Below are 68,733 nucleotides of genomic sequence, written 5' to 3' on the forward strand. Positions count from 1 at the left end.
TGTTTATTATCTCTCTTTCTCTCTCTATACTCTAATTGTTTCTACATCTTGTTCTTATTTCTTTCTCTAAGTAAGTTCTTACTTCTAATTGGATAAAATTAGTTGATTTATTTTATAACTTCCATAATTAGTTGATTTTATTTATAATTTTGTATTTCTAATGTATAAACCATTTTTATAATAGTAATAATTTATAGTATATAATATAATAATATATGCAATTATATACATACATATATATATATTATATATATATATGTATTTATATTTTAAGTTTAACCGATGAAACCCGACTGGTCCCGTTGTCATCCCGCCTAGTAGCTAGGCCCGGGTCGACCGACTAGTCCCGATTTCCGACTTTTTGAGCATAGTCATCGTTTCCGTATATGTATATTAAGTGCATGAAGTGTACTTGGAGGGGAGACTCATCGTTTCCGTACATTACATAGATCGAAATAAAGTCACCCGGGCATCCCAAACATCTGGTAGATCTTCTTTTATTTATAGCATTCCAACTTCAGACTTCAGCAACCTCTCTCTCCCTACCTCCTGTAATGACTCATAAGCCCAAACCACTTTTGGAAATTCAACCTATTGCCTCTTCTGACAATGAAGAACATATATCTAATGATGAAAATGAACAAAGTGATCATGAAGGAGAAGATGAGGATTATGTTGAACCCGCCCAGAAAGTTGATCACTTGAACAAGAAATCTGATCCAAAAACGATGATGGAGATGATGAGAAATCAAATTCTGAACACCAAGATATGTCCTCTCCCAAACCCAAACCAGCTACAACAGAACCACCGCCCAAAAACCAAAATGATAAAATAAAGAAAGCAATGACGATGAGGAGAAGGATGAGGAATCTTATTCTAATTCTCAATCTCAAGATGACAACGAGGAATCTTCTTTGTTTTCGACATCTTCGGATTGACAATTATAATCAGATTCCTCATCATCACCAGCTTTCTTTATTTTATCAGCTTGATGGGTTTTTGGACAGTGTTTCCGTTGTAGCTGGACAGTTGTAGCTGGTTTGGGTTTGAGAGAGGACATATCTTGGTCTTCAGAATCTGATTTCTCATCATCTCCATCATCGTTTTTGGATTCAGATTTCTGGTTCAAGGGGTCAACTTTCTGGGAGGGTTCAAAAGAATCCTCATCTTCTCCTTCATGATCACTTTTTCATTTTCATCATTAGATATTACTTGTTCTTCATCATCAGAAGAGGGAATTTCCAAGAATGGTTTGGGCTTAGGAGCCATTACAGGAGGTAGAGAGAGTTGTTGAAGACTGAAGTTGGGATGCTATAAATGAATACAAGAAGAAGACCTACCAGATGGTTGGGATGCCCGAGTGACTTTATTATTATTATTTCGATCTACGTAATGCATGGAAACGTTGAGTCTCCCCTCCAAGTACACTTCATGCACTTAATACCCGTGTCATACTCTTTCTAGTAATCTACACTTCAAGCTGTAATCTCTGCCAAGAATGTACATTAAACAATGGAAAGGCACAAATGCATAATAAACACTTGCAGTCCAAATGTAGAAGGATTCGACTGGGACGGAAATTTTGAAGAACATAAAAGTTAGTAATTTGATTCTTCTTCAACATCGGATGGGATAAGTTTCAGTTATTCACTAAAAGTATAGCTTGATAAGTTCATCACTAACCACAGATGGTGTTAGAACACCTAGATCTGTAAATAGAAGTGTAAGATACTGAGGTGGTGTGTAATCTCTTGCAGATAATTCTACCTCCACCCCTTCTGGTATTGGCACACCAAAATCGATTGGACGTAGAGCTGGAGTTAGGTCTTTCTGGTCCAAAGGAAAGAGCCGTGCAAACTGCAATACAAAAAGAAATGAAGATATTAGCGACAAAGCATATGCTGGTCGATAAGATAGCATCGACATATGTTAGAACAGAAATAAGATTTACCGTAAATGTAAGAGAAACAACAGCTAGTCATATATCCTAAATTAGAATATGAAGGTATTTGCTTACGATAATCAAGCCTCCTTGTGTCAATTGGTTGATTGCTAAATCAACCATGTTTTTCTTTTGTTCTAAAGATGGATTGAGCGGGTTAGAATACAAAATTAAGCGTTCAGGTTATTTTTCTATTCCCTACATCTATTCAACTGAGTGTGACTTTGGATTTTGAGTCTTACTTGTTTTGTATAAAGGCACAACAATTATTTCAGATTATTTCAGACAATAGAATCTTAATTCAGATTTATTTCAAATGGACTAAAAATCAGTTCTATCAGTCATTCAAACAACAAGTCAAATCTACAAGTAAGATAAAAGGTAAACGCTCTGAAATCTGACTTGAGAGAATACACATCTCGAATCAGATCTCTAATATGAAACTGAAAGAACAAATATACACACACAGCTTCAATGGTGAAGTTTAGTATTCTACTTCCCACCAATTGCAAGGCCTAACCACGAAAATACTCAACTCGACAATAACATTGTTCAAGTGGATTGACATCATTTTTTCTTATTAATGTATACCTTCAAAGTTTTAAGAAAGTGGGTAGACATACCAATTTGACAAATATGATTTAATCGCAATAGATAATTAAAATTTCATTTACGAACCTTATAGCTTTCAGCAGCAACATAAACTGGTTTGTTCATGCTGTGAGCCACTAATGCAATTTGGTATGTTCCCATCAAGTTAATTATACCTCCACTTTCGACCACCCCATCAGCCCCTACAAATACCATGTCAACCTCATCCATTGAATAAGCCACTGCAGAATCCATGAGAAGCTTTACAGGTACATCAAGTTTCGCTAGTTCATTCGACAATCTTAAGCCTGTTCTGTCGGGCCTTCCCTCTGCACATCTCAAATCAAGTTAATCTAAGTTTCCAGTTTAACATCAATTACTTAACAAGATGGATCTCTCACTTTTCAATGGTCCCAAGTATTTAAAAAGGAAACCCTTCTGCTCCGTTTCTGATATCAGAAAATATTATCCTACACCATCTGCTAGTTATGGTGTTAGAGTGGGAGATGTTGAATGCACCAAATTTAGGTGGGATCACCCAATCTGCCCGACTACCTCCGAGATCAGATCAGGATAGGGGGTTTCCAAGCCAATGTTGCTGTACTTTAACTTGAATGATCAGAGTAGAGTTTATGGCCTTTGTAGAAAGAAAACAATCATACATATATACGTGTGAATTGGAACTTGGCTGAGTTACTTGCTTCAGATTGGTGGGGATCAGTGATCCACCCATGTTCTATATGGGGCCAAACCCTGCTTCCAACTGCTTAGCACCAAGAAATGGTCACTCAAGCACACCAAAATTCAGATGCGATGAATTACATTTTTACAACTAGGTAGCTTCTTTTTTCCCATTTCTTACTTGTGCACTCAAACATATTAGAGACTTATCACTAACATTAAGATATCCCACAAGTAGGGTCTCCTGGCAACATAACCTTCTATTATGTATAAATATGTATAATCGATATCAATATTGAAGCGTAAAGGTGCAATCAAGAGCCACTTACAAAAACTTAATAATACAAACCTGTGCATAAAACGCGGAAGAGCTTCTTCTGTTGTGCAGCAGTCTTCAAAACTTCCAGTACAACTCTTGACAATCCATGCACCAAAATGGTACACCCGTCGAATATAAAGTCCTGACTAAGCATGGCAATGGTTGTACGTGCCTGAAACATGAATTTTGGATGAAGAAATGACATAAGAGAGGAGATTAAATATTTCATTAAACATAAGCAGCCTATATACCTTGCGAGATATCTCACCAAACTTTTCCCCACGTTCGATTAAGCGAGACTTTGCAGCATCAAAGTCCTCGTATTCCAATGCCGAAGTTCTTGTTACATATCGCATGAAAAGATCACATCCAGCTGTCAAAGAGATGGAGGTGGTATCCCATGACTGAATGCACAAATAGAGTAACAACTTCAATATATGAAACAAGCAAACAATAAAGTAGATTTGTACTTCTCTTTGAACCATTATCCAAACAAAAGACAATCCGGTGCGAGTATTATAGTTCCTTTTGAACTAAAGTTGATCAACTGAGACTCGATGGAGAAATTTTCACCAAACTAGTTGAAGAAAAAAAACCATTGCGTAGGCAATATAGTCTATAAGCAGTTCCAATCAATAGAACTCAATTCCCTCAAAATCATGGTAGGTATCAATTCATTGAAATCAACATTAGCGTCAATATTGAGTTCGTCGTCAATTTGTTCAATGTAGAGGACAACATGAGAGTGATCCAAGAGTCAACTTGTTAAATTGCAGAAGGATATCAAAATAATACATTATTTAGTATCACTACAAGAACATTTGGGCTATTGAAATGGCTTCTAACCAATTTCCTAAGAAGGATGGAAACTTCTAAATGCAGTATCCAATGGATTACACGCAAACATCGAGTTGGGGTTTCTTCAGTAGGAAGTCGTTCTGCCTAACTAAGACTGCTTATCAAGCTAACAATTTCTTACACTACAGCCCCGAGATCCGGGTTGCGGGAAATGCAGCAGTTTCGAACTTAGATGAGTGCAGTGATCAATCATAACAAACATGTTCTATTCCTTTTAATTGCAACCTAACCTAGATTCTTCATTTTGACAATAGTTCGACATAAGTACAGCAAAATAAAGCATGAAAACAGATAAATGAATAGATCCTAGCTTTAATTGTTTAAGAGCTCAGTTTCAATTCAAGTGAAAAAACACTAGACGTTCTAAGCTAGGTATTTAATAGATAGATACATGATACAACACATAATCCATAACCTCGCCTCAATACAAGCAATTTCCAATAAATCCTAGCTTTAATTGTTCGAGGAATCCCAATTTTCAGTCTTGAAACATATTTAAAAAAAACCCTAAAACTTTGAAGTATTAAACCCTAGACAAATGTACTTGGAGAAAGAGAAAAAACCCTAGACAAACCTTAAGAGAATCAGAAGCGGTTTTGAGTTCATTCTCAAGCTCCATCATAGTCGTAGCTTTACTAGCTCGAATTACAGAAGCTAAAGCTAAAATAGCAGCAACAGCTTCAGCAAGATCAGGTTGTTTCCTCCAATTATTGAATTCATCAGTTACACTAAAAGGTTTATGAGAATCATCAGATCGAATTCCTCCTTTTTCAGTAGTAAAATCAACAGAATCAAATTCAACAGCAGCTTGAGCTTGGGCAAGCCAATCACTTGTAACAACACCATGATGAGCTGCTCTAGTTTCGTAGTAAGCAGAGATATTAGAAGGATTAGGGTTTTGAGGAGGTTTTCCAGACATTGAAGGAGAATTTGTTTTTCTCTCCTCTTGTTTATCGAGAATGAATGACGCTGATCTTCTCCACATTTATAACCACTCTCTTTCTTCTCCGGTTTATCTTTTCAAATTCTTACTTTTTAGATTGAGATTGAAGTCTCCGGTGAGGAATGGCCGGTTTTATTCGAACCTAAAAAATGAAAAACAGCATTTCTGTACAGTATTTATAGGTGCTCTCCATACGGTGGAGTGAGTTTAGGGGTGGGAATCGGTTCGGACCGGGACAGACTTGCTTCCGGTCTGGATGGAAATCCACTTTTTCAACCAAACTTTTAAGGCTCGGATCAGTCTAAAAAATCAACTCCGATGCACTCACGACCCCAAAATTTATGTACGTGGGAAACACGTGTGTGGACTTTTTGTGTGTCTGTGAAAATTGTGTGTGATCTTTTGTATGCCCGAGACACGTGTATGAACTATTTCGAAATAATTTTTTTTTTTTTTCAAATTTTAATTTCCCACTTTTCTACCAACCAATTAATTAACGGGATTACAACTACTTGATTGAAAATTTTAATCTACTTAAGTTCGATTAAATAACATTGATTACAAATTTTAATCTACTCAAGTACGACTAAACAACAATGATTACTAAAGATAACTAGGAGGGGTTTCTTGGGTCTTGTGGAAGACCAGTCATATAAGCATCTCGCATTGCCTTAAGCATTCATGCACCATCTTCGTCGAGAGTCTTAGCATCAATCATTATTAAGCATATTGCATTTTGTGGGTCTTGTATTCTTTTTGTATTAGTAATTGTTCTTATTAAACCCGTAAATATTCCTCTTGAACCCGTGCATTATCCCATGGCACTCGTGCATTTTTCCGTTGTATTTCCACAACTGCATCCATTGCAATTGCTCTCCGACGTGCTTCTTTGTCTCTCGCTTTCCAATATCCCTCATTTGGAGCTTTTGAAGAACCATTGACTTCTTTGTCTTTAGCTGTCGAATTTTCTCCAACTCCGAACATTTGCTTTGGTTTGTTTACAACCAATTGGTCTTTCCTCCGTTGGAATGGAACTAGAATCTATTTTGTCGGATGTTGTCTCACCTTGCATTTTCGACATCCGCTTGTTATGTGTCATCAAAATTTTGTAAACATGTTCTAATTTAAAGCTTTTTCCTTCGTGGTTTTTTTTAGAAGTATCAAATGCTTTATGAAACAGAAAGAAACAGAATTTATTTTAAGTTTATATTATGAAGTAAAAAAGATAGAAATAAAAGGATTAAAAGTTTGAATAATTACCCGATCATAAACGTTTTTCTTGTTTTTTTTAACTTTCTGTACTAGCATCAAAATAGAAATGAAGCTTTGACATTCAGAGTTTATCTCACTGAAACGAGATTTACAACTCCTGAACGTACGCTCTGGGACCGCCTTTGCATTAAATTCATCTGATATTTTTTGACAAAATATTTTTTATTTCTTCTAGTCACCGCATCATATGTGTTTTTCAAAAAATAATGAACAAGTGAAATATCTTCATCTTGTGCATACGATACCCGGGAGTTGAAGTCGTGTTTTCTTGCACACATGGATCATCAAAAGTTTCATAAAATATCGAGGGTATGTATGGTGATGTTTCTTTGATATCATCATTCCCTAATTCAACAAACCGGAAATTAGGAGACAACAATTTCATAAAACATTGGTCGGACATTTGTTGAACATCTTTGGGATCCATTATATGAACAACAAAATTAGAAAGAATGAGAAACAAATTGAAATAAATGGGAGAGATAGAAAGAAATAGAGAGATAATTAGAGAGAATTGAGAGATATATAGAGAGTGGCGAGGAGAAAAAATGGGTGCAACCCCTGTTTATAGGGGTTGAATCGTTGAACTCATTTATGGTCGTTGGAGCAAATCCAACGACCAAATCTGATCTCAAACATGACCCTTAGGGAGTCTAATGATCATGTTTGGCCCTTCAGTTAATCCCAAGCTCAGCCAGAAAAGACGCTCACCGGACTAGTCGGCTGAGGCCCAAAAATTGAATTTTGGGCCTCAACCGACTGGTGTTGGAGATGCTCCTAAAGCAAGTCCAACCCAAGAGGGGCTTAGGCCTAAAACCACTTTTACTACACAAAATTAAATCAAAAGGCTCAACCTCAAAAACTCAACTACAACCCACAAGGGCGTAGGCTTAAAATTAATGTATGTGTGAAATACGTGTGTGGGGTTTTTGTGGCCGTGCGGAAAACATGTGTGAGTTATTTTGAGTTTTTTTTCGAAATTCAATTTTTTTTTTAGAAACCAACCTAATTTCAGTCGTTGGAGCAAATCCAACGGTTATGTGGGGATAGGGTTGGGAATCGGTTCGGTCGGTACCTGGCTCTAACTTCATCAGATTGGTCGGTTTCGAACATAAAATGTTGGTGACCACCTATTTACTCGGGCGGTCTCGGACGATCACTTTCAAGAATTATTTGTCCATTGACCGTCCAAGACCGTTTATGTTATCGGGGCAGTCGGACACCGAACGGTCTCGGTCCAACCTTTCCAAATAAAATTTTGCAAAAACTTATAAATCGTTTTCATTACTAGACAAACAAATCTACACGTTACAAATGAAAAAGATTAACAAAAAGTAAATAAATAATAATAAAAATTAATAATAATAAATTTAAATTTCATAATCATTTGGCAAGATATAATTAAGACGTGTGTTAATCGTCGTTGAATCTACCTTCACATTTTCAATAACATACATTGTTTGCCACTATAAGGGTCAAGACAAAGCACATCCTTGGATAATATATTGTTGAATCAAGGTTAGCTTCACGACAAAACCATACCAAACCATTAGAAATTGCATCAGATCAACATATTGACCTTGTTTGCAAAAGAAGAACTCCAAAATATGTCAAATTATATAAGTGAACTATCAAAAAAGGAATAACAAAAGATGCAGCACAGTAGATAATAGGCACTATAGAAAAGTCACAAGTTTGGAAGTCTACAAATCAAATTTTATGGGATTGCATCCATCACCACACCTTTGAATGCTATAACATCTTGACATCATTCGAAATATAACAAGTACCTACAACATTACAAAACTCTTGGGTGCCCACGGTCATTAGGTTCCTTTGAAGCGGTTGGTCATTCGATCCATTTGAAGTCGGTTAGCGGGCGACCTCCCGACATGAAATTTTAACCGAGACCAGCCCGCCTACTCTTTCGGGCCGGTCGGGTAGTGACCGTTTTGACCGCCAGGCGCCCACGGCCCTTTTTTCTGTCGGACGAACGGATCGGGTAGCGCCTCCGGATTTTTTCCCACCACTATGTGAGGAGAAGCCCTCAGTCGACAACTGATGGCTTGCTTAGCGCTGAGCCTCAACTTCAAAAGACTCTACACAAGTCTATCTTAATTGACTAAGTCTTTACGCCACACAAACTTTTCTTTACGCCTTCAAAATTTTCCGTTGTGGCGGCTACTTTTTGGGTCTGCCGACAAAGAATTTTGACCAAGATCGTCCCGAATACTCTTTCGGGTCGGTCGGGTAGTGACCGTTTTGACCGTCAGGTGCCCATAAGTCTTTTTTCTCTCGGACGAACGGGTCAGGTAGCGGTCTTCCGGATTTTTTTCCCACCACTATGTGGGGAGAAGCCCTCAGTCGACACCTGATGGCTTGCTTAGCGCTGAGCCTCAACTTCAAAAGACTCCACACAAGTCTATCTTGACTGACTATGTCTTTACGCCACACAAACTTTCCTTTACGCCTTTAAAATTTCCCGTTGTGGTGGCTACTTTTTGGGCGTGCGATACCCCAATAAGCTTCAGAGCTTATTGGCCCTACAAAAGCCCAATAAGCTGTCTGAGCTCACGGCCCTCCCAGGCCCCAGCAAGGGTAATTAACCCCAAAAAGAAGAGGGAATGCTATAAACCCTAGCCATGGCGATACCGAAGTAGCGATGGGGTAGATTTCATTTATCTGCCTCAACAACCCTAATCTTGTTAATCCTCCAATTCCTTTACCCGCAAATCATTCTAAAGTTCTCATGTTCTCGCATTCAAAGATGTTCAGAGCTGGAAATCGGCATTACTAACCTTTAAATCCAAAACTACAGACCAATTCTAGGTGAATTTGAATTCATTTCTCTTTTTTTATGCTCATTTTTCAAGATTTTCTTTTTAATGTCTACATAAAATATCAATCTTTTTTAAGTAATCAAGGGTTTTCTCATTTAAAAAATTTGTTCTTTTCCCTTTCAAGTAAATTACTACACTATGCTAGTGTACAAATAAAATGAGAAAATGAAAGTAAAAGAAACCCTAATGGTTCAATGAAGAAAAAACCACATACTTCATAGGACTAGGGTTTTATTTATATGAAAGTTGGTATGGATGCTTTGTAGTTCATTTTGAGTATTTAACTCGCAGCTGGCCGAGCTGGTTAGCTTTAGTAATGCTAACACAGTAAGTTATTATCAGCTGCAAAATTCATAGGAGCTAAAACCAGCTCTTGGCTGCAGAAATCTTCGCCGTCGAGATTGATAGAGCTCTATATTCAATAACTCAAATGTACATTAAAGAATGATAATCTTTATTTATTTCTTTGTTTATAGGATCTGAAAATTTGTGTTAATGGTAGTAGTGCTTAGACAGTGTTATTATCCTTGTTTACATCATATGTGTTTGTTTTTATCCACTTTTTGTTGGTGTTTTGGGTTTATCTTATGTTCATCTTCTTCTCTCAAGAACTTGGAATCCAAATATAGAATTTTTCACGTACACTACTATTTATATTGTGTGCATTGTATATGGTAAGAGTGTAAATGCCTAAACGGTAGCCTACAGATCAAATACGATTATTTATGCTTTAAAAAGCGTCGCCTAGGCACTGATTACATGGAAATCGGCTATGAGCCGATTGATAGTCAATTTTAAAGCCCGACTTAAATCGGTGCCTGTAGCCGACTAGTCCCGAAACGCCTAGTTGGCTGGGCCCCAAGTAAGCTATCTCATATCCGATTCCCAACAAGATATCCGACTAATACTTATTTCCCTTATTTGAATTATTGAATTCGAATGTAATAGGCTTATCAGATATTTAGTTATCTAATTGAAAAGTTCATCGTAGCAGGTCTGTTGCTTACCTAGGATATGGTGGAGCTCGGATAAGGCTGAGCAGTAAGTGCTTCTAGCAAGTCTAGAGAATCATGCTTGAGAACCTTTGTTGGGGGAGTTTTTGTGAATCTTTCAAAGAGGGAAGTTACGAGGAAGTCAAAATTTCAGCATCTTGCTTCTTACAAGGAGTACTGCCTTCAGTTTGCCGAAGGCACAAGTGCTTGTTTTGTGGGAATTGCCTTCGATTGATAAGAAGGTATGTTCTTAACACGAAATCAGTAAGAGGAGGTTGAGTTATAAAACCACCTCCGGCATAACCTTGAAGAACAAAGTTCGAATCTTGTTGTTTCCAAATTTTTTTCTTAAAGTAGAAATATGTAAATTTCAAGTTTGTATGTAAAATACTTTCGCACTGTAATTATTAACATCCTTAAAGTGTAGAATCTGTAAATTTTCAATATAACGCAAACTGATTTTGTTTGGTAATGGTTATTCGAATGGAAAAGCATTTGTACCAATAAAAGTTAAACCAAGTTATATGGACTATGTGGGGATTGTTCGAATTTATATTTATACTTCGAAGTTCTTAGGGTATGTTATTTGTCAAGAATTTTTAATTAAAACTTCAAAGTTTCGAAATTCTGAGCTTCTCAGAACTTTTAAAAGATTTTATAGACTCTAAAATTTTAAAGAATAAAAAGTTGAAGTTCAGGAACTTGAAACTTGGAAATGAATGAAAAACTTAAAGTGTGCCAAACTCGAAAAACAAATTTTATATAGATTTCAAAATTTAAAGGTAGTGATTGAAGTATATTTCTGCAGTATACAGAGAGAGACTAAAATTTTATTTGAGAACCAATATATAAAACAATGATAAATGAAGCTTTATCATCCACACCTTATCATCATTTCATAATAAGAACTAAACTCGATTTTGAAGAGAGAATCACAAATATAGAGATAAGTTCTTAAGAATTTGGGATTGGATGTGAGGAAGAGAACGACGACTATTATAAGGGAGAAAAGAGAAATAGAAGATGGGCTTGAGTTGTTTATATCCCCAAGAATTTTCATGTACACTCGTGTAGAAATATCTAGACCTGCAAAGTTCCATCTATTTTATTTTGTTGAAATAAGTTCCATCTATTTAAATAGACTTTAAAATTAGAAAAATTGCAAAAATAGCCTCAAATGTTCTTGTCCTCAATTTTAGGCTAGAGGTTCTAGATTTCTCTAAAAAAAAAAAACGAGTAACTCCGTCAGTTAGAAGTTCAAAAAAAAAATTCTGTACCAATAATGATGATTTTAAAGTTCTTTAAGAGTTTTGGACTAATATCACTGTACATCAAAGTTCTGAAAAAAAAAATAACGCGGGGCTGTTATTCGTTCAGACCTTTTTACTAGATTTTTTTTGTTCCGGACTTCCAAAGATTTCACAACTTCAAAGTGTTCTGGCACATAAATGTTCGAAACTTTAAAGGTTCAGAAACTTTAAAGTTTGAAACTTTTAAAGGTCCGGGACATTAAAGTTTTTAATCATTAAGTTCGGAAACCTTTTTACTAAAAACTTTGAAAATCAGGAATTTTTTTGTTAAATCAAATTATATTATTTCAAATCTTAGTCGTCCAAACTAATGTTTGATATTACAATGAACGTTATATTATTTTAAGAGCTAAACTTTGAAAAATTATTTTAGAATGAAAGCTCAGGACGTTCCTATATTACTGGCTATAATATTCCAATAAATAAAATTTAATTTCTATGTACAAAGTATTATTTTAGAATTTAAGAAGAAAATAAAAAGGTAGGCTCCCAAAATAAATACTAAACACATAGACTTCTTCGACTCGCGTAAAAAAAAAAATCAATTGCTTATATGAAAAAATGATTTTTTTTTATAAGAGGTGGATGCTATGGAGACAAACAAATTATATTAGGAGTTCGAGGGGGGAAGAGAGATTTGAGATAAGGAGAAATCAACAACATTAAAGAGATTAAAAAAACATTTTTAGGTACACCCAAAGTACGAATTCAAAGATCCACCTGTTTAGGTGGATCTTTTAATTTAACTAATTTATGAGTAAATTTGTCTCGAAAAGTCCTTGGGCCAGATCTTTGATTAAAAGTTCTTAATTTTTCATAAAAGATGAATAACGCGTTCTTTTAAAATTCTTAAAAAAAGATCTGAACCAATAACACGAAACTTTAAAGTTCTTAAATAAAGATCTGAACCAATAACACAAAACTTCGAAGCTCGTAAAAAAAAGCCGAAACCAATAACGCCAAACTTCAAAGGTCTTAAGAACTTTAAAGATCTGATAAAAGGTCTGAACGAATAACCCCCACTTAACTTCAAAATTCTGAACGAATAACCCAAAGTTAAGAACTTTGAAGTTCATTATTATTGGTCAAGTAACTTTTTTAGAACTTCGAATTCGACGTTATTAGTTCAGAATTTCTTTTAAGAACTTCAACGTTCAGCATTTTGCAATTGTTTTTTAAACTTTTGAGATTTAGGGTTGTAGGTTAGAACTTCTTCTAGAACTTCTAAACGACATGTGTGTGCTGGGTGAGGGGCAACTTAAATTTCTCGTGGGAGCCTATTTTAAAATCCTCTTGGGTTACCAATTCCAAAAGAGGCTCCCAAACGAGGGGTTTGCAACTTAGATTAAATGGGTTTTACATGTAGGAGGTGTGTGCTGGGTGAGGGGCAGGGCAGGGCCAGGGGGGTTTAATTCCAAAAAAATAAAACTACGGAATTGTTTGCTCCGAATTTAGTAGTTCATCCAGTTTTTGAAATGGATGGTTTTAAGAAGATTTAAAACATAAATTAATATTTAAAAAGATTTAGAGATAACTTAATAATAAACGTTAGGAAAACAAAAGTTTATAAAAAATAAAATAATAGGTGAGATCCACCTACGGGTGGGAATCAGTCCGGGTCTGGCCGGTCGGGCTTTGAAACTCTATGTACAGTCGGACTTTCGAGTTTCAAATTATCTCCGTCGAAATCACCAAAATATTTCTATTCCGATGGTACCGAAATTTCTGTCGAAACTAAAATTTAATTAAATTTCTCTTAACAATGTTGTGTCAAGGGCACTCATCACTTGGACAACAATATATGTATCTATATCTATATTATATACTTCAAATACTTTAAAAATATATCTATATATATGTTATACATGCATACATAAATACATACAAGCAAGCATACATATAATGTGCATAGGTATTATCATATAAATGGATGACATTATTAAGCGGGTTATGTCGGTTAAAGATTATCGGGCGGGCTCGGGCGGGATGTCGGGTAGCACTTCAAAACCCGTACCCGACCCGTTGATCTCATTGGGTCGGTCGGGCTAAACCCGCCTACGGGTTTCGGGTACCCGTGGGTTCTAACGGACTCGGGTACCCGCGACGAGTTTCGGGTTTGCGTACTTTTTTTCCAGCCCTAGATCCACCCTAAACCATTGAGCCTTCCGAGTGGCTAATTGGGAGAGGCTGAGAGCCTCACAAAATTGGCTTCCAGGCTCTCGGGGAGTCCATCCCGAGGTTCATCTGTTGGGAAATTTGACTGGGAAGAGCCTAACCTTGACAATTAGGTTTGTTCTAAGGGTAGCTTTAAAATTCTAAAATATTTGTATGAGTGTGTACATAAGAAATTTTGGGTAGAAACAACTCAAACATTATTTTATTTCTATCCCCCGCAATAATCGTTTCTTTCTTCTTCCGTTCTTTGTCTCTGTGGTCGTACTTTTCGCACTCTCTTATTGAAGAACAAAAATTGCAGTCAAAGAATCCAACTAATCTCCAGGAATTTCTCTTTTTAATCTGTTATTTTCTATTTCAAAATAAGTTCAGTTCGTGGTCTGAAATGATATGATTAGAATTTTGACAAAGTTTTCATTACTTACTTTTATAATCCATGATACGTGAATCCACTATAAAGTTTTGTTTTGTATTATCACCTTATAAGGTTTTAGGGTTAGCAACATTGTCATAACGACTCAATAAGGTATTTAGTTTTCTTCGCATCGTCACTTTTATAGTGGCATCACGTAATTTTTTTGTGCTATTTTGTTAAGGTCAAAAGAAGGCGGATGACTATGAAGATGACGAGTAAATAAACAAACATTTTATTTGTGGATCTTAAGATAATGTAGTTTTCTTTTAATCTTAACCACTAATTTGAGCAACTTAAGTTCAAAGTTATCCCTTGTAAAGTTCTAGCCCAAGATTTGAGGATTTTGAAACTTACTAAAACTTCAAAATTTTCTTCTAAAATCTAGTAAATCTAACAACTACAAATTTATGAATCTTGAAGCTCTAATTAAAAGTTCTCTCCTAAAAAATCATTTTAACTTTAAGAATTTGGAAAATTTGACTAATCACACACAGTTCTCCATTATTAACACATAAATCAACTAGATGGGTTGCCACCCAAAATTGTTTATTTTAAGCCGAAAATAATTAGAAAATAAAGATCTATTTCCCTTTCATTATTTTAATGACCTTTTCATATTGGGGAATTTGGCCAAAACTCCCTAAGAAATTATGACTTTGGTTAAAAAGGATTCATCAAAGTTTTTTAGGCTTCACCTCCCTGATGGCAATTATGTAATTTTCAATTTCAGTAAAAAGACCAACATAACCCTAATCTAAGAAAATACCTTGCAAACACTTTGCACTGCCTTGTAAACACCTTGCACTGCCTTGCAAAGCCTTGCAAACACCTTTCAGAGCCTTGCAAACACCTTGCATGGTTTTTGCAAACACCTTGCAGAGCCTTGCAAACAAATTGCAGAGCCTTGCGAACACCTTGCAGAGCCTTGCAAAAACTTTGCATGACTTTTGCAAATATCATGCACAACCTTGCAAAGCCTTGCAAAGCTTTGCAAATACCTTGCAGAGCCTTGCAAACACCTTGCAGAGCCTTGCAAACACCTTGCAGAGCCTTGCAAACACCTTGCAATGCCATGCAAATGGTTTTCAAATTAGTTTTTGAATTGATTTAACATAAAATTTGTTACAAATTATTATATTTTGTCTAATAGAATGTTGTATCGAAAAACTAGCTAAAACCCCTACAAATTCATAATAGTCATTTTATAAGCTCTAGCACCATCATTTTACATTTCTTCGAAAAACTTCCAAAGCTTTCATGAAATTCTCAATTTGAACATAAATACCAATCATGATTGACCAAGAAAAAATATTTCTCATAGGCATTTCATCTAACAACTTTATAGCTATTTCAACCAACCTAAGTCTTGTATAACCAACTAAAGTTGCATTCCAAGCAACAACATCTCTTTCAAGCATTTTATCAAACACATTGCTTGCATCAACTATACTTTCACAACTTCCATATAAATCCAACAAATAAGTTTGAACATAAACATCAAAACCAATAAATTGTCATCCATCATTCATAACTCAATGAAAATAAAGCAATGAAGAAGTTGGATTATACCTTGAAACACTATCAAATTCTCCTTTCATTGAAAGTATATAAAACTTTCTCTCCCTAGAATTTAGAACCAAAAACTAGATCAAACCCCTTAAAAGCCTCTTCAAACAACAAGCAAATAGATTAAATCACCAAAACCTAAAAACATCAACCTATCTTATAGCCAAAATCGATTCAAACCCCAGAAATTCTAATCGGCGTCGACAATCCAACTTGGTTCGTTCATGAGAAAACTCAAATTTCTGATTTATTAGTTAGATTATTACTAGGTATTTCTAATTGAATGAAGGGTATTTTTGACTCTTAAAAAGTTGGTGCCTTTAAAAATGTCCTTCAAGCCTATTTTGATAACTTACTTGGGGCCTAGCTAGTTAAAAAGATGCGTTGTCTTTTTAACAAAAAAATACTAGAAATTGGGCCTCCGGCCCAATTTCCTGTTTCATATTTTGTTGTAGGTCGAACAAAAAGTATAATTTATTGATCCCAACTTTTCTTTAGCCATGATTGATGGCTTCCACATGGTTATGGAAGTTATTTACAAAATCAGATGTTTAATTTTTTTTTTACCAAAATATTCAACACCTCATATCATTTGTAAATATCACAAATATAAAAGAAATAATTGTTAAATATCTACTTTTTTTTTTTTTTTTTGTTGAACTTCTTAAATATCTACTTGCCCATGTGGCACATGTATGAATATAATATATCTACATCTTAATCTGTTCTTTTGGGAATTGCGATTTTTGATTCTTTACTGTAATAGAGATGAAATTTATGACTTATTGGTCTCTTTTCATTAGATAACCTGTATTGAACTACGGTTATATAGTCTCAACAGAAAAAATTGATAATATAGATCATATGTTTTTGTTAATACAAACTCACATGTTTTTTTTTGTAACAAATGTATACAATATATTAAAATGAGCAAATGCGATAAATACTGGCTACCCACATAATAAATAGTTATTTCACAAAAAAGGGAGTGATCACATTTGCACATCTTATAAAGAAACAAGTGAATGGGAGATTACAAAGTTACCGCAAACTTAGTTAAAAACTCCAGTATTGTATATATAATTTTGGATACTGTATTTCAAACGACGGAATGTTCGTAACTATCTTTAACTGTTTTAATCACACTCCTAAAAATCAAACAAACTAACTTCTAAACCGTTATTTACATCGTTAATAACCAGAAGTTCAATAGATCCTAGATTCCATTTCTGCTATGAATCAAATCTCAAACTTCAGAAATTTCAGAATAAATACAATACTAAATGAGAAAATGATTGTTTTTCTCGTAACGTACGAAAAATCCAACTTTTAAAACATGTTTTCTTTTCATTGGTGAGTTGGACGATTATTTGACGTTCAAATGGACCGACGAACATTTTGTTGACTTATATATACGAAATATTTTGTATCTCCATGAAATATGGAATGGTCAAGATGGGTTTAAACTTAATTGATTTTTTTTTGTTGGAACAAACTTAATTGATGATATATGTGTTTTTTTAGAAGATTTGATGATATATATATATATGTAGTATAAGTGTTGGGGATTCTAGAGAGAAAAAAAAGTAGAGCACTTTTATGGGGGAAGAAAGAAAAAAGAAAAGATTCACGGAGTTAGAGATGGATCCGTTGACGAATTGAGAGAGGTGGTCGTCGTAGAGGATCCAAGTATTGATCAGTTTCACAATATGTTGCAGTAAAGAGAGAGGTTGTCTCTTTCTCTCTCCACAAATCTCTCTCTCTTTCTCTCTCTAGATTTCTCTTTCTCTCTCTAGATTTAAATTTGACAGTCATAAAATTGCTGGAAAAATAGAAAACAAAACAATCTCACAAACCAGCCTGAAACTGAAACACAAGGAAATAAACACACCCCACTCAATCAGTAAGTTCTCTCTCTCTCTCTCTCTCTCCCTCTTCAAAACTTTAGGTTTTTTTCTGGGTTCATTTTGGATTTGTTATACGGAGAGGAATGGTGGTTCAGACTTCAGAATTCGAGTTTTTATTGGGTTTTGATGGTAATTGGGGAAACCTAGATTATTTCGTGGAATGACAATAACTGTTGATTTATTTTATAATCCTTATTGTTGATTTTGACTTTTCAGAGATATCATGTCAATAAATACTAAGATTTTCTAATTTTTGTGGAAGATAGGGGATTTTTTTTTATTATTTTCTCCTGAAGTTATTGGATTGAGTTTGTGATTGAAGTTGAGGGGTTTGAATTAGACTTATTGTTTTTGTGTTCTTGTATTATGAAGAAATTGCTGTTTGTTTTTAGGATTTGAATTCAGGTAATTGAATTTGAATCTTGTTTCAGGCTACAAGAGTTTTATGTTGTTCTGGTATTGGATCTATCAAGTTTGTTGATATAGTAGGTTGAACTAGGGCTGCTAAATCCCATTCTCCTGAAGATTTGGGTTTTGAATAAATTGGAATTGATTTAGGGTTGCTATCTCAATTTGGAATCGAGATCTCGTTCGGTTCTGTGGCAGATGTACATTTCACAATGAGTTGTGGCAGGACCGGTAAATGGACTCCCCCTCCAAGAGCTTCTCCGAGGTGCTTGAAATAGTAAAGTCGTGGATTCCCCGCAAAGCGAAGCCAGCTGCTAATGTTTCGAGGGACTTCTGGATGCCTGATCACAGCTGTAGAGTATGCTATGAATGTGATGCTCAATTTTCAACTTTCAACCGCAGGCACCATTGTCGCCAGTGTGGACGAGTTTTCTGTGCAAGGTGTACTTCAAAATCAATTCCTCCTCCATCTGATGATCTAGAGACAGGAGACAGGGATGAGTCTGAGAGAATCCGAGTCTGTAATTATTGCTACAGGCAATGGGAACAAAAAGAGTCTGGTAAAAAGGAAGTCCAAGTTACAAATCCAGGTCTTAGTCCTTCACTGTCGGCAACAAGTTTGATCAGCACCAAGTCTAATGGCACTGGTAAGAGTAGCAACACTACTGGTTCTACGCCACTTTCAGGTGAAAATTATCAGCATGTATCTCATGGTTGTGGTATCAGCCCCGGAAGATCTCCAAAAGTGGAGCCGAATATAGATACTGAAGAACTAGAATATGGGAAGAGCATGGATAAGTTGGTAGACGTAGATGATCCGTATCCAAACAAATTTGGGTTTGGCATGAATAGGTATTCTAATGATTTTTTTGGATGAGTGTTCTATTGATTTTCTTGCTATTACTTTGTGTTAAATTCACGCCTATATTTTTCTCATAAAGATTTCATAGCGAAGAAAATTGCATGAAGGAAATTAGAATGTTTGTCAGATAAGACAAACATAAATGTAAGAACTAATAATGCTATTTTAATTCATATTTATATATCTGTTGAGACTTGAGAGTGCCTTAAATGTGAGTCAGGAGGATCTAACCCGGTTTGCGACCAGAGAGACCGTTTTTTCGAAATTTTGCCTGATTCACGTACTTGCTCTAGTCTTGTAAAGAGTTGTTATCAATGTAAGGGTGCATCCTATTTTCTTGGTTTTGGGGGGAGAGAGTTGGAGACGACTGAATGCTAGGGGTAGTTACAAATACTAAAACCCTTGTGGAATCTCTGTAATCCTGTTCTTCACCCACAATGAACACCATTGCGCCATTGTTCCTAGTGAAGTAGGTCTCACCAACCGAACCGCGTAAATCTCTTGTGTTTTATGTGATTGTTTACTTCTATTATTGCTTTTCGTAGTCTTCGTAATAACAATTTCGGTCAAGAGAAGTCTGCAAGAACATTTCATTAGATGAAGTTATTAGTTTCACCTACTAGATATGATAAGTTTTAAGGTTTTAAATTCCTGTTTTCTGCTCCATCCTATGACTGATGCGCCACGTTTTTGTATACGTGTGAAGCAACCGGGCACCCTAGTTAAAGTTCTAGGCACATGATATATCGCCAGTATGAAATAAAGTTTTTGGCTCTGAAGTAAATATGCATGCTAGTAAAATATATGATCGTTATTAAATTAGTATAAATTCCTATGTCATCGAAAGAGAAGTAAAATTATCTTTTTAATTTGTTATTTTGTTCCAACAAAATGGATGTGGCGCCCTACTCCATAATCCATACTAGTGTACCTCTTATGTTCATCTTGTGACTGCTGAGTATCTTCTTTTCGGTTTGGACAAGGTTAGTAATTGTAAAATCTAAATCTCCAGTTTGCTAATTATATGAATTTAACACATCTTAACTTTTGACTAAAAACATTTTATTTATTTTTTCGCCCATCGTGCAAAAAATCTAGAATACATCATATGGGGACAGTTGAATTCTCGATGTGTGCTTCAGTTTGTTGAGTTTATGCATACAATGACAATCAATGTCATTTTCCTACTGCCTACATATACTACTTATTATCATAAGCAAATGTGTGCCTATTTATTTTTGAGATGTCTATTAAGCATTACCATAGTTTGGTGCTTATTTACTACGTTATTTTCAGGAGTGACGATTACAATGATGATTATGATGTTTATCAATCAGATTTCACACACTTTCCACAGACTGAGGATTACTATAATTCAGTTGATTTTGACGAAATGGATTACCCGTATGTGTCCCATACTGAACATTCTGATGAAGGAATTACGAACAGAAGAGACTTGTCAAGCCCCCCAATATATGATAGCTTAGGTTTACAGGACTTGGAAGGGGACAAGAAACTTGACCAAGTACCAAACAGAGATGAAAAAGGTAACGAGGATGCCGAGCCTGTGGATTTTGAAAATAATGGGCTTCTCTGGATCCCTCCTGGTCCAGAAGATGAAGAGGATGATAGGGAAGCTGTTCTATTTGATGATGACGATGATGATGCCACAGGAGAGTGGAAATACTTGCGTTCTTCGAGCAGTTTTGGTGATGGAGAGTTCCGTAATAAGGACAGGTCAAGTGAAGAACACAAAAAGGTCATGAAGAATGTTGTAGATGGACATTTCAGGGCTTTAGTTGCTCAGCTGTTGCAGGTCGAAAACCTACCTGTTAGTGAGGAAGATGACAGGGAGAATTGGTTGGAGATAATTACATCTTTGTGTTGGGAGGCTGCCACAGTACTTAAGCCCGATACAAGCAAGGGTGGTGGAATGGACCCAGGTGGATACGTAAAGGTTAAGTGCCTAGCTTGCGGTCGCCGCAGTGACAGGTAATTTGTTCGTAGAATCATATTTTGTTTAACTAAATATAAAATCTAAATTTCTCATACTGATTCTTTACATGCTGTGCTTGATTTTTTTTTCTATTGCCACTTATAATGTTGTGGATCTTCGACCCTGCACAGATCTGAGTTCCTCGTGCTAATAAAAATATATTTTTATGCTAATAATCAACTGTGTGTATGGATCATTTCATTTGGTTCAGTTGCAACCAGCAATTCTTATAGTCGTGATATTTACATTTGTAGGAAATCCATGTCTAGATTATAGAATATTGGATATAAGATTGTACCTCCAGTATTATGTTGGTATATAAGCTCCTTTTGCTGGTTGTTTTACAAGTGATTTGTAAATAGAACTTCAATCTTAGATGCTTTTATTTTATTTTTCTGCTGAAGTCTTATGGTCTTACCTTCATTGATTATTTTTTTACTTGTTTTTCAGTATGGTAATTAAAGGTGTTGTTTGTAAGAAAAACGTGGCCCACCGGCGAATGACATCTAAAATAGAGAAACCGCGCTTCCTAATCCTAGGAGGAGCTCTCGAGTATCAGCGGGTTTCTAATTCCCTTTCAAGTATTGACACTCTGTTGCAGCAGGTTCTGATCGTTTAATTCCTATCTTTTTTGGGCCTCTTATAACTTAGTTCATATATTTTAAGGGTTGATATTTGGTAAGGATGTTCTGCTCACCATGACATCGTTCTAGTTGTCCTCTCTTAGCCTCTAAATCTATCAAAAAATCTGGTCTGCGAAGCAATGTTGACTAAGCAGTCCGTTTGGCAGACGCCATAAGGACCTCATGCACATGATCCAAGGGGTGATATTCCACCATTTAGATCATCATCATCGATTGCATTGTTCCTGCCCTCCTTGAACTTGCAACTCCTTTTCACTGTTTGAATTTTCATTATGTATTTGAGAAGTAATGATATGATTGTCCGGTGATGGCCTACATGGTCAATAGATTACCCTCATTGAGAGTAGCACTTGGACCATCTCCATGTGGGCTTGCTGAGGCTATGTAATATGATTTTTATTTGTGGGGTTTTTCATCACTAACTGAACACCATATTAAATATAAATTGGCTTATTCTTGTTCTGACGCATTTTCCTCTTTTGTGTAGGAAATGGATCATTTGAAGATGGCGGTAGCAAAGATAGATGCTCAACACCCCAATGTACTTTTGGTGGAAAAAACAGTTTCTCGGTTTGCTCAAGAGTATCTTCATAGGAAAGACATAGCACTTGTTCTTAATATTAAGAGGCCGCTTTTAGAGCGAATTGCCCGCTGCACAGGTGCCCAAATTGTTCCTTCAATTGATCATCTTTCGTCTCGAAAACTGGGTTACTGTGAAACGTTTCATGTGGAGAAGTTTCTTGAGGAGCATGGTAGTGCTGGACAGAGTGGCAAAAAATTGGTAAAGACACTGATGTTCTTTGAAGGCTGCCCAAAACCATTGGGCTGTACTGTAAGTCGACATTTCTCATTCTCAAGCTTAATCTACTGTGAGTTGAATTTAATGTCCCAATCATAAAGAGTTAAGTATCGAGGTTGCAGTTTGAAGCCTTGAATATCATTTTTGTAACCTTCTATAGAGTTAGTTGTTTAGTTGTATGAACACTAAAGTTGCAAATATCCAGATAAAACTCATTAGACTGGAATGTAGAGATAATCGGTTGGGATAATTGTTGTTTGAAGAGGTCCATCCAAGTATCCAGACATAAAACCAAGCAGCTGGCATTCCTAACTGATTTTAGTTGCACTATGTTTAAAATGTGATAGCATTAAGGTCTAGTTGTTTGTTCTTTTCTCTCTTATTATTTCTTCAGGGTGATGAATATGGTTCTTTATTGCATCATCCAGATTTTGTTGAAGGGCGCCAATGGGGATGAATTGAAGAAAGTGAAACATGTGGTCCATTATGGAGTGTTTGCAGCGTATCACTTGGCTCTGGAGACATCTTTTCTTGCTGATGAGGGGGCTTCTCTTCCAGAACTTCCTCTGAAGTCTCCAATAACAGTTGCACTGCCAGATAACCCATCTAACATAGGAAGGTCCATTTCTACAATACCTGGTTTTAATGTCCCGACAACTGTCAAGGTTCAGGAACCTGAATCCAATGGTCAGCCACAGAGACCGAACAAAATCCAAGTAGATGATTTGACTTCGCTAAGCCAGAACTCCAGCATTAGCAAATGGGATCAGACATGGTCACCTGCTTCGTCTAAAAGCTCTTGCTCTCAATATACAGGACCTACGCCGAGCTTCATGAAGTCAACTACTTCTTTCTCTCCTCCAGCACAGTTTGTCGATGGGCTCTATCCTTATTGTGCACACGGGGAGAAAAATAAAGTAGTTTCTGGCAAACCTTTCGAGGTCAAAACTTCTGTATTGAAGAACGGACAAGGCACTGCTGCGAATCATCTCTTTGCTGATAATATTGGGGTCCTTGAGGAGGCAGGTCAAGGTGGAGTTGTAATTAGCAACCCACTCAATAATAGCGATGAGGTGGTTGTGGGTGAACGGGATACTTCCGAGTTGGCGAGCTTACAGAAAGATGCCAGCCCCCAAGAGGAGGCAGGTTCTTCCAAGGAAGAGTTTCCTCAATGTACAACTGACCATCAAAGTATTTTGGTTTCATTAGCAACTCGCTGTGTTTGGAAGGGTACTGTGTGTGAGCGCGCCCATCTTTGTCGGATCAAATACTATGGAAGCTCTGACAAGCCCTTGGGACGGTTTTTAAGAGACCATTTATTTGACCAGGTAATTGTTCCTTAGTACATAAATGTGATATTCTTTCTTAAGTAGGTTCATATCCACAATTTTGAGACTGAGTAAGCTGATTTACTTTTTCAGAGTTTCTTATGCCATTTTTGTGAGATGCCATCAGAGGCACATATTCATTCTTATACTCATCGACAAGGTACTCTTACAATATCTGTTAAAAAGCTCCCGGAGTTTCCGTTACCAGGTGAACGAGATGGAAAAATCTGGATGTGGCATAGGTGTCTACGATGTCCACGCGTTAACGGCTTTCCTCCTGCAACTCAGAGAGTTGTCATGTCTGATGCTGCTTGGGGTTTATCGTTCGGGAAGTTCTTAGAGCTTAGCTTTTCAAACCATGCTGCTGCTAGCAGGGTAGCCAATTGTGGTCATTCCCTACACAGAGATTGTCTTCGGTTTTACGGGTATGTTCATGCTGACTTTTTTTTCCTTTCTGGTTAACATGCATTCCGATATGCAATTTATAAGATTTCTCACTAAAGGGAAATGTAGTACAAGTAGCTCACATGGAACTGCAAGGGCCTAAAGGGTTGAACTACTTAACTTCTAGAAGGGACATCTTATCAGTCAAATAATCTGATTAATCGATACCCATTCTTGTGGTAATATAAATATGAAGTGATCCCAATCTTTAAACACGAAAAAGACCTAGAAAAAGTATAAATACCAATAAAGGTGTAGAGCAATTTTTATAGTGTGTCAAACTGCTAGGCCTGGAGACATTGGGCATAGGATTACCCATGTGGTGCTGCGTCACGTATATGGAGTCTGTCTTTATATGAATAAGTGGTTGATGGGTCCATATTTCATTCGGGCAGGATAATCATGTAGCACATTGGGTGAACTTTAAAATAAAGACCAATAGCGATTATGAAAAGCAAGTAAAAGAGCAAGAAATTTAATACAGGAAGGTAAAAGTTGCAACGAGGTGATTATTCCAAGATGGAAGTAAAGAAAAACAACCTCTCCTTTATCTAGGGCTTGCCTGCACCATAAAGAGGGAATTTCTATTGTGCCCAAACTTAGAGTTTCCTAGTTAAGCTAGATCACCTTTGTTAAGAAACTTGAACTTTTTAGTATTCTAATCAAATGCAAACAACTAAGTATCTTGGTTGTCCTAAATAGACTAAAATAATTGGTGCCCATTGGCCGCCACTTAGGGGAACGAACAAAATTTTCTGGAGTACAAACTTTTGGGTGGAAAAAACACTTGGGTAATGCTACAATCACAAAAAAAATTGACGGAGGAATTTGCCGAAATGACGTGGCGAGGAGTGTTTGAATATTTGACTAAATCTGGGCCGTTAATACGTGAATGGCACAGATTAAATTTCCAAAAACCCTTACCTCATCCACACTTCTTTCTTCCCCACTTCGGCCGTTTTAGAGAGAGAGAGAGAGAGTGTTTGAATTAACTAATCTCAATAATTTCAGTTTTGGAAGTGAAGAAGATAAGGCTTGACACCAATTGGTTCCTTGAGCTGAAATGTTCACACCATCTAACCAAAGTTTTCTCAATTCTACTAAATTACTAGTAAGGATTCTAAGATCTGGATTAATAAGCATCAATGAATTAGTACCAGGAGAAAAGCTAGAGAGATCAAGAGTAACCAACCTTGTTAGAAATCGGAATTTGCCCAGAGAAGCCTGAATTTGACAAACTAAGGTAAATCAAACTTCTTAACTGTCTAAACCGAGATGGAATTGAAGAAGAATTGATAGTAATAAAAGCTAAATTCAATCTTTGTAGGTACTGAAGTTTGAATAGACTACTTGAATTATCAAGTCCATTAGAAATGAATTCAGTACTAAGATCCAAGATGATAATATGACCAGCTACATCACAATCGACACCATCCCAGAAGAACAACAATCTTTGTTTAGAATGAACGAAAGTGGGAAGGCCTTTTATACGCTCTCTCTCTAAACGGCCGAACTGCGGAAGAAAGAAGTGTGGATGACGTAAGGGTTTTTGGAAATTTAATCTGGGCCGTTCATGTATTAACGGCCCAGATCTAGTAAGAAATTCGAACACTCGTCACGTCATTTTGGCAAATTCCTCCGTCAAAAAATTCCGTGATTCTAGCATTACCCAAAAAACTTTGTTCCCTTTTGTCTCCTTAAACCCCCTCCCACCACCCTTCTTCTCTACGCCGGCAAATGCCACTGCCGGTGACCCTTAAAAAAGTTCCAGACCTCTCTCTCGCTCTCTCTTTACCTCGGTCGACGACAGAGAGTTGCCGTCAATTGGGGTTCTTCCCCTCCGGGAAAGAGGAAGCCCGACGAAGAGGAACATCCAAAACCCTTCGCCCTTTGTCAGGTTTTTTCCTGGCAAAGGGGAAGAACCCAGCCGACGGCAACTCTCTTCAGTCGACTGGGTAAAGTTCAGAGGGAGAGAGAGGGAGGAGAAAGAGCGAGATTGAGCAAAGACGGAGAAAGAGAGAGGAGAGAAATGGTGGTTGTGGTTGGAGGTGGTGGTCGAGGTGAGAGGAGGAAGAAGAAAAATCTGAAAAGAAAATTTGAAGGGTTGCCGGCGCTGGAAGTCTGCCGGCGTGAGGTGGTGGGCTGGGGAAACAAAAAAACTTCCACCCCAAAATTTTGAAATTCCCGGAAGATTTTGTTGTTTCCTCAAAACATTGACCATGTCCATTATGGGACGCATTCTGCCCATTGGCTACATCAGATAACTGATGCTTATAATCTGCTATGTGACATGATATTGGGGCTCTTATGAATATGAGTAAATGGCAGGGTGTTTGTTCTCACCATCGAGACATTTTCACCAAAATAAACAAATGATTAACAAATAAAACTCTTTGATGATATTGATTACAATATCAGATATTGAGTCAGTGTTACATGTAAATGGGTGACCCACAATTAGTTCGACAACCTACATTTGAGGAACCTAGAAATATTTGAATAGGGGCCTATATGGAGACAGTCATTAGTCAGGGACTCAGGAATCTATCTTGATCTCTTCGGTATACAAGATTACTAGTGCTGAGAGAATGCGAATACATTAAACGTTATAATTATGCAGGACAGGTCCCTTGATAGCTGATCCCAATCAATAGGTTCAGGGTACGTAACGAGAATAATAATGCGTCTATATTCCAGACAGAAATCCTTTCCACGTGATCATGTGGTCCTGACTCTTGATATATGTTGTATGAATTATCTGAATTTAGGTAACGAGCGCCATTTGTGTTTTCCTTCCAGTAACTTTATTTTCTAACATCTGAAGGTTTGGGAGAATGGTTGCTTGCTTTCGCTATGCATCAATTAATATTCATTCAGTTTACCTTCCACCAGCAAAACTTGAGTTTAACTACAATTGTCAGGAGTGGATACAAAAAGAAGCGAATCAGGTTTGATATCACCACTCGGGTCCCAAAAGCTTTTTCGTTGGATATACTTTGCTTGCGTGTTAAGTTAGCCATTATTTCACATGTATCAGGTGGTCAACTGGGCAGAACAACTGCTCAGTGAAGTACTAAATGTGCTCCGGGAAATTGCAGACAAGAGAATAGGATCAAGCAACGATGGCGCAAAATCTGCTGAATCAAAGGGCCTTATTGCAGAATTGGAGGGGATGCTACAAAAAGAGAAGGTAGAATTTGAGGTGAGATTGTTCCATTTAAGGCTCTTAAGCTAACTTTATATGGCAGAAATTTTCTATGTCCCCGTCAATATAATTGTATCTGACCCTTTTATACAGAAACAAAAACTTTCTTATCTTACTTGACTGTATTTCTATTAAAAAGGTGCAAAAGACTGAATCTCACCATAAAACCTGACCTTTTGGTTCGAAGTGATTTTTTGTTTTGTCGAGTACATGTCTTTCATTTTCTATTTACTTTCTTGGGAACTGGGATTTAAAACATTTTACTGTTTTTCACCTGGGTTGACTGTATGTACATCACTGTTGTTACCGTAGGAACTTCTTCGTGAAGTGCTAAATGGGGAGGCAAAGAAGGGACAACCCATCATTGACATTCTTGAGATTAACCGGTTACGAAGACAGTTAATCTTCAATTCCTACGTCTGGGAACAGCGCCTAGCATATGCAGCTACTGTAGATAACAATATTATTCAGGAGAAGTTGAGTAGCTCTGAACCAAAATTTCCAGATAAACCACCCCTCATTTCCATGGAGAAGCCTACTGAGACGAGATCACTTAATATGGAGGCGAAGTCATCCGAGAATTGTAGCGAAGGAGAAAAACCTATTGAGTCTGAGCAAGAAAGACAGGTTCATCAGGATTCAAATCAAAGTAGGGAGGGGCAATCAAACCTCTATACCAGCATCAGTCTTGGTAATCACTCTGACCCTCTGGAAACTGGGATGGTTGTACACAGGTGCCTTTCAGAAGGGCAGTTTCCTAGTGCAGAAACTTTGTCTGACACTCTTGATGCTGCTTGGACTGGTAAAAATCAGCCAGGCAACATAATTACAAAAAATGATGGTTCTTTGGCTCATGATTCTGTTTCACAAGATTCGTCTGTCATGGTTCAAGCTGTAACATGCGCAGAGTTGGAAGGTCATTCAGGAGAGGATATAGAGGCATCTGAAGTATCTCAATCTCGTATGTCCGCGAAATCCGTGAAGGTCGATAACATGGAGCACTCCACAACCTGGATAAGGATGCCTTTTCTGGACTTATCCCATTCGGATAACAAACATTCATTGGGCACTACTCTGAAGCTCAATAACATTGGTGAGGGTTGTCCTCTATATCTCTCATCACTTCGTGAGTTGGAACGTCTAGATGGAGCAAGGTTCTTTCTACCCATTGGCGTTGATGACACTGTTGTGCCGGTTTATGATGATGAACCTACAAGTATAATATCGTATGCATTAGTGTCTTCAGATTATCATGCTCAGATATCTGGTGATAGGGGGGTACCAAAAGATGCTGGGGGTTCTTCTGTTTCTTTGTCATCTTATGACTCGGTGGATTTTCACATGTCTAACTCGTTCGATGAGCCAGCTTCTGATTCTCTTAGAACTCTTGGGCCTATGGATGAAAGCATCCTATCAATGTCTGCTTCCCGAAGCTCCCTAGGTCTGGATCCTACGTTATACTCAAAGTCTTTGCATGCAACTCTTTCTTTCACAGATGATGGCCCACTTGGGAAGGTGAAGTATACTGTCACTTGTTACTATACAAAGAGGTTTGAGGCCTTGAGGAGGATGTGTTGCCCATCGAGGCGAGATTTTATAAGATCTCTTAGTCGCTGTAAGAAATGGGGAGCACAGGGGGGTAAGAGCAATGTCTTCTTTGCAAAATCACTTGATGATCGGTTTATCATCAAACAGGTTACCAAGACAGAACTGGATTCTTTTTTAAAGTTTGCTCCGGAGTATTTTAAGTATCTATCTGAATCGATCGACACCAAAAGCCCGACATGCCTGGCAAAAATTTTGGGGATCTATCAGGTACAGTATTTTACACAACTTTGACCTGGAAACCCTTTTTTTTTTAATTAGTGGAAACTCATCCAAGTTGAAAGAAGCTTAATGGGGAAGGTTTCCAAATAATATCTACACCTATCTGAGCGAACATAATCTTGATTAAAATTTATTCTAGTCCTATTAAGAACTTCTTTTTCTTCTTTTTGTCCATCATGGCAGGTTACAACAAAGCACCATAAAGGAGGTAAGGAATCAAAGATGGATGTTCTGGTTATGGAGAATCTTCTGTTTGGCCGAAATGTTGCAAAGCTTTATGACCTCAAGGGATCTTCTCGATCTCGGTATAATCCAGATTCAAGTGGGAGCAATAAGGTTTTGCTTGATCAAAACCTAATTGAAGCAATGCCGACTTCTCCCATTTTTGTGGGAAATAAAGCAAAAAGGTTGCTGGAGAGAGCTGTCTGGAATGATACTTCGTTTCTCGCTGTAAGTTTAACAACTACGTTCCTTTTAGATTTTCGTCGACTCAATTACATGAAATATAAGTGATATAAAGCCTTAGTATAAATGGTGCCTACCCATTGATCAAACCCTAGCACATGGAGCATGAAAACCACGAGATCATACACAACTCATTGAGTCTGCTTAGATCTCTTATAGTCTGATTATATGTCGAATTTGTTCCTTGAGTGCAAAACGACTTATCATGCTTGTGGTGGTCAACCCAAGGCTCTTAATCTATCTTTGTTTTAGTGCATAGACCAGGTGCCGTATCTGGGTTAAACAAACGACAAGATACCTTGATTTGTTAATTTTTCTTAATATCTTACTCAGCTTTGGTATTCTACAGTCAATCGATGTAATGGATTACTCTTTGCTGGTTGGGGTGGATAACGAAAGACAGGAGCTTGTTGTAGGAATCATTGATTTCATGAGGCAATATACTTGGGATAAACATCTAGAGACATGGGTAAAAGCTTCAGGCATCCTAGGTGGTCCGAGGAACTCGACTCCAACAGTAATCTCACCCATGCAATACAAAAAGCGATTCAGAAAAGCCATGACCGAATATTTCTTTATGGTCCCAGATCAATGGTCATCTCCTCAAACCATCATCCCAAGTGGATCTCAGTCCGATCTCTGTGAAGAAAACGCTCAAGTTGCTTCTTCTCTCGAGTGATGCTTCAAATCAATCTACCCCCCATGTAAAAATCAAGATGTAAGTTGGAAAAGCTATCCCCTTCTTTACATGTTCCATTATTTTGTTTTTTCGAATTTTTATAAATAGAAATTCCTATGATCGTCTCGATTTGGTTTTTTTGTTAAATTATATCAATTATTTGTTAGAAGATGCAGAACAAGGGCTGTTCTAGAATAGATAGATGAAATTTTCATCACAGGGTTAGAGTTTTAGATTAGCCTGTCTCTTTGCAACTTCTTCGTTCATGTATCAATTACAATAAAAGTACAATAACAATATAGTTTACCTGTAATTTGTCCATTATATTTTGATATCTTACATTTTTGTGAATCCATTTTGATTTACCGATACTTGAATATATTTTATTGTTCTGAATCTGATTCTCTTCCGCCGATTTATTATGAAAGTAGTAGCTTCTCTGAAGCATTTACAATGTATAAATTTGTCTATGTTTTTTTTCTCGTTGTATAAATATGATTTGTCTGGTTCGTCTAAATTTGAAACTGAAAGCAGACATTCAGACGAGTCAAACTAAAATTAACATTCCTGAATCTGGCTCAAGTCGACTTGGACTTCAAGTTAGATATAAGATCTGACTAAAGAAAAGGACTGTAATTCACAATCTAGGGTATGATGTTCTATGGCAGAGAGAAAACAGGTTGTTTTGCAGGAACAGTAGGATAAAAATGAAGCATGATCTTTCTATTTCAGCTCAGGATTACAGAGAAGTAAACCTAATTCTTTATTACTTTACAATTACGATTGAAGTGGAACAATCATAAGATAGAAACCTAAACTAGATCTTGATTATTTTCTAAACCCATTAGAATCAATATTCTCCATTACAGCAATACTTTCTTCATCAGCATGACTCAATATACTATCTTCCACAATTCGAAACAAGTTTCTTTGAAGAATTTCGACGATCCCAAGTTCTCTGTTCTCATTCAAGTTTTCACAACAAATAAGAACATCTCCCTGTTAGTAAGAGTACAATGATTTGTATGACTATGAACTTTCTATTGAGATTAAAACTTACTTGTGATTAAAATCTTTTCTTGAATCATTTTGGTAATATCGAGGACCCTCGTCGAATCCTTCACAGATAATCTCACCATTTTCATCTTCATAACATACTATTCCTCTTGATTCATCCTCGAAAACCTGTCAAAAGTAAATAGAAAAGATGACTTGGAGACTGCAAAATATTCCACCTTAAGAGAGAAAGATGAAAAGGACCATATCAGCGAGTGAAATAGAACACAAAACCATAAGCTTCGAACAATAGGAGACCAAGGTTCGACCGCGGCCGACTCATAGGCAGTGGCTTGGTTAACAAAACCCACACGGATTGAACTAAATTTTCTCTAAAGGAATCTGATTAAAGACCTAACCTTGTTATCTATTGAGGATCTAATTTGAAGTTTAGTTGCTTTATTGGTTTTTTGAAGTTGACTCTTTTGGATCATAAAGAACTTATTCATTGGCTTTTTGATTGAATAGCATCCTTGAACTAGAATATGAGGGAATGAGCATCTGATAGCCATGATTTCTACGAAAATCCCAAGAAGAAGAAGAAGGATGTGGGTTGAGAAGAATTTAAGGTTTTCTAATGGAGAATTAAGAAAAACAAAATGGGTATTAGTTGAATCATAGTCATGGAATTTGATGTGTAGTTTTAGGGTATAATATAGGTATGTAGGTCCCATATTAGCTTATCTTGCAACTATCTTTTGTTGTGTTGTAACCTTGGGATTTGATGTTGTTTTGTTGTTGCCCACGACTTCATTTTCACTTAGTGGTTAGGTAGACCACTGCACATTATTATTCTTATAATGCTCACATTAATGTGTTATCTGATAATGTTGGTCTCTCCTTTAGACAATCCAATAATATTTTGTTATATATACATGTTATATCCACGACTATTATAAACTATTCTGATGGGAATTGAATCGACGTGCAAATCATCCAAAGAATCGTTGTCACTTGATGTTTATAAATTCAAAAATGATTTTTTTGTTTATTTTCTGCATTTATTCACAAGCTTTATTAACTTAAACTATAAAGAGAATGAAATAGAAAAACGCATGTCAAACTTTTTTGTTTGTCTTTTCATACGCAATAGTGCATACCTAGCCCTCATAGAAATAAGTGCAAGAGCGTGGTTAATGGGACGATCTAAATGATTGTAACCCATCGTTCCTCTATATTTTTCTTAAAAGTTGTAGCCGATTAAAGGGTCAATCCGAACGAAAATGTAGGGGGTTTGGATTCCTTTTCATATAATTGACTTGCTGTTTGGACTCTATTTTTCCACTGTTGCACTTTGGACTCCCTTCTACAAAAGAAATGTTAAATATAACAGTTTCAAAAACCTAATCCAACCTATAATTGACCTTACGACCTTTTCAGTTTCATGAACTTCAATAATTGAGCAAGCATATAAGATGCTTACCACAAAATCACCATCAGATGTTAAATTCATTCTCATCATTCTTAAGAAAAGAGTTAAACCCTTTTTTGGGACTGATTCAGATGATCATAACCAGCAAGCGAACAAGTCCAAGAGAAAACCACACCCTTTTGAAGCATTTCACCGCACAACTTATGAGCAGAGACTAAATCTCTAACACCCTTCCCATAGACAGCAAAAAGACCATTACAAACATAAGTATTGCAATCAAGACCAGATTTAAAGATATGAGTATGAATTTGTTGTACATTTCTAGCATCAATAGATATAAAACATGACTTCAAAGGAAAAAGAAGGTGAAGTCATTTGGAAAAAAGTGATTGAAACTTTAAGGTATCGAAGTTTAAGAAAGGACTCTGATTATGGCATTGAATGGAATATATTAGGAATATGAAGATGACGTTTTTTTGTCCATCCAAATCAAACCAGCTTAGGAACCGAAGAGTGTCCGAAGCAGTTGATAGTTTGAAGAACTCATTTGTTACCTTATAGAGTTTTCGACCTTCATTTTCTTCCCCATCATCATGAGTAGAATCACCATACTTACAAACTCTCTTTCCTATATCAATACAATGTTCAAGGTCAAATACCCAAATAATTGCCCCATTTCCAACTTAACTGAATCCTTTCTAGGTTGGGTTTCTTCCCAAATTCGGTACAATCCTTTGATGAAAATGTCAATCTCAGTGTACGGGGTATGCTCAAGCAACTCAAGGCGAGGCAAGAGTAATTAGAGGGTAGATATTTTACGAATCTCACGCCAATATGGCCCGTAAAAGGCGAAGCCAAACATAGCATAGTCATGTCATGTAAGTGCCAGCAGCACTAGATGGACGACTAGCTAGGAACTTGTCATTAGAGGTGAAGCATTCCTTTGCCATTTCCCAACTACTTACAAGTACAGTTGGGTATACCCCGAAGCCCGACCATGAAGATAGGTCCAAACTAGTCAGCCATATCTCCAAAAACTCTAAACAGAGGCTGAGATCCTACTAGTTTAGGAAGATGACCGACTATAGGCCATGCACCAGTAGCCTCGGGCAGACGTCTCACTTGGTTAGCCTTATAACACCTTAATGAGAGCTTTATTAGATAAAAAAGTAAGGATACCAAAGCTAATATGGGGAGGGGAGGGGGATCTGCAAGAGATCATAAATGAGTAAAGGTGCCGATTGTCAAGGTTTGATGATTACGGGAAAAAGAACATGGAAACATTGAATGGAATCATTTCATGATTCTTTATATATTCATTCCTCATTTCAAAATAAAACAAAAGACACATCCATGACAACATTCTTTTTGGACCTTCACGTCCAGTGCAAAAGAAATACCTCCGAAATTCAGCAAATATCCGATGAGATGATCTCAAAACAGATCAGACTTCCAAAACATTGCGTGACTACAAAGCAATCTGATAAACAAAAATACCTGCTGGTTTACTTGAAAATTGCAGAATCCAACCACTCTTGTTTATTCACTTCTGAAGTGCAGTCTTCCTAAAAGAGAATCTCATAGAATAAGACTACAGCAACAACTCGGCAATCTGTATCGCATTAAGAGCAGCTCCTTTGCGTATTTGATCACCACAAACAAAAATGTCCAACCTGTTTACCCAGTTTTCATTTTTTAAGAATCAAACTGGTATATTAAGTGAATGACATATATGTAGATTGGCTTGAAGGATTTATCTATCTTACCCATGATTGCCATCTTGTGATAGATCTCGGCGAATTCTACCAACTGCAACATCATCTTTGTTTGATACCTAGAAGCCAAGATAAATCTCTTTCAAGAAACCAGAGACCAGAACATGAGTGAGAAAGGAGAGTTGAGCGTGTTTGAGAAGTACCTCAAGTGGTGTAGGGAAGCGATTAGAAGATCGATCGTCAATAACAACTACTCCGGCAGCTTTCTTGAGAATATCCCGTGCAGTGTCCTGAACAGTTAACAATTTTAAGACGATTAAAAAGATAAAATCTACTCATAAACCATAAGAAAGAAAACTCTACCCTACTCTGTTCCATTTAATACACATTATTGGAAGGTATTCGAGATTTGAAGGCATCTTTTGGCTCTATCCAGTATCCACAAGACTAAGGTCTTCCTCAAATTAGAGTTTTGTTTCATGAGATTGTTGTTTTAATGAAGATCATTTCATTTGCAAAGGTTATACCTCATCAACGGGCGTCTCAAATTGAAGATTCACACTTTCGGCATGTGCACGCATCACAGGAACTCGTATACACGTGGCGGTCACCTTGACATTGTTGTCGTTCTGCGATTAAGAAAATGGTAATATGTTTTACACTATACTTAAATAACGAGTAAATCCAAATGATGAGTATAAGATTCAATTTCATCACCTACCCAGATTTTTCTGGTCTCCTTCACCAACTTCATTTCCTCTTCATTGTACCCATTTGAGAGAATAGGTGCATTGTGGGAAAACAAATTAAAAGCATACTGCACACAAGTATTCGGGAAAAGAAAAGGGGAAAAATATCAATGTGACTGCAGGAATATAAACCAAAATATTGAGTCTAAGTATGTGATATGAATAGACGAACCTGTTGATTGAAAATCTTACAAGTTGGTTCTTTTCCGTCCAGAACCTAATGTTGAATAAAGAGTAGATTATTTAGTTAAGAACCGATAAAAATGAGCATATCAAAAGGATATGACAATCACATTCAGATAAAGATATTGAGATAGTAATCAAAAGAACCTCACGAGTTTGCAGTTCAAGCTCTTCCATTGCAGCAGCACCAGCACCACTCGCTGCTTGATATGTGCTAACTACCATTCGTACCACCTACTAGATGCGAGAATAAACATTCAGCCAAAGAACTGGGTAATTTTTTACCGATGTAAAACTTACCCACATATTTAGATTCTTATATATTAATACATACGAATGACGTGAAGTTAAAGACTACAATATATCATGCACAAAAGCTCAAATTCATACCTTGGCGTGGCGATGAAGAGGTGTGGCTGCCATTAAACAGATAATAGTAGAACAGTTTGGATTAGCAATGAGAGCTCCTTTTCCCGATCGAAGTTTAATATGGGACATGGCATCTGGATTAACTTCTGGGATAACGAGGGGGACACTTTCATCCATTCTAAATGCGGAGCTATTATCAATAACAATCGAACCAGAGTTCACAGCAGCAGGTCCGAATTCCTTGCTTATAGATCCTCCAGCACTGAAAAGTGCAATATCTATACCATCAAAGCTATCGTGCTTTAATTCCTCAATGACATAATCCTTGTCCTCAAAAGTAAGATGTTTCCCTGCTGATCGTTTACTAGCAAGCATACGGATACTTCGGTAAGGAAAATCACGATCAGAAAGAACACTTAAAAATTCTTGACCCACAGCACCAGTAACACCCACAACAGCTATTGATGGTCCATCTTCCTTAAAAGCCATTCTTACTGATAAGTTACTCCTTCGTCTAATATTTGTCGAATTTGGAGCAAATTTTGTAGCTCCAATGAAAGGATTGTGATGGTTAATGAGAGCCCTCATTTTTCCTGATTGTCAAAAGTTTACTCTCTAAAAAATATCACCTCCAAGAGCTGAAAAATCTGCTTTCTAACAACCCAAAAATAAAATTTAGTACCATGACCAATTAGAATAGATTTCAAAATGAAAAAAGAAAATTCAAGCAGAAACAAAAGGATAACAAGTCCCCACATTCTCTATCTAGTCTCTTGTCAAATGCAAAAGCAACCCTAGTTCTAGTTTTGATTGCAGAATCTTATAAAGTATTAAGAAAAAGAAATGAGGGACCTTTTCCTCCAAAAAGAAAGAAATGGTCCAAATTTTATAAGGAACAGCTTTGGGATCTAGTTTTTCATTATTCTGTGACTTTTATAAGGAAGATTGGGATGGAACAGAGTAAGATGGAAATGAAAACAAAGAAGAATCATGCAATCAAAAAGGGAAGAGATAACCCACCATTACTAACTTTATCTACTGAAATTCACAATTTCTGTTTTAAATAACTCAAAATTCTTGATTTCAGAAGTTAGTATGAATCGAAACCAGAAGTCAGTATTGAACCAGAAGTTAGTATGCAACTATGAATCCACAGAAGAGAATGTTAGACTTAGAGTATTAGACAAACCTTTGAACTTCAAGAAATGATAGGGACTAGGTAGGTGGTCGAATCGGCGACTCGGAGGCCGGAGGCGCAGTCGTGATTCGTGAAGAACGAAAGATAAGAAAGAAAGTTAGGGTTAGAGTTGTAAACAAATTTAGGGTAAAAAATTCTTTTTTGAAAGTTGACTTCATTAAAACGGCTAAAGTTGATACAATGAAGTTAAGGACCAAACATACAATCACAACAAAGTAAGGGATTGAAAGCAGAAATCAAAATACATCAAGTATTGAAGGCTGAGGCAGCCACGTTGTGACCTAACGTGTCGTCCTCTCTCCGGATGTGGTGTAATCTCCAATCCTGAAAGAGTTCCAGTTGTCGAAGCATCTCTTGGACCGTCGATCTAATGCGCCATGGTATTCGATCGCCACCGTCCAAAACCGCTGAAATCACTAGGATTGAGTAGCCTTCTGTAAATACCTTTGAATAACCTAGGGCAACCAATTTCTCACAAGCAAACAACAAAGCTCTGCCCTCACTGTTAAGAGGAGATCTAGGGTTTATTTTGTTTCCTTCTTGAAAACGATTTTTCCTTTCTTTGGGGGGGTTTCTTATTGCCATTCCAACTGATGCCTCCTGCTGGTTGTAAGCACCATCAAAACTCACTAGAACCATATCTTCTAGGGGTGGAGTCCATAGAGTTGCAACTCCATCGCTTGAATCTTGAGTTACAACTGGATTAGAGGATATCTTCTGTGCTTTAAGGATAATACTTCCAATATGCAACTGAGAATGGTTGAAATGAGTGTTGTTTCTTGCGCTCCAGAAAAACCAAAGCAATTAAATAAAGAATTTAACCAGATTTTGATTATTCTTTCTCTGTGTTATAAGCTTCTTTATTAACTATTCTGGATCTGCTTCACTTTGACAATGATAAACTCCCTGAGCCTGCATCCAAAAGTGTTTGAATATAATGCACTCACTGAATAGATGCTTCGTTGTTTCTGCTTCCTGGTTGCATAAGGCGCATGTGGTCAAGAGTTGTCTATTACCCTTTGCTATATTGGTTAAGACAGGTAAGTCATTATTTAGAAGTTTCCAAATAAATAATAGTACATTCGGTTCTGATATAATTCATGCTCCAGAATTTTGACCAAGGGAACTCTGGTGAAACCCTAGGGGTTTCTATGTGATGGAGAAAACTCTTTGAAGTGAGATTTTGTACTAAAATCACCATTGATTGTGGGTAGCCACATAGGTCGATCTAGGATGATATATCTAGAAAAAAGAATTTGAAGAATAACATTGATTGTTTCATAGTTGAAGTATTGACTTAAAATTTCCATTTTCCAGCAACTTCTATTATGGTCGATTAATTCTGAAACCCATACCATGTTTGTAGGCAACTGAATGATGCATTGAGGTTTAAATCCATGAAGATCAGGAATCCATGGGTCTCCTATAATGTTCAGAGTTAAACCTTCACCTACTTGCCAGTAGCATTGATGTTGCATGATGGGCTTCACCTCTATGATGGCATTCCACAATGGTGTTGCTTTACTACTCTGTCTCGTTCCAGAATGAACTCGATTTGTAGTGCTAATGATTTTAGTCCAGGTAGTATTAGGATGTTTCTGGTGGGATTCAATTAGGGCAAAAATTGAAAAGAGATGGGAGAGGTAAGTCTTAGGTCTGAGGGGTATTTATAAAGTTAGGTTTAAGATCCAATAGATATCCTATAGAAATGCATGAAAACCCAAAAATCTAGGCCCTAATAGAAAAAAAAACCAGTAAAAAAATAATACAAAAAACAAATCATTTCAACACTTTTCAATAGATTATCTTGTTAACAAGACAATCATATTTTTCATTATTTCATTTTTACCCTTATATGTTATATATGTTGTTAACAAGACAATCATATTTTCCATTATTCCATGTTTACCCTTATATGTTGACAACATATAAATAAATATGTTATTATAAATTGTTGACAACATGTATATAAATATGTTGTTATAAATTGTTGACGACATTGTTAATTGTGTTGTTATAAATTGTTGACAACATGTGTAATAATGTCCTGACTTGTTATAAAATGTTGACAACATATAGAGTTGCCCTGATTTGTTATAAAATATTGACAACATATATAATGCATTAGCCAATATATTATTTGTCCGTTAATTGGTTTGTCAAATACAAAGGATAATTTGCATAACATTTTAATTTTTGCAAAAGACGAATAAAAAAATACTTTAGTTTAAATGTATTAGTCGAAAGCAAAACAAAAAATGCGGAATCTTCACAAGACAAATCGAAAAATGCTTTAGCCAAAATGTTAGTGTCAGTTTGTGTTTGTTAAATGCAAAAGACAAAATGTGTTTAGTCTAAACCCTAAACCCTAATTTCTTATTATCCTCCAAATTTTGGGTTTTATAATTATCCTCTCCTTAGGAAATCTAATGGTTCATATCCTCTGAAAAATGTGGGCGGGTAATTCGTTTGGTTTTATCGGGCTGATCCATCGGTCGTATGGGCCGGTCATTCGGTCGGTCTATTTTAAAAGGACAATCAGCCGACATAAAATTTTGACCGAGGACGGCCCACCTAGTCCTTTGGGTCGGTCGGGTTTTGATCGTTTTGACCATCGGGTGCCTGCGGCCCTTTTTTTTCTCAGACGAACGGATCGGGTAGCGATCTTCCGAGTCTTTTTCCCACCCCTAACAGGTCAGCAAAACAGTTTTCAGAACATCTTTCTCTTCTTGATAGAAGTGTAAAAGTATGTTTCTGACTGTACCACGAGAAAATGACTTACAGGAAGGATGAAAGCATTCGTTAATCGTATATTCAAGCATTTTATCTCAATAGTTTGGAATGACATCTCTCTCATAGTGAAATATCGAATCAGTCCATCTCTAACACGAGATTGGTTGTATCCAAACTAGTTATAGAGCCACACTGAGTTTGAGATAAATTTGTTTGCGTCAAATCCACTTTATGATGAAAAACACACTTTTCATTATGCCTTTTAATGTGACTAGTCCCATTCTTTGAGTTGGGGTCCTTCACAACCCCACAAAGTTTACACTTACAAACTTCTTCATCTTTTTCGGGTCGTCAGGACGCAACATATCAATAAAATCCCACATTACCCAAGCATTAGATGTTATTTTGTTGCTCTCTTTGGGTTTTGATTGATCTACATCTGTTGCAATGGTACTAGCAGGAGTAGAAGCAGACACACTCTGGTTTGCATTTGTTGTAGAATCATTACCAAGTCCCGGTTCTACTGAAACAGGATCGGTACATGGAATATGAGTTAATGTAGTTGTTGAATCCATTGAAGATACTACAACATATGGCATGAATTCATAAACCGATCTAATATCAGTTTGCTTCACAAGTTAAACAGTATAAAATATATAAAATGAGACACAACAACAATTTCTCTCAATTTTTGTAGCCTTTTAGCCATCATTTGGTCTAAAAAAGTTACATGTTAATTCAAGGGTCCACCTACATGAAGATCATTACATGTTGTTGAATTAAGGGTACACCTTCATGAAGATTTCATGTTGCAAACCCTACATCAAGCTTCATGATGATCATTCAAGTTGCAGACCCTGGTTTTACATCCATGCATGTATGTTTGAGTTTCTTTCAAAAGACCATCAGAGCTAGAAAAAATGTTTTATGGCATTGAAGATCACAAGATAATTGGTCATTTCTTCAAATTTTGGAATATGAATACATGCTCTCTCTCTGTTTTATAATTTGATGGGGTCGGAGAGAGAACATATAAATATAATCAATAACAAAACCAGAAAAATAAAATGTATATAAACTATAGATCATGTAAGCATATGACAGACATCATTTATAAAAATGATTACAAACCATCTATAAATCATGTACATCTGTACATGTTTAAAAATCATAACATACTAGAGATCATCTATCAATCATGTATAAAAATGACTGTCTACAAGTAATATAAGCATATGACAGACATCATGTATAAAAATTACTACAAATCATGCATAAAAATGACATATCATAACATACTAATGGAGCACATATAGCTATTATAAGAAAGAATGTGAACGCTACAATTAAAGAAAGTCGATAGACTGGTTGCTCAACAGTTAAAGAAGATCTCGGTTCAGGACTCCAAAGCAAACTTGCAACCAAAATAAAGAAATATCAGAATATCATAGACTAACAATAAATCAAATCCTAAAATATTGTCAGACCTAAAATATCCTACAATAAAATCTTAATTTTAGAAAAACTTTTACAACATTCATATAAAAATAGATCATATCTATAATATTAGCTCTAAAGTAATATATATTATCTAAAATAATATAAACATATCTAAGAAAAACAATTAAGAACATCATAAATCAGATTTATAATATCAGATAACATATATCATATCTAAAATAACATAAACAGATCGAAGAAAAAATTTTAAGAACATTCATAAATATTTCAAAGTATTGTGAATAAGATTCAAGATAAATCAAAGAAATAACATGTTCCTAATATATATCTAAAGATATAGCTCGAAAATAAACTTTTACAAGACAATAAGGGAAGAACCCTAAAACAGAAGATAAAATAAAGAAATCGATAAAGAACCGTCAATCTTCCCTTTAAATTTCTTGCCCTACTTTCATAGTTTTTATGCCAAATTTCTGCCCTAAATAAACCTTTACATAGGAAATCAGACTATCAAAGTAATAAATAGATGAACGTAAAACAAAAGAAATCAATCAAGAATCAGTACCTTACAGAGTTACAGTTAGCCGTTAGAAGAATCTGTTGACGAAGTCGTTAAAGAAAGAGTGAGAGACGATGAAGAGAGAGTGATCAGATCCGAGAAGCAAAATCTTTCATGGTGAAATGATTGGGCCTAGAAGGTTACCCTAAATAGGTGTACACCCGCAAGTGCACGGGTGTCAAGTTGTAATAAATTCCGGTAAGACCGGTTCGTTCCTCAGAGACTAGTTGAATCTATTCTAAAATTAGGAAGTAATAAGATTTTTAAAATGATTTGGTTTTGGTTTTGAAATGAATAAAATATTAAAGTAAAATTACAGAAAGAAAATAATTACAAATGATACAAGAAACTCAAATGGGGTAGAGCCTAGGGTTTTCTGAATCCGTCCCCCTAACAATTCTAACGACAATTTATATGGATTTAATTAGTGAATTCTTTATATAACTCAGATTCTAGTCCATGAACGGTCTAAAAACCCGGAAGATTTTATCATTAAAATAGTAAAACTTGTTAATAAATTATCGAGAAAATAGTTATGATGAACTTCATCTAAGACCCTAGATAAAAGAGTTATTTACTCATGACAATTATAATAAAACTCGGAAAATTAAGAAAGAAGTGAAAGGAGAAAACATAACTTTTTCTAGCTGGAAACAATTTCCTTCTGATTTTCCCCTGGTAGCCAAACAGACCCTTAGGGAAAATAGTTTTCTTGTCTTCTCGGAAAATACTTCTCTTTGGGAAAATTATTTTTCTCAACTGGTTTTTCTCCCTCTCTACTGTTTTGTCCTTCTTTCTCACTCTAACCTTTATCTTTCTCTCTCTAAAACAATACTATAACTCTCGCTTTATCTCTCTAACAGAAACAGAAAAGGAAGAAGAAGAAAAAGATGATTTAAACTTGGTTTTATAAATTGATTTCAATCTTTCTCTCTCTACAAAAAACAGTAATTCTCTCTCTCTTTTACTCTCTCAATCTATTCCTCTCTCTCTCACAAAGAGAAGAATAAAGAAAGAAGAAGAAACAGAAAACAACTCTCTAACTCCTTTCTCTCTCTAGCTCTCGGTTATGTCTTTAATGGCCGAGCTGGTCTTCTTCTCTCTCTCTAAACCTCTTTCTCTTTCGTAGCCGAGAGGACCCCCAAACCGAGATGAAAAATGATGATGCTCTCTCTGTCCTGTTTATACCCGAGAAGAATATCTTTCCCTCTCTTCTGTAATTTGTTGCCTTCTTTGTATATCTTGTTCTAATATCAAAAAAAGATCCCTCATGATGATGAAGACCGGCTCCTCTGTTATAAGAGAGAATTTATCCTCTCTCTCTACTGTATCCACTAATAACCGAGAGTCTTCTCTCTCTCTCTCAAATATCTTCTCTCCAGCCCACACGATTCTTTCCTCCAATCTCCAGCTGAAGCATTATCCTCCTTCCTATAATGGACATTTCAAGATCTCTCTCTTTCTATCCCTCTTCGTCTTCTTTCCTTCTCTGTTGTTGATAGGAGAAATATCAATACTTCTCTCTCTTTCCATTTAAAAGAGAAAGAGATTTTCAAAATAATAGGAGATAAGAGAGAAAGGGGAAAACACGTATAATGGTGACGGGTTTGCTGGCTTGGAATGATCAGGCAATTCGTGGGGTAACTTAAGAAGATGCAAGCCACTCTAGAGATCATGCCATGTGTTCGGGAATAGTTGAGACCGTTAGATGCCTGTTGGTGTACGACATTATACTGCGTCAGGTCACAGGGAATCAAAGACCTTAGAAATTCCGTGACTTAGTAGCTGGCCGTTAAGGTGATGGGACTTTGTTGTTGATCAAGGTCCATCGAGAATATATACCATCCATATCCGTCTGTTCAATTTCCGCATGTTTGTGTTGATCCGTCAGATTGTCTCAGCTTACATTACCTTGCATTGCACCGAATGAGGTTTCAAAACAAACCCTAATTTCCGTCCAGCACATGCCCACCGGTGTACCATTCACGTCCAGATCGCTCCGTACTCTCCACTAGATTTTCGCCACGTGTTGCTTAATAGATATGCTGACCTTGGTCAATGGAATTTGGCTCGAACTTTGACCTTTCCTATTTCGTCTATCCGGACTCCGATTTGTCTTCCGCTTTCGGCGTTGGGTTCGTCTTGGACTCTATTTCTCATTTTAAGTATTAACATTGGTCAGAATTGCCAGAAGTACCAAATGACTTAAAATACCCCCAACACATCTTTCTCTCGATTTTTATCTGTTTATTCGCACTTAACTCCGTAAAGACATCTGAGAAAGAAAAACAACCAAATCATCAGAGTAACCGCTCGAATTGGACTAACTAACCCGAGTTAAGAGATTCAGATGGGACATTTTCGTGTCTCATCATGAAACATTCCATGGTAAAGGAAAACCGATGAAGAATGTAACACATTACCACCCAAATATGACGAAGAACACAAGAAGAAGAACTTTAACACATTAACACATGACTACCCGATTGTGGTGGGAAAAAAATCCCGAGACCGCTACCCGACCCGTTCGTCCGAGAGAAAAGAGGACCATGGGACCTGACGGTCAAAATGGTCACTACCCGATCGGCCCGAAAGAATAGGCGGGCAGTCTCGGTCAAAATTCCATGTCGGAACACCGCCCGCTAACCGACCGTTTGAAATGGACCAACCGTTTCAAATGGACCGAATGACCGAATAACCATGGGTTGTGACGCTCCGTGTCACAAAATAGACACGACCACGTCCCGACAATTCACAGACTAGACAAAAAACTGGCAAAATCTCCTCAGTAAATCAAACTGGTCACACTTGTAAAACCTGTCATGCAAACCATACATTTGCATACACAATAAAACTACAGAGCAGAAGCTAAAAAAACTCAACATTACTTAGGCCGGTCGAAACCCAAACCACAAAAAAAAAACTACAAAAGCCTCACAAACATCGATACAACTTATAAACAACTCTAAGTGTTAAGTATATACATATTTGAGTTTGGTTTGTCAATAAATACATAACTTTGAAATAACGAAAAACCAATAAGAAAATAACCAAAGAAAACGACGCAACTCTAAGTGTTAAGTATATACATATTCTTATAATGCTCACATTAATGTGTTATTGTTAGAATAGTTAGTCCCACATTATACAATTGACAAAACTTATCTCTTGTGTAATTCTTTATAAGGAACTTATGTAATAGCTAGGAAATCAATACAATCAATACAATTTCTCTTTTCTTACATGGTATAAGAGCTTCTAGGTTTCTTTCTTGGGTTAGTCAATAGAGTCTTCTGCTTGCCGGCGGCGGTAGTCCTGTAAATGGCTACCGTCCGCCGGGCTTTTATCGGTTTTTAGTTCAAGTTTAGTGTTTTTTTTCCTTTCCAATAAGAGTAGTTCTTTTCTATTGTTGAGATCTAATCATTCTTCAATACTTTTCTCAATAGTATTTGAAGATGATGAAGATTAACAAGAATTCATGGACTTCTTGTAAGAATGTTATATACCCCATGTTTATTTTGAAACTATACTTATAGTCCAAAATCGTGATTTCCAATATGATGCACATGAAGTGTTTGATAGAATGTATCAAAGAAATCACGCTTATTCTCAAAGATGGTTTTCTTTTGATGTTTGAAAACATGTTTGTGGGTTCCTTTATGGGAAAAGAGTTAATTCTCTTACTTGATTTGCTCATACTTCTTATATCCAAGATGAGAACTCTCAAATGTTTGTTTCTTTAGTAATCTACTTGATTCCATTAGTTTTTCATAAGATCATATGAAGAGGAGATAAGAGAAAAAAAATATTTAGAAAAAGAATTGAAGTGGGAAGGTTCAAGAATGGTGATTGCTAGTGGTTGAAAAAGGTTAAAATCATAAGATCAACGGTTTGCATTCTATATGGAGTAATAATCATGTGTGAGAGCTATTAAAAGCAAGGAGTATATCTCCGCCCACAACCGGACAATGGGTTATAATTGTCCGCTTTCTCTTTAAATAGAGAAAGAGTTAATTCCTATGTGACCCCCTACTTTGTGACCAGCTTCTTTTATAGCCCCCTTTTTTTCGTAAATTCAAATATGGCCCCCTATTTTCAAGTAAATGTCATTACTACCCTTCTTAATTCTAAATTTGAAACATTTAAAAAAAGTTATTTCCACCTCACCCCTCTCTCTCTCTCTCCACCTCATCTCTCTCTACAACTCACCCCTCTCTCTCTTTCCTACTCACCTCTCTCTCTCTCTCTCCAACTCACCCCTCTCTCTCGCCAACTCACCTTCATCTTCTCCGATTGAAGTCGCCGGTCGGCGACTTCCCAAAAAAAAAAATTTCTCTCATCTCTCTCTCTTTAAAAATCCGGCGAAGGGGGTTTCCCTTCGCCGGATTTTTAGAGAGAGAGAGATGAGAGAAAAAAAAGATTTTTTTTTTGGGAAGTCGCCGGCCGGAAAAATCTCCGGCCGGCGACTTCAATCGGAGAAGATGAAGGTGAGTTGGAGAGAGAGAGGGGTGAGTTGGAGAGAGAGAGAGGTGATGTGGAGAGAGAGAGAGTTGACATGGAGAGAGATGTGTGGTGGAGAGGAAATGAGGTGGAATTATAATTTTATTTTTAATTTTGAAAAAAGATTTAAAGGAAGGGTAGTTGGGACAATTACATCAAAAAAGGGGGTCATATTTGAATTTACGAAAAAAAAGGGGGTCATAAAGGAAGCTGGTCACAAAGTAGGGGGCCATATAGGAATTAACTCATAGAGAAAATACCTGGCAATGGCGCCAACTTTTCTTCACATGGTCTTCCAATGAAGAAAAGATAAACAACACCTGGTAATGGTACCAACTTTTCTTCAAATGGAGAAAAGAAAAACAACAACAACAAACAAAGAACAACTGCAACAACAAAGAACAACAACAAAGAACAACAACAACAACAACGAAGAACAACAACGTAGCAACCTCACAATGATGTCTCCATATCAACACCAAGTCAACATCTACAAATTTTAGCAAACTCATGAATTTTTCACTACCAAAAGTCATTCGTTTGAGGAGGAATGTTAGAATAGTTAGTCCCACATTGTAAAATTGACAAAATTTCTATCTTGTGTAACTCTTTATAAGGAACTTATGTAATAGCTAGGAAATCAATACAATTAATACAATTTCTCTTTTCTTACATTTATCTAATATTGTTGGTTTCTCTTTCAAACAATCCAATAATATTTTGTTATACATACATGTTATATCGACGACTGTTATAAACTATTTTGATGGTAATTGAATCGACGTGCAAATCATCCAAAAAGTCGTTGTCACTTAATGTTTATAAGTTCAAAAATCATTTATTCTCTGCATTTTTTCACAAGCTTTATTAACCTTTTTTTTTTTGAGAAAAGCTTTATTAGCTTAAACTATAAAGAGAATGAAATAGAAAATGCATGTCCAACTTTTATGATTGTCTGTTCATATTGGCAATGGTTGAAGATGATCATCTCCCATGGGTACCTAGTCCTCATGGAAAAAATTCTAAGTGCATGGTTAAAGGGACAATCTAAATGATAGTAGACCATTGTTCCTCTTTATCTTTTCTAGAAGTTGTAGCCGATTAAAGGGCCAACACGAACGGAAAATGTAAGAGTACCATTTATCATGTCCCCAGAGGCCTGGGATTATAGCAAGGAGAGTGAACAAACCTTAGCTATTCTGTCCACGGGAGGGGTTGAAATGTCTGGTTCATTAACCTTTCTGCCATAAAACATCTTTTGCTTTCACTTTTTGTTCAAGCATCCTTACTTCATTGGTCCCAAATCTACCAATCGATATTTATCATTCTTTACTTTGGTGCAATGTATTTATAATGGTCCTGAGTTTCTTAGCTCGTAGTAGGTCGTGACTTTTATTTGAGGAATACTTATTTGCTCCCCTTAACGGAATTTGTGTGACACTGGTTCTCAATTCTGGGACAGTTGGTTGGGAAACACTTCCACTTCTACTTCTATTATTTTCAGGGTACTTACGAGCACTTCTAAATTTCCCATTATTTTTGAGCTCACCAAGTTTTTGTGGAGCATTCCATTCGCACCGTTTGCTCTGAGGTGGAGGACGGATGCCAAATGTGAACGATATTTAAGATTTTTATGACTTTTTAAATTTATTTATTGAAATGTACACTTCATGAAACTAAACCTTTAAAGTACACTGGAATAGTAATGAGAGAGAAATGCAGTAACATTATCCCAGAAACTCCTGTGGTGTTCTTCTCTAACTATTTTGGCTAAGTAGTGTGATACAATATTACATTTACATGAAACATAATACAATTTTCTTTTCTAGTTTGAGTTAAATTGATTTCTTTATTTGGTGTTCCTATTTTTAGTTTCCTGATTAGTTTGTTTGCTGGTTTGATACAATAAGTACTTAAATTTAAGTTAAACGCAGCATTTTACTATTTTTAAGCTTAGCCAAACGGTACCTAAAATGTCTACCAGTGTCTATGAAAACGAAATCTCTTGAAATGTCGTGATTCCGTGTCCCAAACGAATAACAAAGACATTGCAGGACATTTAAAAGGTCCTAAACAAATAACGCAGACATTAAGCTATATTTGAAATATCTAAACGGATAACATAGACATTTCAGGATATTTGAAATGTCCTAAATAAATAACACAAACATTTGCGACATTTAACATTTGCGACATTTAACATTTGGGGACATTTCAAGTGTCCCCAACGAACACAAGGACAAAGGTGGACATTGCCATGTCCACCAATGTCCCAAGCCACATGTTCACTTAAAACTACCCATTTTGGATGAGGTGTCCTAGTAATAGGTTCCCATGGTAAAAACCTCGACAAAGTGCTTAAGTCACCGAAAAAGTCTGCAGAAATCAGACGGACAGTCGAGTTTCACGCTCCCTTCTTTCTCTTGATGAGTAGGTATGAAATTCTACGGTCTGATCGAATTCGACATCTCAGGTAAGATTCAAAAAATTCTAGTGTTGTCCAATCGGACGTCACGTCACTTTCTCTCTCTTGATGAGCACGCCTGAACTCCGACCGTCTGTTTAGTTTTCAGGTCAAATTTCAGTGTCCCTATTATCATTCAAAAATACCCCAGATGGGATATAACTTCCCCTTGTACAACCATGTCTCGAGCGGTCAGCCATTCAGCCTTATACTTTCTAGTGGGACACCATCCATCCTCTATGAAGAAATTGTGGGTCCCCACTCTATAACATGTATAGAATTAGGCTATACTATACCCAATAGGCCAATACACACATTTGCTGTCTTGATGTACATATTTCTTCTTCATTTTCCCTGTTTATTTCTTCTTCATTTAATGTACCCTCAACTACTGTAATTTGACATCATCAGACCTTGTTCTCTAATGGGTTTTAAGTGTTTTACATAAAAGTAGTAATCTGACTTGTCTTGGTGAAAGTAGACACTTCTTCCTTATTCAGTTATATCACTCTCTCAACTTTCATGCAACTTCATTTTCTTCAAAAAAAAAACAGAACCACTCTATTATGAAGACATAAATAAGGGTTTCAAATAAGGTAATATATGGATCTCAAGAACCCCAAATACTTGCAAGGTTCATCCTTTCTTCAATCTACTAAGGTAAATAATAAATCTAAAGAAAACCCACATTTTCTTTTTACTGATTTTTTCCTTTTCTGATTTCCTTTTTTTTTTTCTTTTGGGAATTTTGATTTTCAGGATTCACCACCATTAGAGGGGAATAGTGGTAATAGCTTTTACAGCAAAAACAAAGAGAATCCATTTGAAGATGCAGATACTTTTACTGACCCACTTTGTAAGATTAATCTTAAAGAAACTTCTGATTTTGTTAAATCATTTCCAATGACTAATACTAAGAGAGATGGAGTTAGTTCTTTAGTTTCAAATAGAAGATTAGAAGCTCCATCAACTCCAGGTAGACCTGTTTTTAGTTTCAGTGTTGGAAATGGAAATCTTTCAAGAAAGGGGTTTCCTTCAAAATGGGATAATGCAGAAAAATGGATTGTTAGTACTTCTTGCCATGATTCTCCTGCTCATTTGATTAAACCCACCATTGTTTCAAAACAAAATGAAACTTTTCAACAAAAAGGAAATGTTTTTACAGAGAAATCAAGGGTTTCTGAGGAAAAAGTTTCAAATGAAGTTTTAAGCTTTAATGGGTCAGTAGCTTCTTTGGATCATTCAGTTTCTGGCTTTAATGGAGGATCAGCTGAAGTACTTCTAAAAGGTCACACCTTTTTCTCTAAATTCTTCTTCAACTTTATGTTTTACTTTCTTTCTCTTCTTTTTCAACTTTTTCTTTTGGTGATTCAATCACTTCTGCACATCCTAAACCCTAGAATCCCTCTTGGGAAAAATTTAGCTTGAATTATTCCTTTTTAACTTAATCTTTTTTTTTTGTTGAATTCAGATAAGTTTACAGACAACATAGAGCCATTCATTCCCAATTTCAGATACTCTGAACCAACAAAAGAAGGGTTTTTGTTTAGAAACTCAGCTTGTGAATCCATGAAAGATTCAAGTACTGAAATGGTTCAACAAGTTGAACATAAAGATGTTGGAACAGAGATGACTCCTCTTGGAAGCTCTACTACTTCTAGATGTCATACTCCATTTAAGAGTTTTTCTCCTGCTCGGCATAATACACCAGCAAATAGGTCAGGGCCTTTATCGACCTCAAACAATACCGCCACCACGATTGCTATTTCGGAACTTCAAGAATGTCATTTTGCAAAACTTGAACTTGGGACACACTTTGATTCAGTCACGTCGAATTGGAGCTCGAGAGAAGAGGAGGAAGAAGAGATATCAAAGAGTTTGAGACATTTCGATATGGATAATGGGTATCCGAAGAATGCTGTTGAATCTAAAGCTTCTGTATGGGAAGAGGAAGAAAGAACAAAATGCTGTTACAGGTTAAAACACTTTGAATTCGTGTTTCTATATCGTTCTTTAATTTTCGCTATATGTAAATCTAATCTTCTCTTATATTCAATTTGATGTGTTTGTTAAGCAGGTATCAGAGAGAAGAAGCAAAGATACAAGCTTGGGTAAACCTCCAAAGTGCGAAGGCAGAAGCTCAATCGAAAAAGCTTGAGGTACTTTTAGAGAAAAAACATAGCTTTCATTATTTCCAGTTTTATGGATTTGGGTCATATTGGCAATCTGTTTTTCTACTTGTATGAAAGCTCAACGGGGAAATTTTCTTAGGAACAACATTTCCATCTTTACGGCTATACAAGAGACTACTACTATCCATGAAAATGGCTCAACAATTGCTTTCTACAAACTTTCCCCACACAAAAATAGCACATGAACTACTCTGTAATATCCCACATTGCTTGGGGTTTCTGAATACTAGGGTATAGTAGTGAGCTCAAACTTTTGAAGTAATGCGGCTTTTTGGTGGGTTCATGGTGCCTTTGCTAGAAATGAAATCATGTTCTTTTGGTGCTCCTTGGTGGTGTAAGCAAGGACCGTATGGGTTGCTGCTAGGGCTCGAGTTGTTACATGCACCTATTCATACACGCCTATACATCAAAAAGCATGAGCATGTAGTTGTAGTACTTCCGATTTTCTTTTGCTAGTAGTGTACTTCGGCTTTGAAAGTGTAAAAATCTAGCTTGCACGACCAGTTAGGCCTATGGGTTCTGATCAATTTTACCATGGGTAAAAATTACAGTGACAATATTAACCTATTGCTTTTGATTCTGAATAGTTTCAGTTTTCAAAGTGAGAGTAGATTGGAGGTCAAGTAAGGAAATAGAGGTTCCCAAAAGCAAACGGCCGGTCGGGACCCGTTTAGAAACGGGCCATGCCAACCCGTCAAGGAGCTGTGCCATGTGTGGCCTTGGTGTGCCGGCCTCACCACGTCCACTTAGCTGCCGAGCGTGGTCTTGGCATGTCAGCCTCGCCACGTCCACTTAGCTTGCTGTGCCGACACTACACTGTATGGCCTGTTGGGAAACACTAGATTGAGACCAACAGTGACTTACCTTTTATCAAAGATCTGAGAAAGGGTCTGATGACCTGATTGAGATTTTCCAACTTTTACAGAACTCCCCAGTTATCCTTTCAATATAATTTCCAGAACACACAGTACTCTCTTATTACACAACTGTTGGCTTTATTATCTTGACTTGGTTTAAATAGTATATATGTCAGTTCCTCACTTGTTTCCTTCTTGAGCCCCAAAATCTCCTAAAACTAAACCATTTTTTTCCACTTCTTTCTTCTTCTTCCCCTTAGTTTATTATTTGTAAATTGTCTTCTTCTAACTTAGTGGTTGGTTTACAATGGGCCAACCTAGGAGTTACTTTTGAGCGGCACGACCCGTGTACGCAAGAGACACGTTTGAACGGCACGTCCGGTTTAAAAACGATGACATAAAAGACATTGTTAATTGATCTTAATATCTTTTTTTATGATTTATATGATTGTTACAGGTGAAAATACAGAAGATGAGGTCTAATCTAGAAGAGAAGTTAATGAGGAGAATGGCAATTGTTCATAGAAAAGCAGAAGATATGAGAACAACAGCTCAAGTTCAACACTCACAGCAAATTCAAAGAGCCAAAGAACAAGCAAAAAATATGAAGAACCCACAAAATTTCTGCATCTCTGATCATACTTCTTGTGGTTGCTTTCCTTGTAATAACTATCATCTCTAAAATTGGAGCCTATAGAGTAATGAGTCCAAGATGGGAGAATGGAAACAGCCCAAGAAGTAAAACTTTTAGGAACCCAAGGAAGAGAGAGAGAGATAAAGACAAGGGATTCTTTCTTGTTTACAAAATTGAGAAGACATTGGGTTCTGGTTGAGATCTTTGGATTTTAGTGCTTGTTTGACTGTGGCATGGAGAAAAGAAAACAGTAGAATTTCAGTTGTTTCTCTTAAGATTTTAAATGCTTTTTTTATGATTGTGATGTGTGAAGAGAGAGAAAGTAGAAAGACAGATTGAATAGACACTGGGAAGAACACCTTACTTGGGCCTTGGTATTTATAGTGTGTACTTTCCATAATTATAGATCTCTTGCAAATCAGTCCAAAAACATTAACAAATTACGGGACAAAGTCCCCTTAATAATAATATATAGTAACCACCCCCAAACTCACAAAACCCTTCATTTCTTACTTCCTTATACAGCGAAAATACGTATTTACGTCACCTTCTCTCTCACTATGTCTCTCACCATCTCTCTTCTCCTTTGTTTTTCCTGACGACAAACCCTCTTGGCTCATGCCTCGTGGCGAAGGCCGAGAAGGAACAAATAACATAGAAGAGAGGGAAGAATAGAAGACATTGGTACCGCCCTTTTCATATCTAAAAATTCGGTTAGGTGGGTGGGTGGGAAGAATAGAAGACATTGGTACCACCCTTCATACCTAAAAATTCATATTTAAAGAGCAAATGGAAAAGTAAATCTTTTCTTTTTGAGAATCGACTAGGCATTGATACATCATGAAGATCTCAAATACTTTTGATGGATTTAAGCTTATCATGCTCATCAAAAGTAAAATCTTTTGAGATTCTTAAATACTTTAATGAGATCTGTAAATACCAATGCCCTTTATTTGCATGAAACAAGCTCTTCGGCTGAGAGACTGGCTTGACTCACAAAACACTATTCAAGTCCCTGTATTTTACTTTGATTTTTGTGTTGTTTTTCTTTTTAAGGCAAAGATCTAGAAAAACCCAAAAGTTATGATTTAGTTTTTGTGGAATATCTTGCACAAATATGCTAGAACTATAGTAATTTATTTAGTAAGATTATAAAAATCACAAATTCTATTTCTTTAACCATGATCGAGGATTAGATTAAATTATTTGAGAAGATGGTTATGTTTATTTTACTTAATCTTATCCCACTTATCCTCTAACCCATGGGTGTGTGTTGCTCGAACAAATCCACACGCAATCTTAAAAGGCATAGAGCATGCCTAGATATCATCATAATTTGGTTCTTGTTATTTTTGTCTGTCTAGAAACTCTCGTTGCAACAAAAAAAAAAACTCTCCTCAATCCTATTATTTTGATTTGAACCATTAACTCCCTTATACTTTTTTTATTTACTTTCTCTTCCAAAGATTCTCTCATTCGTCAGAACATAGAGAGAAAATATATATATTATATAAAACACAATAGTGTTTTTTGAGTTCGGTGGTTGATTTATGTCTGAGATATTCAGGTCGGTCGGTCGGATTTTCGTCAAGAACTTTACGATCTAGTGGTTGAAGTTGAATTGAAAAAAAACTACCCACATAAAACTCCAATGTAACTAACTCATCCACGATTCTTTTTTTTTTATGAAAAGACTCATCCACGATTCTCTCATCAACAGTTTTACCCCTCCACAATTTCACGGCCATTTCATAATCATTTATAATTAACTGACTCGCATGGGGAGAGTAAAACTGTCATGAAATCTCTCAAAGATAACCCACGACTCTTCCACTCCCTATGCCAAATCCGGTTCAAACCGAAACTAAATCCAACTCTAAACAAACAATTTATCATTAGCTTTATTGAGTTTATCTACATTCTCATATTAAAACCTGATTTCTCTTTTACCAGTAAAATTTCCATCTCTGCTTATCTAACAGGATTTTTGATATTTGTCTTAAGTTGATTTCTTTAGTAAGTGGTAATATTTTGTTTTTGACAAATTGATATTGCTTCCAGGTTCATGTTGATTTCTTTTATCGATTATTCTGTAATAGTCATTTGTTTTGTATTCTTTACTTTCTTATCATCAAGGTGTAAGACATCAACAACGACGTAGCCGAAAGGGATCTACCGCGTCTGTAGGGACGCGTGGGCACCTAGTATATAGATATAGAGAGAAGGTGGTGGAAGAAGGAGAAATAAAAGTTAAAAAAGCAATTTAAGGTCGCTAGTCAACGACCTACTGCCGACAACCTTAAGTTGAAGATGATGGGTTATGGTGTCACTAATGTTATAAGCAGAATATCAGAAGTCATACATCTAACACTAGGTTGCTTGAATCTCGTGTCAGAACTATTAATGAATTAGAAAATTAGAGAATTACTTTAACTTCCTATCTGACTAATTTGATTGCTTTTCTTGAAGATCCAAAGCTCTACTTGTCCAACTACTCTACTTGAGACACCCCCGAGCAATCCACTTGATTTTTAAGTTAGCTAAGAACCGAATCTAATCCCTTCTTGATCTTTTTCTTTTCTGCGGTGAAGGTGAAGAACTCTTTCTTCTTTAAACTAGTTAAGCAGTTTGGGAATTATTATTTTTTCCATCTTCTACTTATTTAGAAAACTGATGAGAAATTTTCACACTTTTTCATGTTATAACTATGTCGGTTTATAAAGACGTTTAAAGTCAAAGTTCTAATCGAATTTTCAAAAGAACTACAAAACAGAAAGCATTTTCTAAATGCGATTTGCATATGGAAATTAATCCCTTATGAGATTCCCTATGTAGTGAGCGGTCACGAATCTCATTCGGTCATCCCTAATGGGATTGGCCTGGCCGACCATGCTTTTAGAGGTCCGACCTGTGTGGCCGATCTTAGGCATGGCCTTGTGTCACGACCATATTCTAGGAGGGAGTGCATAACGCCGCACGACACGTTAGGATTTGATGTTCCGCACTATCGGCCCGTGTGTTTTGAGCATATTATGCCGGGTCGACCTAACGGTCCGTACATCTGCCCAACCATCCTTTGGCATGGGTGCATGAGCCGGCCAAATGCTACCTTCGCCCCGCTCCGAGGGGGCCTTTGGACACCTTTGGACAGGAATCCGCACCATTCATATCTGTATCTCTAGTGCGATTGCTTCCTGTTACTGTGTGAGATTCCAAGCTTCCAACCCAAGTCTAGGGTTTTTCCAGAATTGTTAGCTTCAAATTCGTAAGGTAAGAACTGAACATCCAAAACGAGTTTTGATTTGTTTGTTAAAGAACCTCAATTTTCGTTTGTAATTAGTTTTATGTTACTGCAAAATTTGTTCAGTAGCAAATAGGTTTATTTTTTGCCCTTTTAATGTAGAAAATGTGTATTGAATGTTGAAACTGCCAACTTCCCCTGTTTAATCCCCTCGGGTTTACTAGAAAGCTGTGATTTCTTTACCGACTAAATGAACCCTAAGTGTGATTAAAGTTGAATAATTACTCCAGTGATAATTTATTTCGCAATCTTTTGAATGAAACCCCAAATTCGATTGTTGATATGGGAATCAGTGTTCAAATTATTGTCTAAAATAACGTACTTGCTTTATGTCAATCAGATGCGCCTTTCTCTGAGCTAATTAGGGTTTAAGATCAATCCCATTGTCATGATATGGATATGAATCAATTTCAGATAATGAGTGTTTTTTTTCTTTAGTTTCACTTTCGAAGGTATTTTCAGTCAGAAATTTCATATGGGTGGAAGTGGAACCAAGTTTCTCTTTTGTTTAGGTCTCGTAAGTTGAGTAAAGATAATATCGTAGATATTTCAGAGTGCTATAGTTACTAGTTATAATTAAGATAACATTTGTGTTGTCTATCTACGATTAACCATATAGCTGTAAGTATATTTTCCTATTTGTCGAAAAGTGTCTTGAACATGGGTCGATATCAAAACCATTTTATGTATGTTATGTTGCCGTTGTCTTATAAAGGGCGGTCGTCAATGTACTGCGAGTTATTCTGTTTTCGGTTTCGGTATAGACAATGGAGGTGTAGAGTGCTAGGGTTGGTGGGTTATTTCTTTGTACGATGCTCTTGAGAAATCTCTGTAATCTTGTTCTTCTTACATAGAGAAATCACAGGGCCATGTTTTGCAGTTGAGTAGGTTTGATGACCGCACAACATAATCTCTTGCGTTCTTTTGGGTGATCAATTGTTTCTGTTATTACTTTTCCGGTTTTCTTGTTCTTTGTAGAAACACTATTGCAACATGAATTTGGCCGTGGCGGGTATTATTGTGTACCTGATTAGACGACACACAATCATCAAGTCATCACTTGGTTTCTGACTATGTGCTCTCATTGTTCTTAGTTTTGCAGTCAAAATGTGGTGATGTTTAAGCTTCAACCATGCTTCTAAACAGTACGAGATCAATCCAAAAAACTCACTATGACATTCTATCTGTGAAGGAAGACGCAAATTACGAACAAATTCGTGCAAACTACAGATCCGCTGCCCTCAATTCACACCCCGACAAATTACAAGGAACTGTCGAGCGATCAAGCTTCCATCATGAATCACAAGAAAGGTTTTTAAAAGTACAAAGAGCTTGGGAAATTCTCAGTGATACAACGTCTCGTGCAATATATGATCGTGAATTACTTGATTCAAGACGAGAATCAGAAAATGCTGAAGATGTTAGCTTGGAAGAAATGAGAATGGAAGATGTTGGTGAATATTTGGAGCTATTTTACCAGTGTAGATGTGGTGATTATTTCGCAATCGATTCTGCAGAGCTTGGAGAAATGGGTTATACGTTAGATAGTGATGAGAGTAAGAAGATATTGATAAAGACACATGATGAGACAATACCTGCATCTGTTGTTATTCCGTGTGGATCTTGTTCTCTGAAAATTCGGTTAGCTATCAATGTCGATTTATAGCTCTGCTTATTAATGCTTAGCTTTTGATTATCAATTTTATGTACTGTTTGTCTGTTATCTCATCCAATTATTTGGCAACTTATGTGTATAAGATTTTGTTAGCTAATGTGGATCATAGAGCGTTCAATGAGCATCTCTAGTACAACATATTGTCAATGTCATGTGACAGGGGCTATACCTAGTTTTCATAAATTGTGTTGTTAGTTACATTATGTTTAACAGGAAGCATTGTGTAATTCAGGATTATCTGCAAGAAAAGAAAAAAATATGACAGAGGCAGTAAATCCCAGGAATCACAATCCATTTTCTCATCCCAAACATAGCCTTAACATATTCAGTATTTGTAGTTTTGCTCCCCTATATTCAATATAGGGTTATGTAGTAATTAGACCCCACTTATTTAGTTATATTACGGCTTCACCCCCAAAATGATAATGTGACTTGCTTTAACTCCCATTTCTTATTTTTCCGTCAAAAACCCGTTAAGTTAGTTCAACAAAAAAAAAAAAGCCCGTTAAGTTGGGGGGCATGCCAGCCACGTGACTTTTGTTTGCCGAAAAATATGCTCCATTTGGGTTGCTCGTTTTTTTGGCCGAACCAAATCGAACAATGATTATTCAGCCCAAAAATCGATAGGTCCAGTTCGACTTAGTTTGGTTCGGCCTAGTGGTTTGGTGTTTGGTCACCCATAGATAGTACCAGCTAGGGGTCGGAAACGGATTGGACGTGTAGTCCACGGTCACTTGCTCTTCCGGTCTGGACAGAAAGGACAAATTCTCAATTTGTTCCGTTCAGACAGCCAGACAAATCAGGCGGGCACTTGACAAAGTTTGGTTGTCCGTTGTTCGTCCGAACCCGCCTAAACTACCAAGTATTCCGGGTATTGGACCGGTCGAACTCGAACACAATATTTATAATTTTTTGTTTGAGTTCGTATAAAAGGTTCTCATTAAAATTTTACCAAGCAAAACCCTTAAACGTAACCCAACACAAGAGTTTTGTATCCCTCATCTCTTTTACAAGAACCCCAATCGCTTTTGTCTTTATCACTAGTGATGTTAGGATTAAAATGTGGATACCAAAATTTATTTTGTAACGACAATATAGTCCCACTAGGTAACATCTTTGAGATGAAAAGAGATACAAAACTTTATAAACAAGAAACATAGTCTTTCCGTTCACATATGTGTTAGTGTGTAGTCTAATTGTTAACTATATTAATTTATTACAACTATCTATATACTATTAAAGTGTCTAAGTCGTAAATATCAATAGGTCGGACTTATAGATCGGATTCAGACGGAAGGTCGGTTAGAGTCTTTTGTCCGTGCCCGTCCGACTAGACTTGGCGGTCCAAACGGGTAGTGTTCGTCTCGGACACCGGACACCCACAAACACATCGGGCTCGGGCAGTTTGTGGGTGGAGCAGGGTTCGCAGGCCTTTTTCCCACCCTAGTACCAGTAATGGGGAGGCGCCAATAACACTATAGTGAGGCGCCGTTAAGACTTTAGAAGTGCCTAAAGTAAAGCTTTTTCAGTGGCCTTAATATCAGAAATGCCCTTTCGCCTTTGTTCTTGTCTTGCTTCTCAAGTCCCATTTGAGTAAATTCTACAACCTTTAACTACAGAGAGACTAGAGAGAGAGAGAGAGAGAAGGAGAAGACGAGTGAGAAATTGTTTTGAAGAATCAGGTTTTTCCTCTTATACCTAATTCTCATCTTTGCCCAACTCTTCATTAGTTTATCCAAATTTATATTCAAAGCATTGCACGATCGCGTCTTCACTCTCACTTTTTAGGGTTTATCTCTTGTGTTTCTGCAGATTTGTAGGAATTAAATCCAATTGAAGAAGATGTTTCTTACCAGGTATAAACCACTCTCTTTCAAATCTAGGGTTTACTTTAGTCATCAGTATGATTCAATTTCTCAAAAATATTTCCTTTTCATTGTTTCTAGGACCGAGTATGATAGAGGTGTTAACACCTTCTCTCCTGAAGGTCGTTTATTTCAAGTTGAATATGCCATTGAGGCAATCAAGGTAAATACCCATTTTAGTAATGACTTTGCTTCTGAGTTTTGATTGAAAATTTTAATGTTATGGTATTCTTTTGTTTCAGTTGGGATCAACTGCAATTGGGTTGAAGACCAAAGAAGGAGTCGTGCTTGCTGTCGAAAAGCGTATCACTTCACCACTTCTGGTATGTCAATTCCTTCCTTGACTTTATTTGTCTTTACTAATCGAAGATCGCCAAGCTACTAGCATAATTTATTGAACTGGGTCCTAGGCTATGATTTGTTTATCATACTTATCAAGCTAATTACTGCATATAGGTTTGGGAACCAGTTACTCGGTTTATAGATTGTCATTTAGTAGTATGTTGAAAGGAAATGGAGAATTTATTACTAACAATAAGAGTGGAGGAGCTTCCAAATAATGATCATGTGAATGTAGAATTAGGACTAACGATTTACGTCTCTCTCAAACGGGAGAAGGTATTCTAACAAGTAACTTGCAGTCACAAAGATAAACTATACATAAAATTAGATGTTTGCTAGTAAGCATGTCAACTGTCAAAATGATGTATTATGCCTATAATGTTGTAGTCTCTTGTTAAGTTCGTTGACATCCGACTCTATAACCAACTGGAAATGAGTGGAGAGTACACATTGTCCATGTGAGACTATTCTCAGACGCCCCCTCACATGTGGCGTTTTTTTGAGCCCACTTCACGTCTTTTTGTTGGGTGACGTAGATCACATGTGGTTGTTGGAGCACATGTGGGGGGCCTAGCTCCAAAAATACCCCATATAGACAAAAGGTACTCTCATAAATCATATCTCTTAAAATGTCCTATACTTTTTGAAGGGATTAGCCAGCTTTATAGAGTTAACCAGCTATTAAACTTAACTGTGTATTATTGGTTCTTACTTCTTAGTTCCTTTTATAGCCTCATAAGCTTCATTAAGTCATCTTCCAACCATGTCTTATCTCCATATTCTTGCTTCATCTGTGACTCTCTAGGGAAACTCCTATATTGACTATAAATGTGGTGGGGCAAGACCTAATTAAGATACTTGGTACTACTGGTGATCCAATCAAAGTGAGCGATAGTAGTAACAATTAACAAGAGGGGATGCTAATTTACACTCTCTCTCTCTTCCAGGAGCCTAGTAGCGTGGAGAAAATTATGGAAATTGATGAGCATATAGGGTGTGCAATGAGCGGATTGATTGCTGATGCTCGTACTCTTGTTGAACATGCACGAGTTGAAACGCAGGTGCCATTCTTGTGCACCTTTACTGTTTCGATGTATTTTACTATTCTATTACTCTAGGATTGATTTTGCATATCTACTTTCTTGCAGAATCACAAGTTCTCATATGGTGAACCAATGACTGTTGAATCGACAACACAAGCTCTATGTGATCTTGCCCTACGTTTTGGTGAAGGCGACGAAGAATCCATGGTATTATTTTGCTTAGTAGTAGTACTTCTTTCTGGTTTTGTAATGACTGCTAGGAAAAGCTTGTCGATGTTAGTACTTAGTATATCTAATTGATGACAATTTATGTCCTGCAGTCTCGGCCTTTTGGTGTATCTCTTCTGATTGCTGGTCACGATGAAAATGGACCTAGCCTGTAAGTTATTATTCTCTTCTATGGCATATTTTGTGGAAATAGTATTACTGCTCCAGCCGAAAAGTGCATCATATCAAAGTAATGAATCTGAATAATGGCAATCGACGGGAAATTACCTAGGTTTCTAGAGTCTAGACGACACTTATGGCAGGGAAAGTAGTTTGGTTAACTCTGCATTAGATGTTAACTCAAATAGTCAACACCTTAGCCATGAATAAATGCGTCCGTTCGAGGAAATGTTGGAGGCAAGGCCACCCATTTATGACGGATGCCCTTACCAAGAATCCATCTACCTTCCCCAGACCTTATTGCCGGTTTAATCGCATATTTTCTGGTCATATGTTGTCTGTTAGTTTCAGTCTTACATTCTTTTGAGTTTTGTTTGGCCTTTTTAAAAGAGAACTCTGTCATCTGCAGATACTACACAGACCCATCCGGCACATTTTGGCAGTGCAACGCAAAAGCAATAGGTTCAGGTTCTGAAGGTGCAGACAGCTCTTTGCAGGAGCAATTTAACAAGGTATGTCTGTTGTACATTTTTGTTTGCTTACTCTTATATAATAAAAGAGGGTTGATGGGACAGTTTCCATTTATCCTTTCCTCTAATGGGAAGCCTCTTCTGGATTAGGGGGGAGAATATTATTGTTGCCGGGAAGTCAAATATGATTAATTTACGTCGTTTTGCTAAAGGGGGTATTTAGTCCACCTCTATAGTGCATGATATGCCTTCCTCGGCCAATTTATAAAGTGACTGCTCGACCCACTATGCGTGCCCTACGGTCACGACTTACACTTAGTGTACATATATTATCTGTTCTTATGTGCATAATGCGTTTCTCCTCGTCATTGTCTATGTGACTTGGACTACATTCCTCGTTGAATGTTGTAGTCAGAACTTGAATATGATCTCGTTCTTATTGAACATGCATAAAGTACCAAGAGAACCACCTAGAGCATTATGATTTTTAGTAGAAACTACATAATTGGAAATAAACTATGGCAAAGAAAGATGGAGTTAGAAGCTGTATTTTGGAGGAGAAAAAAGCTTTCAGTCAGGAAGTTACACTAATATAAGAGAGGAATATAAAAAGATTCTTTCAGAAAATGAAAGAGAGAAGAAAAGAATAAGAAAAGGAAATGTAAATTCGACCCTTCTGATTGTATTGACTTTCCTTGTGGTGGTAGTTAACTTGGAGTCCCCGAGTAATTTGAGCCATGTTTCTGAAGTAGAATATAGTTCAAAATCTTTTTAAGTTTGTCTTCTTGGCTTGTAGATTGGGATCATAAGTGGATGTTATTGGTTGGTTTTGCAGGAAATGACACTTCAGGAAGCTGAAACAGTTGCTCTTTCGATCTTGAAGCAAGTGATGGAAGAGAAGGCAAATATTTTACATTTTCTTTATGTTTTGGAAGCTAAAACCTTTTTTATTTGTTATGTGTATTTCACCATTCTTCGGTGCAAACTAATTCGTATCTTTGGTGTCTCAGGTCACTCCCAACAATGTCGACATTGCGAAGGTTTCTCCAACTTACCATCTTTATTCTCCTGCGGAGGTGGAAGCTGTCATCGCTCGTCTATGAGAAAACCTCTTTCGAGTTTCATCCATGTCACGGAAAAGCTCATATATTGTTCTTCCCTACCTTCTGCCCTAATTGGTATACCTATCTGTAAGAACTTAGATGAGGAAGGATTTGTCGTGAATGATGTAGTTAACTGTTCAACCGAGGAACCTATACCTCGTGATTGAGTTTCATTTCAGAATGGAAACTTTTGTCTTCAAAAACATGGTAGGGTAATATCAATAACTTGAAATTTGGTGATGTTATGGGTTATGACCAAAATCTTACAACATGGTGATGATTATGGCAAATTTTTCTATTTCCTTTAGCAGTTTCTATTATGTCAGGATTTTGATATATGGTTCTGTGATTTCTTGTCAATACATTTATATATAGCTGAAGTCCCACTATTCTTAAACAAGTTCAACTAGGAGCGACAAAGATAGTTACAATAAGTAAAGTAATTTCCCGATCGAACCATAAGACCTACTAGGAGCCACAAAGACTAACAATAAGTTATTTTCTAATTGAACCATAGGACCACGTCTAGTCGGAGATTGGGTAGAACCAATGACAAAATCCCATGAGACATTTTGAAGAGAAGATGAGTCTAGTTAGAGATTGCGCAGAACCAATGACAAAATCCCATGAGAACCATTTTGAAGAGAATATAAATCTAACCTCATCGGTAGAATACTGAGAAAAACTGAAACCAAATCTGAACTAAACTACTTCAAATTTAAAGAAATATGTAACTAGGTGTGACAGAATATTGAGAAGAACTGAAATCAAATCTCAGTGGAAAGTGTTAGTTTGCTCAAACAAACATTAAGACCAGTTTACCACTTTCACCAATAAAGAAGATCAATTAACCATTCAAGTTAATTAGTGTTTTCTAGGTTAATTAGTAAAATCATGTCAACATGGGTCCATAGCTCAGTGGTAGAGCATTTGACTGCAGATCAAGAGGTCACCGGTTCGAACCCGGTTGGGCCCTTTTTGTTTTCCAACTCTTCTAATTCTTTTTTCCCTTCTAACCAAAACTTTCTCTAAAAAAACTTCAGAAAAGTCTTGAATTGATTGAATAAATAAATTTTGTTACATTAATCAATAGAATGAATGATTTTAGAAAAGATTTAAACTAAACCCATAGAAAAGGGTATATCTGTAAATGGCAACCAAGTATCACCCATAGTAAAATTATAAACAGTAAAATTTAAAGCTTCTGATGAATCCATCAACTTATAACCAGGCCATTCAACTCTCATACTTGTATTTGCTCCTCTTCCATAATTCTCATACTCACCATAATAAAGTGTACTTGTTCCTACACTACCATTCCACTCCAACCACCCGACCGCATCGATTAGATCGTCGATAAACGTTTGCATAATAACCGTCCTCGAATACTCTTTCCATGGTCTACCCAAGTAAGTTGAAGTTGAGTTCAAGTCTTGAGCTAGAGAAGGAGAAGCAATAATGGTGCAATTATGGATTGAAATTCCTGTGTTTTGATTTGGGTCTGTTCTTCCTTGAGCTGTAATAGCATTTTTCTGTTTAGACATGGGTTTTCTAGCAATTAGGTTACAGTTTTGGAAAACAGAAGCAGAGTTACCGAAGATGAAATCTACTGTTCCATAGATGTCACATTCTCTATAGAATTGTCTTAGAGAATGAGCATATAGTGTATCTTGGTATCCTTCGAAATTACATCGATAAAACGTAGACAAATCTGCATTGTTTCTTACTGCTACTGCTTGGTGTTTCTCTGGTCCTGCTGTGTTTCTGAATGTTATGTCTATTGCTACAAACCCCTCACCACCAACAGCTGCAAATTGCAATCAAACATTTTAACTTTAGATCTGAAATCTGACTCAAGATCTGAATTGACTCGAAATAAATTTCAGAATTATTTGGTAGTTTGTTTTCAGGTTTCCAGACTCGTCTGGATGTCTGAAATAATCTAAAATGACTACTATGCCCTTGATTAGAATATGTCAGACTAAGACGAGTCAGATCCGAGAATAAGATAAGTGAAGAGTACTGACCGAACGTAGCTGAATTGTAAGTAGTCCATCCATCGATGAAGCTACGATTACCGGAGATAATTGTTCGATTAATACCATCACCTATTAACATAATGTGTTTCTTGTTTTTGGGAACAACAATATACTCATCCTCATATATTCCTTCTGTTACAAAAATTACAAAATAACCATCTTCCATCTTTGTATTATTAGGAGCAAATGCAATTGCAGTCGTTATAGTTGTGAAATTCCCATCTCCGTTTTTTGAAACCGTTACACTGTTATTTACTAGAATACCAGTACTGTTATCTTCATTACTATGCTCATCTAATTTCATCCTCCTTGGCCATGTCAGTTCTGTCAAGAAAAGAATAACAGGTTAGGTACTAAAAAAGAAGTTGCTTTCGATGGCAGCGTTAGTGGTTAAGAAACGGTTAAGTCGGCCCCAGGGGCGGCACGTGCACAAAACAACCAAAGCGGTTGTTTTGGACTCGAAAAAATCAATGGTGTTCTGTTTTTTGAATTGTGTATGTCACTTTCAAAATAATAATTATAAGTGAAACTAGTTTGCAACATAATTTAAGTTGTAATTTAGTGGTCAAGAGTATAAATCATATTCAATAGGTCAAGGGTTCAAATCCTATTCCAAACACTACCTGCATTATACAGGGCTCCAATTTTAAACACCACTTTGGGCTACATAAATGCTTGGACTAGCCCTGGTCAGCCAGAAAACAACACAACCCCCATCCATTTAGGTAACCTATCTTAATACATTGATGACGTAAACCGGTTACTGAAAATTTGTCTCTAGAAACTGTTATAGTCGGACACCGTGGTGTATACTGTATTTGGATGGCGGCAAACGAACCCATAGCGCGACAAACACATGCCCACGACCTAGTCCGTCATGCAGTACTATCGGTTTCGCGTGGGGGTACGGTCCACGTGAGGGTCAGCAATGTATTATGTGGCCAGATTAGAGCTCACTTTCTATTCAATTACCTGAGTCGGACTCGAACAGGTTGGTTTTCCCCACCGAGTTTTCCCACGTTGGTTTACCTCCTCTTCTTTTACGTTTACCCCGACTCAAAGCGTGACTCACCAATCCAAGTGAAACGCTATACAATTCAGTAGTATTAGAAAGTGGTATTCTCAAAACATCATAAATTTTGCTTCCAGAATCTTCAAGACCATCAAAACAAGTCTCTTGATTGGTAACAATTGCACTCAAAAGGGTCTGGACTCGGTCAACGAGTGAAGAAGATAAAGAATGGGCCGAGTTGAGCTCGGCTGAGATCGTTTCTAGAAAATCGACATTGAGTTGGGATAACTCATTACAGTCTTGAAGCGCTCTTAACTCGGGTTGACTCATAAAAGACCGTTTTGTTTGAGTAAGATATCGGTTTATTAGGTTAGACGTCCGTTTGGCTTGTTTCTTACATTCCTTTACGGAGAACTTGCCGTAATGGTAAGGATCGGATGGTGAGGAATGAATTGTGGATAGAATCGAACGGCAAAGCTTTGGGTAGAGAGTGGACTTGCATGCTATATAGTGTGAGAGTGAAGGTGATAGTGGTGGTGATAGTGGTGGTGATAGTGGTGGTGGTGGTGGTGGTGCTGAGGGAAGGGTGGTTGAGGGAAGGAAGAATGTTAGAATTAGGAGAGAAAGAAGAAGAACAGAGGAAGAATGAGAAGGACCCATTTCAATAGGAAGAGATAGAGAGGAATGAGGAGGGTAGAGAGCTGAGCTAGAGCTACTATATATATATAAAGTTAATTTCATTTTAGCCCCATATTCTGACTCATTGCCAAAATAGGCCCCATATTTTGCGAGCTAGTAAGAATGAGGGTGCAAAATGTAATTAACCCTTACAGATAGTAAGAAAGAGACGTGCATGAGGAGGTGAAAACGCGTTAGTTACAATCAATGGTGGTGGTTGATCATGTGTCAGCAAATTTACATCTATGCACCCAAAATATCCATCTTACCCCCCAATCAATATGGTCAATGATTGGTTTATTTTGACCCATTCATAACTCAAGTCTTAAATGTGAGCATGGTGAACAAGTAAAATGAATTTACTCCCTTCTTACTTGGTATAGTGGCTAGCTAGTAGCTAGGGCCTACTAGATAGATCAATTTAAGGTAGAAGGAATTATTTGGTTTATGTGGGGTTCTTCTAACATTTTCTAGTGTTTAATTTCTTTTATACTTGTAAATGATAAATTCTCCTCCAAATGGTAACAATTGTAGAAGTTTATACTTAACATTACAAATTAGTAATGGCCTAGCCATTGGACACAATGTTCGTAGAATTTATCATGAAATGGGGATTCTATTTTAGTCAAAAAGCTATCACAAACAACCTCATTCGGATAACACAAAAGAACAACAACAAAGAATCACAAGAATTTGTATATTGTATATATAATGTATATGATAATTTTATGAGTTGATCTTTTATGGAGTTTTAAATTTTCATAACGCGTGTTTTGATTAAGGATATATAACAAACTTGATGTGAGTTTATTTCACTCTACGAACTACCTCATTTTTTATAATTCGTTGCATCGAAGGGGAGTACTTCATTTCAGCAAAAAGTTTTGTAGAGAGGGGAAAAAGAAGAATTTACAACGGCTTGACCTATCTTGATCATGTTAAGCTTCACATAGTCTGTTTAGTCAACCGATTGAGCTCATCCCTTTAGTTCAATACATGTCCAACAGTCTAAGTATATATTGTGAATGTATGTATTTTTGCTTCATACTTAATGTTGTCTCATAAATTATGTCCTTATGTGAAGATCTAAACTCTGACATTAGGTTACTTCAATTACTATTGTATAGTGGATTTGTGCTTCTAGGAAAAAAAAAGAAGTCATAAAGTCAGCAACCACTACACAAAGCACCACTTTTTTTTAAATAATATATTGTGTTATTTGTCAAATGAACAAAATAAAAATGGACAAATGTCAAATGTCCATGTATAAGTGGATTGGAAAATGATGTATGAATAAGAAACTAAGATATAGGCTAGTATGTGAGAAGATGGAGCTTTTTGACCTACCAAAAAAAGCTGATACCCTAAACTCCTAAAGAGAAGAGAAACTATATACGTGTACTGACTGTGCGAGAAAACTAGCTAGCTTCCACTAAAATCTCTATCTTGCATGCATGCATATGTGTAACAATTAAACTCTTATCTCTTACTAGCACTCATTGAAAAAAAAAACATAAATGACAGTCCTTTTTTTTAGTGACAATCCCATCCATGAAATAATCTAGTTTTCTAATCTTAATATTATAACAATCACTACTTTTATTATATCTATTCTTCTCTTTCACATATACATACATATATATATATATATATATATATATATATATATATATATATATATATTATATTATATTATATAGATATACTAGATTATAACCCGTTCCTACGGCACGGTAAAATTCTTTGAACATTTTGCGTCTTTATAGATATTAGGTGATGAACAGTTAAACAAAGAACAATACGTTTATTTGTAGTTCAAGCATAGTAGAATTTTGAGGGATGTATATGAACCAAACTTAGCCATTGGTAGAAATTTTAGAAGTAAATGATAAGATAGTATCCAATTACAACCATATTTGAAATCCAAACCCTTAATTCTCGTAAAAGTGTTCAAAATCTCCAACTTCTATTTAAATGACAGTCCTTTTTTTAGTGACAATCCCATCCATGAAATAATCTAGTTTTCTAATCTTAATATTATAACAATCACTACTTTTATTATATCTATTTATGCTATGAAATAGATATAATAAGATTGTAATAGATAGTAATTGCTTGACTACTAAGAATATAATCTTAATATTATATATAATCATTGATGGGAGAAATTCGGTCCAGAACTGAGTTTCTTACCAGATACACTGAAAGACCCTTGGCTAAAATGGTATGAGTATCATCCAAAGCTCAAGGGAAAAACTGCAGAAAAAACCCCAAAAGGGTTATCAGCACTCTGTTATATGGCAGAGT

General features: G+C 36.5%; 8 protein-coding genes, 2 long non-coding RNA genes, 1 other non-coding gene and 1 pseudogene across 15 annotated transcripts; 7 read left to right on the forward strand and 5 right to left on the reverse strand.

Moving 5' to 3' along the window:
* Positions 1-1,581: 1,581 nt before the first annotated feature.
* LOC147539358 (uncharacterized) lies at positions 1,582-5,613 on the reverse strand. The gene is made up of 5 exons (XM_086642090.1): positions 4,967-5,613; positions 3,786-3,938; positions 3,565-3,706; positions 2,622-2,863; positions 1,582-1,858 (listed from the first exon to the last, which is right to left on the reverse strand). The coding sequence occupies exons 1-5, from the start codon at positions 5,375-5,377 to the stop codon at positions 1,652-1,654; spliced, it is 1,155 nt and encodes a 384-aa protein (XP_086498216.1). The 5' UTR covers positions 5,378-5,613; the 3' UTR covers positions 1,582-1,651.
* Positions 5,614-9,206: 3,593 nt separating this feature from the next.
* LOC147539359 (uncharacterized) lies at positions 9,207-10,985 on the forward strand. Its single transcript, XR_015225758.1, has 2 exons — positions 9,207-9,436; positions 10,442-10,985. It is a non-coding gene; the product is annotated as an uncharacterized LOC147539359 (long non-coding RNA).
* Positions 10,986-17,389: 6,404 nt separating this feature from the next.
* Positions 17,390-30,782, forward strand: LOC147539360 (1-phosphatidylinositol-3-phosphate 5-kinase FAB1B-like). Its single transcript, XM_086644806.1, has 12 exons — positions 17,390-17,808; positions 18,244-19,072; positions 20,379-21,074; positions 21,529-21,682; positions 22,210-22,554; positions 22,950-23,849; positions 23,943-24,274; positions 27,118-27,241; positions 27,331-27,495; positions 27,811-29,313; positions 29,509-29,775; positions 30,140-30,782. The coding sequence occupies exons 2-12, from the start codon at positions 18,456-18,458 to the stop codon at positions 30,467-30,469; spliced, it is 5,433 nt and encodes a 1,810-aa protein (XP_086500932.1). The 5' UTR covers positions 17,390-17,808; positions 18,244-18,455; the 3' UTR covers positions 30,470-30,782.
* On the forward strand, positions 25,247-26,360 carry LOC147539361 (uncharacterized). The gene is made up of 2 exons (XR_015226425.1): positions 25,247-25,536; positions 25,621-26,360. It is a non-coding gene; the product is annotated as an uncharacterized LOC147539361 (long non-coding RNA).
* A 389-nt stretch (positions 30,783-31,171) lies between the features above and the next one.
* LOC147539362 (uncharacterized) lies at positions 31,172-32,269 on the reverse strand. The gene is made up of 3 exons (XM_086644807.1): positions 31,885-32,269; positions 31,530-31,654; positions 31,172-31,427 (listed from the first exon to the last, which is right to left on the reverse strand). Exons 1-3 carry the CDS (start codon positions 32,197-32,199, stop codon positions 31,298-31,300), a joined length of 570 nt encoding a protein of 189 aa, XP_086500933.1. The 5' UTR covers positions 32,200-32,269; the 3' UTR covers positions 31,172-31,297.
* Positions 32,270-33,001: 732 nt separating this feature from the next.
* LOC147539363 (cytochrome P450 CYP82H23-like) lies at positions 33,002-34,260 on the reverse strand (annotated as a pseudogene).
* On the reverse strand, positions 34,181-37,901 carry LOC147539364 (uncharacterized). Of its 2 annotated transcripts, none has more exons than XM_086644809.1 (9): positions 37,103-37,901; positions 35,935-36,567; positions 35,692-35,778; positions 35,534-35,578; positions 35,334-35,429; positions 35,140-35,241; positions 34,816-34,902; positions 34,664-34,731; positions 34,181-34,570 (listed from the first exon to the last, which is right to left on the reverse strand). In XM_086644809.1, exons 2-9 carry the CDS (start codon positions 36,499-36,501, stop codon positions 34,489-34,491), a joined length of 1,134 nt encoding a protein of 377 aa, XP_086500935.1. In that variant the 5' UTR covers positions 36,502-36,567; positions 37,103-37,901; the 3' UTR covers positions 34,181-34,488. The 2 variants fall into 2 exon arrangements, with proteins under 2 accessions (XP_086500935.1, XP_086500934.1); XM_086644808.1 differs by having other exon boundaries at positions 35,935-36,560; positions 37,103-37,392.
* Positions 37,902-49,129: 11,228 nt separating this feature from the next.
* On the forward strand, positions 49,130-52,911 carry LOC147539365 (Remorin family protein). Its single transcript, XM_086643528.1, has 5 exons — positions 49,130-49,488; positions 49,588-50,116; positions 50,300-50,804; positions 50,906-50,987; positions 52,335-52,911. The coding sequence occupies exons 1-5, from the start codon at positions 49,432-49,434 to the stop codon at positions 52,557-52,559; spliced, it is 1,398 nt and encodes a 465-aa protein (XP_086499654.1). The 5' UTR covers positions 49,130-49,431; the 3' UTR covers positions 52,560-52,911.
* Positions 52,912-55,593: 2,682 nt separating this feature from the next.
* Positions 55,594-57,757, forward strand: LOC147539366 (uncharacterized). 2 transcript variants are annotated; one of them, XR_015226290.1, is made up of 3 exons: positions 55,594-55,781; positions 56,907-57,649; positions 57,701-57,757. XR_015226290.1 is itself a non-coding variant. In XM_086644423.1 (2 exons), the coding sequence occupies exon 2, from the start codon at positions 56,945-56,947 to the stop codon at positions 57,476-57,478; it is 534 nt and encodes a 177-aa protein (XP_086500549.1). In that variant the 5' UTR covers positions 55,660-55,781; positions 56,907-56,944; the 3' UTR covers positions 57,479-57,611. The 2 variants fall into 2 exon arrangements, 1 of the variants encoding a protein (XP_086500549.1); XM_086644423.1 differs by lacking the exon at positions 57,701-57,757 and having other exon boundaries at positions 55,660-55,781; positions 56,907-57,611.
* Positions 57,758-58,961: 1,204 nt separating this feature from the next.
* PAE1 (20S proteasome alpha subunit E1) lies at positions 58,962-63,004 on the forward strand. Of its 3 annotated transcripts, none has more exons than XM_086640425.1 (10): positions 58,962-59,169; positions 59,300-59,343; positions 59,434-59,515; positions 59,595-59,675; positions 60,642-60,755; positions 60,843-60,944; positions 61,058-61,116; positions 61,534-61,636; positions 62,430-62,495; positions 62,605-63,004. In XM_086640425.1, the coding sequence occupies exons 2-10, from the start codon at positions 59,330-59,332 to the stop codon at positions 62,695-62,697; spliced, it is 714 nt and encodes a 237-aa protein (XP_086496551.1). In that variant the 5' UTR covers positions 58,962-59,169; positions 59,300-59,329; the 3' UTR covers positions 62,698-63,004. The 3 variants fall into 3 exon arrangements, with proteins under 3 accessions (XP_086496551.1, XP_086496552.1, XP_086496553.1); XM_086640426.1 differs by having other exon boundaries at positions 59,050-59,169; positions 59,276-59,343; XM_086640427.1 differs by having other exon boundaries at positions 59,136-59,168; positions 59,288-59,343.
* A 597-nt stretch (positions 63,005-63,601) lies between these two features.
* On the forward strand, positions 63,602-63,673 carry TRNAC-GCA (transfer RNA cysteine (anticodon GCA)). The gene has a single exon. It is a non-coding gene; the product is annotated as a tRNA-Cys (tRNA).
* Positions 63,674-63,735: 62 nt separating this feature from the next.
* On the reverse strand, positions 63,736-66,437 carry LOC147539369 (putative pectinesterase/pectinesterase inhibitor 25). The gene is made up of 3 exons (XM_086643605.1): positions 65,709-66,437; positions 64,725-65,060; positions 63,736-64,504 (listed from the first exon to the last, which is right to left on the reverse strand). The coding sequence occupies exons 1-3, from the start codon at positions 66,406-66,408 to the stop codon at positions 63,813-63,815; spliced, it is 1,728 nt and encodes a 575-aa protein (XP_086499731.1). The 5' UTR covers positions 66,409-66,437; the 3' UTR covers positions 63,736-63,812.
* Between the last annotated feature and the right edge of the window lie 2,296 nt (positions 66,438-68,733).

This window comes from Eschscholzia californica, unplaced genomic scaffold (genome assembly GCF_041429995.1).
Source record: "Eschscholzia californica isolate CP2 unplaced genomic scaffold, dmEscCali1.0.p SCAF_5, whole genome shotgun sequence".
Lineage (NCBI taxonomy): Eukaryota > Viridiplantae > Streptophyta > Magnoliopsida > Ranunculales > Papaveraceae > Eschscholzia > Eschscholzia californica.

Coding starts and splice junctions, on each gene's coding strand:
- LOC147539358 (XM_086642090.1), bottom strand. CDS start 5,377: ATGTGGAGAAGATCAGCGTCATTCATTCTCGATAAACAAGAGGAGAGA. Junction 3,707..3,785: donor TTGGTGAGATATCTCGCAAG/GTATATAGGCTG, acceptor TTCATGTTTCAG/GCACGTACAACCATTGCCAT. Junction 1,859..2,621: donor TTGCTGCTGAAAGCTATAAG/GTTCGTAAATGA, acceptor TTTGTATTGCAG/TTTGCACGGCTCTTTCCTTT.
- LOC147539360 (XM_086644806.1), top strand. CDS start 18,456: ATGGACTCCCCCTCCAAGAGCTTCTCCGAGGTGCTTGAAATAGTAAAG. Junction 23,850..23,942: donor GAGACCATTTATTTGACCAG/GTAATTGTTCCT, acceptor TTACTTTTTCAG/AGTTTCTTATGCCATTTTTG. Junction 29,776..30,139: donor ATGATACTTCGTTTCTCGCT/GTAAGTTTAACA, acceptor GGTATTCTACAG/TCAATCGATGTAATGGATTA.
- LOC147539362 (XM_086644807.1), bottom strand. CDS start 32,199: ATGGGACCTACATACCTATATTATACCCTAAAACTACACATCAAATTC. Junction 31,655..31,884: donor GATCCTCAATAGATAACAAG/GTTAGGTCTTTA, acceptor TACTTTTGACAG/GTTTTCGAGGATGAATCAAG. Junction 31,428..31,529: donor AGAAAAGATTTTAATCACAA/GTAAGTTTTAAT, acceptor GAATGAGAACAG/AGAACTTGGGATCGTCGAAA.
- LOC147539364 (XM_086644809.1), bottom strand. CDS start 36,501: ATGAGGGCTCTCATTAACCATCACAATCCTTTCATTGGAGCTACAAAA. Junction 35,779..35,934: donor CTCTTCATCGCCACGCCAAG/GTATGAATTTGA, acceptor CGCATCTAGTAG/GTGGTACGAATGGTAGTTAG. Junction 35,430..35,533: donor GTAAGATTTTCAATCAACAG/GTTCGTCTATTC, acceptor ACTTGTGTGCAG/TATGCTTTTAATTTGTTTTC.
- LOC147539365 (XM_086643528.1), top strand. CDS start 49,432: ATGGATCTCAAGAACCCCAAATACTTGCAAGGTTCATCCTTTCTTCAA. Junction 49,489..49,587: donor CCTTTCTTCAATCTACTAAG/GTAAATAATAAA, acceptor TTTGATTTTCAG/GATTCACCACCATTAGAGGG. Junction 50,988..52,334: donor CTCAATCGAAAAAGCTTGAG/GTACTTTTAGAG, acceptor TGATTGTTACAG/GTGAAAATACAGAAGATGAG.
- LOC147539366 (XM_086644423.1), top strand. CDS start 56,945: ATGCTTCTAAACAGTACGAGATCAATCCAAAAAACTCACTATGACATT.
- PAE1 (XM_086640425.1), top strand. Junction 61,117..61,533: donor GATGAAAATGGACCTAGCCT/GTAAGTTATTAT, acceptor TGTCATCTGCAG/ATACTACACAGACCCATCCG. Junction 62,496..62,604: donor AGCAAGTGATGGAAGAGAAG/GCAAATATTTTA, acceptor TTGGTGTCTCAG/GTCACTCCCAACAATGTCGA.
- LOC147539369 (XM_086643605.1), bottom strand. CDS start 66,408: ATGGGTCCTTCTCATTCTTCCTCTGTTCTTCTTCTTTCTCTCCTAATT. Junction 65,061..65,708: donor CCTGTTCGAGTCCGACTCAG/GTAATTGAATAG, acceptor TTTTCTTGACAG/AACTGACATGGCCAAGGAGG. Junction 64,505..64,724: donor TTACAATTCAGCTACGTTCG/GTCAGTACTCTT, acceptor TGCAATTTGCAG/CTGTTGGTGGTGAGGGGTTT.